General features: G+C 43.5%; 1 protein-coding gene across 2 annotated transcripts; it reads right to left on the bottom strand.

Moving 5' to 3' along the window:
• Positions 1–22,010: 22,010 nt before the first annotated feature.
• SLC30A6 (solute carrier family 30 member 6) lies at positions 22,011–41,337 on the bottom strand. Of its 2 annotated transcripts, XM_069954902.1 has the most exons (14): positions 41,235–41,337; positions 38,913–38,999; positions 36,952–37,036; positions 36,257–36,299; positions 35,550–35,615; positions 33,426–33,506; positions 32,449–32,484; positions 32,148–32,242; positions 31,430–31,478; positions 29,387–29,506; positions 29,000–29,102; positions 25,399–25,446; positions 23,838–23,906; positions 22,011–22,755 (listed from the first exon to the last, which is right to left on the bottom strand). In XM_069954902.1, exons 1-14 carry the CDS (start codon positions 41,307–41,309, stop codon positions 22,246–22,248), a joined length of 1,467 nt encoding a protein of 488 aa, XP_069811003.1. In that variant the 5' UTR covers positions 41,310–41,337; the 3' UTR covers positions 22,011–22,245. The 2 variants fall into 2 exon arrangements, with proteins under 2 accessions (XP_069811003.1, XP_069811005.1); XM_069954904.1 differs by lacking the exons at positions 32,449–32,484; positions 33,426–33,506; positions 35,550–35,615; ... (2 more) ...; positions 38,913–38,999; positions 41,235–41,337 and adding an exon at positions 32,331–32,405.
• Positions 41,338–72,089: the final 30,752 nt, after the last annotated feature.

Genomic DNA, 72,089 nt, shown 5'->3' with positions numbered 1-72,089 from the left:
GCCTGCACGATTCTGTAATGCCTGTGACTTTTTCACACTTCCCAGCCCAGCCTAGCTGATCTCCAGCCTGTCGCCAGCCTACCTAATTTCCAGTCTGTCCCCAGCCTAGCTGATTTCCAGCCCATCCCCAGCCTAGCTGATCTCCAGCCTGTCACCAGCCTACCCAATTTCCAGTCTGTCCCCAGCCTAGCTGATTTGCAGTCTGTCCCCAGCCTAGCTGATTTCTAGCCCATCCCCAGCCTACCTGATTTCCAATCCGTGCCCAGCCTAGCTGATTTCTAGCCCATCCCCAGCCTAGCTCATTTCTAGTCCATCCCCAGCCTAGCTGATTTCCAGCCCGTGCCCAGCCTAACTTATGTCCAGATCATCAACAGCCTAGCAGATTTCCATCCCGTCCCCAGCCTGGCAGATTTCCAGCCTGTCCCCAGCCAAGCTGATTTCCAGCCTTTCCCCGGACTATCTGATTTTAAGCTTTTCCCAGGCCTAGCTTATTTCCAGCCTGTCCCCAGTCTAGCTGATTTCAAGCCTGTCCCCAGCCTAGCTCATTTATAGCCTGTTCCAAGCCTAGCTCATTTATAGCCTGTTCCAAGCCTAGCTCATTTATAGCCTGTTCCAAGCCTAGCTCATTTATAGCCTGTTCCAAGCCTAGCTCATTTATAGCCTGTCCCCAGCCTAGCTAATTACTAGCCCATCCCCAGCCTAGCTGATTTCCTGCCCGTACCCAGCCTAGTTGTTTTCCAGCCCATCCTCAGCCTAGCTGATATCAAACCCATCCCCAGCCTAGATCTTGGAGACCATGTGCCTCGAGATGTGATGGTAAAAGCGCAGTAACCTTCATAGCTTCTCCAGTGACTTTTGTGTCTCAAACTCAAATACACTGAAATACACATTGGCCACATAAAAAAATGTGGTCAAGGTTGCAGGCCACTCCTAATGCTTATTGAAGTGTGTGTGCAGCGTTGCAGACACTGTCAGAGTGGCATAAATTTCCAGGCGCTGAACACTGAAAGCTGTAAACTTGTATCAGCAGTGACAACCTGCTCAGCCAATCACTGGCCACATGGCTGTCCCATCTCAGTCAGTGATTGGCTGAGCCAGAGCCGGCGTCAGAACCTGGCTTAACTGGGCAAGTGACGGGGCCCACAGCATCCATTGTGGCCCATTTCCACCGGGCTGCTTTCTTTCTTCACTGAGCCTGGCTAGAGGTGGGGAGCATTCACCTCCCTGCTCGGCCAGCCAGTGTCTCCTCCGTGCTGCAGATCAGCCTGCTCTGCACTCTCTGCACCTTTCTGCCCTGGCCCAGACCTGATTAGAGGAGGCCAGAGAAGCAGCTCAGCTCCTGGGCCAGGAGACTGGTAAGTGTACTAAGTGGAGGGGGGTCAGTGTTTTGTGGGGTGTTTAGAGACCATGTGACTCTCCAATTGCTGCACAACTCCAACTCCAATCATGCAGTGCTAGCAGGACATGATGGGAGTTGTAGTTTGACAACAACTTAAGAGTCACTTATTGGGAAACAGTGACTTGTGGGACAGTTTATTAGAACAGTGTTCTCTAACATGTGACTTTCCAGTTGTTGAAAAACTAAAACTCCCACCATGCATTGCTGGCAGGACATAATGGGAGTTGTAGTTTGACAACAGCTGTAAAACCACTGATTGGGAAACAAAGATTTAGGAGGAGAGTTTATTTAGTGCAGTGTTCTCCAACATGTGTCTCTCCAGTTGCTGAAAAACTACAACTTCCATCATCCACTGCTGTCAGGACATGTCAACTGTCGAGCCACTGGTTGGGAAACACTGATTTATGGGGACAATGGCACAATTTATCTTGGGGGGCAGTGGCACAATTTATCTGGGGGGGGGGCAGTGGCACAGATTATTGTGGGGAGGGGAGTAGTGGCACAGTTCAAAAGGGCAAAGTTCTTTTTTCACAACGAGAGAGGGCCTTACTACAGATTAAAGCCCAAGAGGACATCAAGGTTTGGGGTTGCTCTGCTGTTTTAGTGCATGGGAGCTTTTCACATAATGAATTCAAAGGTGTATCAAAACAAGTTAGAAAGAATGTCAGCTTGAGATACACTGGGTGGTGCAACAAGACAATGGCTCAAAGCACATGTAGATCAGCTAAAGAATGGATGAAAAAGATGCGGTAAACAAAGAAAACTTGTATACAGCCTAGTAGAAAGAGAACAAGTTAAAATGGAAAAAAGATTAACGTTCACCTTAAACTTTGTGATTAAACTTATTTGGCATAGAGTGAAGAGGTCCATGGTTTCCATAGTCTTGTAATTTTTGAGGTAGAATTTGAAGCAGGAGAAAGAAAAGTTTCATATGCACATTGTAAATTTACTCAGTTTATTACTACAAAAATTGAAGGAGGATTGGGTGACTTCCATGTTTGAGCTAATGCTAGTCTGGCTGCAATTAGTATATGGTGAATAGTCGTTCTTGTGGCAATAGGAAATTATTCTAAGTTTTCTTTGTTTTTTTCTATTTTAGGCCTCTTTAAGGCCTTGTTTGTAAAAAAAAAAATTATTTTGAAAAATTTTTGAATAAAAATTTAAAGTTTAAAAAAAGAAAAAGATGCTGTAATGAGACATGGGACGTTCATGCAAAGAATCCCTGAAACGTTGATGAACCGAAACACATTTGCAGAGATAAATTTCCCACAATTCCTATTCAACAATGTGCAAATCCTGTTTATAGCTACAGGAAAAGTTTGGCTGAGGTGACTTTTATTACTTTTTCTCTCTGCACTGTGGATGTTTTACTCAGTGAGCTCAATAAAAGACACACATTTCCCAACACTTTGTCATTTGTCTTCCTCTATAATTGCGATCTAGTAATCAATGCAGAATTGCAAATAATCCCAAAGAATTCAACTACTTTTCTCTGCACTGTGGATGTTTACCCATTGTGCTCAATAAAAGATGCGAACAGTACAACTCTTTATGTGTTATTAGTTTAGTTAGGGAGGTTTCACACCTGCATTTGTCTCCCTTCATGAATAGATCTGCCCATATTAAATGAACAGATAAGCACTAAAGGATGAGCAAACTGATTGCAAAATTTTTTAATAGTCCGTTTGCATTCTGGCTTTAAAAACAGAAAGTTTACATCAGTTTTTTCAGTCAGCATCTATTTCCATATCTTTTTATATTCCTTCTTGGTCTCTTACTTCTTCTGTGCAGGCTCAGTGTAAAAAACTGATGATGACAGATAACTTGCAAACGGACATGAATGAAAATACCTTCCATTTAGATCCATTATAATTAGAGATGAGTGAACCGGGTTCGGGTTCGAGTCGATCCGAACCCGAACGACCGGCATTTGATTAGCTGGGGCTGCTGAACTTGGATAAAGCTCTAAGATTGTCTGGAAAACATGGATACAGCCAATGACTATATCCATGTTTTCCACATAGCCTTAGGGCTTTATCCAACTTCAGCAGTTACCGCTAATCAAATGCCGAAAGTTCGGGTTCGGATGGACTCAAGCATGCTCCAGGTTCGCTCATCTCTAATTATAATTGACTGTAATGTAAAAAAAAAAAAGGGAAAAAAAAAGATGTGCACTTTCTGTTCGTGTTCCATTTGGACAAAAAATTTGTTCATGAATAGAGATGAGGGAACCTGGAGCATGCTCGAGACGATCCGAACCTGAACTTTCGGCATTTGATTAGCGGTGGCTGCTGAAGTTGGATAAAGCCCTAAGGCTATGTGGAAAACTTGGATATAGTCATTGGCTGTATCCATGTTTTCTAGACAACCTTAGAGCTTTATCCAAGTTCAGCAGCCCCAGCTAATCAAATACCGAACGTTTGGGTTCGAATCGACTCGAACCTGAACCCGGTTCGCTCATCTCTATTCGTGAATGAATTTTAGGTCTGTCTAAAAAAAGCGAAACACTGACAGATATGAGGCAAATGGAGCACAATAAAAACCCATTGAAATGAATGGGGAGTTTGACGGACCTCTTGACAGGTCCCATTTCTCTGTTATCAAAACGAAAAGAAAAAAGAATTGTGGCAAAGGGTAAAACCTTAATATGAACCCAGCCTAACTGACAGGTTGGTCATATCAAGCAACAAAGGTAGTATTATTGGAATCTTACACCATGTCTCTTAACCTTTTGTAATATTGTAATATTAAAAAGTTTACTGAAGATAACAAGTTTAGCCAACTTTTATATGATATTTTTAGAAAATGTTCAACATGAATCTGGGTCTATTTGTTTAGTATGAGTGGATACCAATCCTTATATTCAGACATTTAATAATGAGCATGGGACTATAAATTACCTGTCCTAATCTAGCTTCTAGGTAATTGTTTTCTATTGTATTCAATTTTATATAGCCATATCATTAAATAATAGGGGACCATATGTCTTTTGCTCTATATTATGGCACATGTCTGTCTCTAGTTTGACATATCAACCCTATTATTAGGTAAGTCCGTCCCCAAGATGACAGCTGATGACTGATACCAGCCAGACTATATGTATTTCGCCTAAGGATGGTTGGGCTGTCTACAGATGTGTATCTCTAGCAGTGCAAGAGGAAGACTAGGTATACTGGTTACATCTCTACTGAGCACTCAATGTCTAACAGTAACTGCAACAGCAAACAGGAATTTATTACCTATAAATAGAAGAAAAACCTGTGGTGTAACTAATGCCCCAAATCTGTTGTAGGAACCATCTTATATATGGCTCACTTTTTGGCACCCCACTGTAATAAGATACAGGTTCAAATATGATATTATTTAGTAATTACTAAAATAATTTATATATCGTGTCAAAACATACGAGATATGTCCAGTATAAAGGTGCTCAATGCTTGGGAATCTGGTCAATGGAGAACAAAACTATACTCACCAGTTTATTGCTCACTCACTGCTAGCCCAGTGTCGTTGTCCCCCGGATATGCTTACATGATTATATAGCATATGCTGCAGCCAATCACTGGCCTCAATGGTTTTATGTCATATACTGCTGAGGTCAGTGATTGGCTGTGGCAGAGACACGTGACCTCATCATTGATGCAGCCCCGTATATAAAGCCTGGCAGAGGGGACGGGAATGGCAGCACTGGAAGCAGCGAGATAAATAAGTGTAACTTTTTTTTTTTTTTTTTTAACCTCAGTCTGAAATAAATCAACCCCTTAATTCATACAGACAAATGATCAATTATCATGATTATCAGAAAAAATCATGAAGTTTCAGCTGGATGCAAAAACATGACGTGACGCACCTTGCGTAACACCTGTATTGCTTGCAAATTTTGTCATGGATTTTGTGGAGCTTTTTAGTCTAATCCCATAAGGTATTTTTCAACCATATGTGATCTTTGCCTAAAGACTAACACAAATAGTCATTTTTGTGTGCAACAATGCTAAAATGTCACAAATTTTCTTTAGTGTGAAAATAAAGTGATTGCAATAAAATGTCCCTGAGATTTCCTCTGATGATGCTAGATTAAAAATGGTGCTAAACAGTGGCATACAGAGAAGATGTAAATGATCCCATTATAGTGCTGTGTTTTGCCAACCAGGACAGAAGAGCCTGGTGTTTTTTTTCTCCCCTTAGGTCATTTGACGTCACCTCATTTTAGTGAGGATGCAATTTCTGATATCTCCCCTAGCAGCTGACTATATGGAGTACAACTCTCTATGAAGTGCAGCTTCCCCTTCACTGTTTACCAGGCATAGCTCCGTGCAGTTTTAGTGGCTGTACCTGGTATTGCAGCTTTCAAATGAATAGGACTGACCTGCAGTACCAGGCACAGCCATTAAAAAATGTACACAGCACATGCACATGGCGGTCAACAGCAGCTGATACACCAGTAACTAAAGGTCACCCATAAGAAATTTGGGTGGTGGGTCTAGATCCGCAGGCATGGCCATGGGCATTTTGTATTGTTTTATACACATCAAAACCAAACCAAAACTTGTTCTAAATAGTATGACTGGACTTGTTGGCAACACTCTCTGAGTCCAAAACCTTGGCATTTGACTCCCAGCAGCTGGGGAAGTTAGATACCACCCTAGGGAGTCCTGGAAAACATGGACACAGCTATAAGCATGTGTTTTCCTTGCAGCCCTAGGGTGCCATCCAACTCCTCCAGCCACCGGGAGTCAAATACCTAAGGTTGGTGTTCAGAGAACATTCCTCAACAGTTCAGCAAGTCTGCTTAGGGTGCTAACACACACGACCGATTCGCAGCAGAGCAGCAGCAGATCTGAAGCAGATTTGATGCTGTGTTCAGTTATTTACATCAAATCTGCTGCGGATCTGCTGCGTATTGCAGCAGAAAATTCACTGCGATACGGTGTGTGTGAAGCTACCCTAAAGGAGGAACTCCAGGTAGAGGTTAAAAAAATTAAACCTCTGCAGACGCATACAGCATTAAATACCAAAAATCCATTTGTTTTGGGGGGTTTTGTTCTGTTTTGTGTTTCTGTACTGTTTGAGCAGTTGTACACAGTACTACAGGTTCTAGAATGCAATGCTTTCCCTCAGCTGTTCATCACAGTCCCCCACCCTGCACATTCCCTGCCCAAATCTACTGCAGAACATATAGGCTGTGTTCACACATTGCAGTTTCATTGTGTTACTGAATTATTTGCAGTCCTTTATCATTTCATTGTAGTCCCACCCACACAGCACGCTGTATTTTCTACCTGTAACACCACACAGCACACTGTATTCTCTCCCTGTAACACCACACAGCACGCTGTATTCTCTCCCTGTAACACCACACAGCACGCTGTATTCTCTACCTGTAACACCACACAGCACGCTGTATTCTCTACCTGTAACACCACACAGCACGCTGTGTTCCCTATGTGTAACACCACACAGCACACTGTATTCTCTACCTGTAACACCACACAGCACGCTGTATTCTCTACCTGTAATACCACACAGCACTGTATTCTCTACCTGTAACACCACACAGCACGCTGTATTCTCTACCTGTAACACCACACAGCACGCTGTATTCTCTACCTGTAACACCACACAGCACGCTGTATTCCCTATGTGTAACACCACACAGCACACTGTATTCTCTACCTGTAACACCACACAGCACGCTGTATTCTCTACCTGTAATACCACACAGCACGCTGTATTCTCTACCTGTAACACCACACAGCATGCTGTATTCTCTACCTGTAACACCACACAGTACGCTGTATTCTCTACCTGTAACACCACACAGCACGCTGTATTCTCTACGTTCAACACCACACAGCACACTGTATTCTCTACCTGTAACACCACACAGCACGCTGTATTCTCTACCTGTAACACCACACAGCACGCTATATTCTCTACCTGTAACACCACACAGCACGCTATATTCTCTACCTGTAACACCACACAGCACGCTGTATTCTTTACCTGTAACACCACACAGCACATTGTATTCTCTATCTGTAACACCACACAGCACGCTGTATTATCTGCCTGTAACACCACACAGCACACTGTATTCTCTACCTGTAACACTCCACAGCACGCTGTATTCTCTCCCTGTAACACCACACAGCACGCTGTATTCTTTACCTGTAACACCACACAGCACACTCTATTCTTTACCTGTAACACCACACAGCACGCTGTATTTTCTACCTGTAACACCACACAGCACATTGTATTCTCTACCTGTAACACCACACAGCACGCTGTATTCTCTACCTGTAACACCACACAGCACGCTGTATTCTCTACCTGTAACACCACACAGCACACTGTATTCTCTACCTGTAACACCACACAGCACACTGTATTCTCTACCTGTAACACCACACAGCACGCTGTATTCTCTACCTGTAACACCACACAGCACACTGTATTCTCTACCTGTAACACCACACAGCACGCTGTATTCTCTACCTGTAATACCACACAGCACACTGTATACTCTACCTGTAGCGCCACACAGCACACTGTATTCTCTACCTGTAACACCACACATCACCCTGTATTCTCTACCTGTAACACCACACACCACGCTGTATCCTCTACCTGTAACACCACACAGCACGCTGTATTCTCTACCTATAACACCATACAGCACACTATATTCACTACCTGTAATGCTGATACTGGAATAAAGTAAAGAACTTTTTGAATTTTTTTTTTCTTTTCATTTCCACGCACATATTATGATCAAGCATCTTTTATCTTTGAAGTTGAGCCCCACAATAAGGCTCCAATCCTCTCTGCCATTTAGCATCATTTACTTGTGTTACTGCATCATTTTTGTGAATAAGCTGCAGTACTGCAATGACACTCCAGCATGTGTGAACACAGCCCTAATTTCACTGCATACTTCTGTACAATCAGAGAAATCAGTGTAACACCTGCTTCTGGCCGGTCAGAGATGGTGAATCACTCAGGGGATTGGGGGATCCAGCCAAGCCTCCTGTGACATTACGTCCGGTTTGCATCATCACCCTGTGCTCAGCAAATACACACAATGTGAGACAGAGGCATGGAATATTTATCTCATACAGTGGGAGAGCAGTGGGAGGAGACAATGTGGATTGGCACAGAGGCCATTTTCTTCACTTCCTGGATTTCTATCAGCTACCAGTGTGGCAGAACCATACAGATACGGTAATGCATTGTATAGACACATCTATATAACTTTTAATGTACTTTTAATAGAAAACAAATTTTCCTTATCCGGAGTTCCCTTTTAACTCTAGTTATAACCCAGTATTAGAAGTTTCCATTTTGATCATATGCTCTCTGTATTGTATATCATGTACTATGTACTGTTTAAAATGGAACTTGACTTAATACATCTTTCTAGATAATTGTATACCATGTTTGTTTTTGTTTTTTTTAAATAAAGACAACTGTATCTGGTAAGTACAGTGGTATTTTTCTCAATAAATATGACAGAAGTTCCAAACAGGCACTATGATGTAGATATAGTGGGAGCTTCAATGGGAACTGAGCTGCAGTAAAATGCACAGTGACTCTGGCCCTATTTATTGTGTATAAGGTGGCGCTGCTGCAGGTCTTAACAGCTGTTGGCAGGGGTGTCCCCCGTATCAGATGGTCTTTCCGAATGATAGACTCTGAATTTAAGAAAAAAAAAACGGTAAATCTTTTTAAGACAGTTCTGTCTGTAAAAAGAGGTAGGTAAAAAAAAAAGTTTGGCATGTGAAAGACACCTGTCAAAAGTTTTACTCATACTTGACCTATCGCTAGATATGGCTAGGATAAGCTTGTGCTTTAGCATGTCACTCTTTGTCTCCGTGTGATTGCAACTAAGGACAGGCTTATGGCCTAAAACAGGACAGAGAACGCAGGAAGAGAAGCACTCAGCACTTAGTGTGCTTCTCCTGGCTATATCTAGAGATGGTGGGGGTCTTAACACCCAGACCCCACAGGGTCACAGGGACACAGCAAAAGTTTTTTTTATAATGGCAGAAACATTTAAGGAATAAAACTAGTGGACATTACAACCCACAAACTAGCTTTTTTTTACTGGACAATTCATTGACAATGAAATCTGGGCACAGACAACCCCCCCTCCTCCCCAACTCCTGTTAATCCATAGCACTCATTTATGTTCCTATTACAGCTGCAATATAACATCCATTCAGGTTTACTGTTCATGATATATGTAATAAAATAATTTTATTATAAAATCATTATATGTTCAATTATCTGAAAATTGCATTCACAAAATATAGTTCTAAACTCCCTTTTTTATATCCCTAATGATCTGGGGTTTCCATGCTAAAGTGAAATAAAAGGCCAGTGGTTGTCTAGTAGTGGAGAAGAATATTACATACTGTATGGTGTTCATGCTCTTCACTGCAGTAAAGTATCATTAACCTATTTTTGTAATTACTGGGCTATATAACGACATTCTTTTACAGGTTAGCATGCTATCTTTTATGGGAAATATTTGTACCATGTGAGTTAAAGTGTGCCTGTTGTTATAATTTTCAAAATCTAAATCAACAGTAGATGGGATAGAAAACAAGTTTGCAATATACATTCATTTTTTTTTTGTTATGTTATCATGCTGTAAAACAAAGCTATACTTACCAGAAATCCAGGTCCAGTCTCCTGAAGCTTTTCAGTCTTGTGCTGCTTGAAAAAAGAGACTAAACACAATGGGGGAGATTTATCAAACTAATGTAAAAGTAGAATTGTCTTAGTTGCCCCTAGCAACCAATCACATTCCACCTTTCATTTTTCAAAGAATGTAAAAGTGGAATCTGATTGGTTGCTAGGGGCAACTTAGGCAATTCTACTTTACACCAGTTTGATAAATCTCCCCCATGAAGTCTGACCAGTACAGAAAGTAACTGCTCAATGTGTCCATCAATCACATGACTGCCTTCTCTGTGAGTGCACAGATGGGAAACAATGGACTTCCTGTGTTTAGACAGAACACAGAAAGTACTGTGTTTTCCATGATAGCTAAAAAAAAAAAATGTAAATTGCAAATGTGCTTTATTTCATATCTACTGTTGATTTAGGTTTTAACCCCTTGCCGCAAAATGACACTCCTGGAACGTCATGTAAAGCAGGTAGTTCCCGCAACATGGCGTTCCAGGAACGTCATGCTGTCTCTGCATCCCCCCACTGTCGCTAGCGGCGATCAGGCAGCAGGAGGAGGCTGTGTCACACAACCTCCTCCTGCTGCTACTGGCCAGAGGGGAGCCGCTCCCCCCGGGCAGTTAACCCCATAGGTCCCGATCCCGCAGATCGGGAAAGGGAGCAGCAAGAAAGGCCAGCACGGGGGGGGCGGCGCCCGCCCCCTGATCTGGGCCCCCCCGCGTGCTGGCCCGCCCGCCAAGAGCTGAGGGAAATCACCATTTCCGTGCAACTTCGTTATAAATGGTGATACATTAAAAGTCAACAGGAGATTTCATAGCAGGTGGGGATGCCAAACACTCAACAGCACATAATGTAGCAGCAGTTTCGTGCGCATGCATGCTTCATCAGACATCGGCCCTCCTGCAAATCCTATTTTACCTGGGACTTTTGAGAGGGGCAACGTCTGCTGAAGTGCGCATGCATGTGAAACAGCTGCTACGTTCTGTGCTGTTCAGTGTTTGGCATCCCCACCTGCAATGAAATATCCTGCTGACTTTTAATGTATCACCAGAAATAAACAATGATTGCCCTCAGCTCTTCCTTTAGAAATGTTGCTATATGTTACCTCTACCGCGTTACCCAGAAACATAGAAAATTGCATAACAAACACTGACAGCACATAGTGAATGAATTAGTCACCAAACAATTAAAGTGATAGAATAAGTATCAGGGAACCGTGAGTTATACATAGGAGAATCCAACGAATGCTGCCGTACAACCTAGTAAAATCAAAAGCACTGAAAATTACAAATTGTGTTTGACAAAGTAAACAGTATAAATATACGTTCACCAATTACTCAGCGAGCCATCAATGGATCCACTTCTTGTTAACCACCTGTATTAATTATATACATCGATCAGCCAAAACATTAAAACCACTGACGTAGAGGTCAAGGGAATAACACTGATTTTCACAACAGCATCTGTCATCGGGTGGGATTAAAAAAAAAACAGAGAACAGAGAACAGTTGAAATAGAAAATGTCAGACTTTTTCTTTTGACGTTTTTTTTTTCTTTCTTTTTGGGATGTTTTTGAACCGTTTATCATAGCTTGTTTGTGACATGTTTTAAGCTCTAGAATAAGCTGTAGCTTAAAAGTCCTAATGAGGCTGCTGCAAGTAACCAACCTCATGTAAAAGTGACAGTGATCACCCGAAGACCAGGCAAATGCCCAATTTGTCTTATCATGTGTTTAGAACCTGCTTTAAAATTTATCTTTATCGGCCACACATCTCCCTGTGTAAAGAGAGTTTGTGCAGCCGAGAAAGACAAAGTGAAACTGACAGCACAGATATGTATATATCCGTTCTGTCACTTTTCAGGTCACAAGCAGCAGTCTATACTTTTGCTGCTTATAATCCGACATCTGGAAATGCAAAGATTGTTCATGCAGCCCATCTGCTTGATTTATTGTAAAGTGTAAATGCACAGCAAACGAGATGCCGATTTCGCTGATCAGCGCTCGTTTGTGGCCCCCAAGGGCAAGAAATCTCTCTATTTGAAAAGATTCTTAGGTGCCAACCACAACATTTCACGCTAATTGGGAGGGTTACTACAGACTCCCCCTATTCTCCTCCACCTTCAGCACATGCCCGCTCAGTCTGATTCTGGCTAATAGCAATTGTCTATAGGGTGTATCCATGTTTTTCAGGACTCCCTAGGGCTACATCCAACTTCTTCAGCCACCAGTAATCAAATGTTGCAACCCATGCATGCTCAAGGTTCACTCATCTCTAATCCTGAAGCGTACATTAAATGGATCCCTAGCCCACCATATACCTGACAGAAGCCAAAATTGTGTAATTTTGGCCTCCTTTAGGCATATATGCAACAAGACCTGCTGGATGGAATAATTCAGTTCTCTGCTCTATTCCATTGGGCTGGATAGAGTAAAAGAAAGTATACCACATGGTACAAGTCCTTTTACAATAGGACCCAATAAATGATGGACGTCTCTAAGTGGCATCTGTCATAAATAGAGATGAGCGAACCGGGTTCGGGTTCGAGTCGATCCAAACCCGAACTTTCGGTATTTGATTAGCTGGGGCTGCTGAACTTGGATAAAGCTCTAAGGTTGTCTGGAAAACATGGATACAGCCAATGACTATATCCATGTTTTCCACATAGCCTTAGGGCTTTACCCAAGTTCAGCAGCCACCGCTAATCAAATGCTGAAAGTTCGGGTAGGGTGGTAGGGTGGTAGCACTGTTAAGACCATGATTCATCAGCTTTTTAAAGGGGTTATCCAGCACTACAAAAACATGGCTACTTTCTTCCAGAGACAGACCCTCTCTTTTCTTCACAGTTTTGGTGTAGGTTAGGTAACTCAGTTCCATTCAGATGAATGGATCATAATTGCCAACCACACCTGAACTAGAGACAAGAATGGCGCTGTCTCTGGAAGAAAATGGACATGTTTTTGTAGCGCTGGGGGCCACAAACGCGCTGGACATGGACAAAAGCGCTGGACATGTTTATTGGACGTGGGGGCCACAAACGAGCGCTGATTAGCGAGATCGGCATCTCGTTTGCTGTGCATTTACACTTTTTGTAACTCAGTTCCATTGAAATGAATGGATCATAATTGCAAACCACACCTGAACTGGAGACAAGAGTGGTGCTGTCTCTGGAAGAAAGTGGACATGTTTTTGGATAACCCCTTTAACTATACCTCCAGGCTCAATGGGGCACCCAACGCCAAACTGTGCTATAATTTGATCACATACATACTACAGCAACCTTCTGGAGTGTAAGACTTCCACTGTACTGTGTTAAAAATGTTGTGTGAAAGCATTTTAAAAATCCTGTTTTATTTGTTTAATCCTTACAAGTACAGAGGATTGCCTATTTATAGCGTACCCATTTGCCAGCAGCCCAACAAAGATAACAAAGTGTGATCTTGCCTTGAATTAAAGGGAATCTGTCAAAACCTGGGCCCTACCTAAGGTGCTGACAGTGTACTGTAGTTGGCAGTCCTCTAGTGAGCATGTTACTTTTTGGTAATTTGTCTGTGGAATCTCAGGTCTCCTCCTGTAATGAAGCATCAAAGAGGAGTTGTGGCTCAGCGTTTGTGCCGCACTCTAGCACGCCTCATCACTCCTTCCTCCTCCTGTTTCATGAATAATCAATGCTCACTCAGCTGTCAGTAAGTATTTGCAAACAGAGGACTGATCTGCAATCAGATATAGTTGAAATGCCTAGCCATGTTGGAGCTGTGGTCTAGGGGTAAATCACCTGTCTAGAGACCAGAAACACTTTGCTTTCTTCGGTTCAAATCCCCTGATGGAATCTAAATATAGTTATTCCTTTTTTTCCCAGTCAGGTACAAAATAGTTTCTAAATTCTTTTTTTAATACAATGATGAGAAATTTTTTTTTAATAAGAAATATTTTTTTATTTTTTTCATTTTTGAATAAAAGAAAAACTAAACTAATTTGGGCCTGGTTGGGAATTGTTTGCACTTTAAAAAATTATACAATAATGAGAAGAAAAAAAAACTATATTTATAACATTTCCATCAGGGGAATCAAACCAAAGAAAATAAACTGTTACTGGTCTCTATACAGGTGATTTACCCCTAGACCTAAGCTCCAACACAGGCTAGGAGGTTCAACTATATATGATTGCAGATCAGTCCTCTATTGGCAGATGTTGACTGAGAGCTAAGCGAGCAGACAGCCAGGCAGCGTTGATTATTTATGAAGGAGAGGGAGGAGGAAGCAGTGGTGAGGCGTGTGGCACAAACACTGCGCGACAACTCCTCATTGACTCTTTATTACAGTAGGCGACACGAATCCACTGAACATACAAATAACCAAAAGTCAACATGCTCACTAGGGGACTGCCAACTACAGCACACTGTCAGCACCTTGGGTAGGGCTTGAGTGCTGACAGATTCCCTATAAATTGAAATCACTGTTGTCTATTCGACTACCCTGTAATATATGTATTATAGTCTGCATATTTGTATGTAACAAAAACCTGTTAAAGCTGGAAATGCGCAATGGCACAATGCTAAGGTTAAAGAGCATCTCCATTCATAAAGTGCATAAATATTATTAGTGTTAATACACATTCCAAAAATAAGTGACGAGGAACACTCCCCAAAAAACCTGATACATTGTGTTATGCCTAAGGGGGACTGTGCATGACAAAGAACATCGAAAAGAGAATCTCTGAGTCATGCACTGCCCTCTTTGGCTCTGCACTTGGAATGTGAATTGCAGCCAGCAGATTGACTTTAAAAAAGCAATGACATTGCTAGGATATCCTTTCACTTGCTGATTGATGGGGCTCTTTTTACCTGGACCATAACACAAATGAAGGGGCAAAAGAACTAGTTAAAGGGGTATTGCAAGCAGAAACATTTATCGAATACTCAGCCAAGGCAGAGAAAAAACATAAAAATAAAAGAATATTTTACTCTCCTATCCCTCCATCACCGTTGCTCTCCCAGTGCACAGTGTTTGCTGTGTTTGGGATTGGCATGTAGCAATCATTGGCAATACCATGCACTGACCCCAAAGAAAGTGCTGTGCTTCAGGACCAGTTCAGTTAGAACAGTGGCAGGAGGGTAAGCAAAGGTGAGTATATGTTTTTTATGTTTTTCACCAACATGAGCACAATTTTAGATAAAAGTTACTGCCTGTAATACCCCTTTAGGCATTGTAGCTCTGGTTTCCCAGAGTTGGACACTCCATTAAAGGGAATCTGTCATCTTCCGGGCCCTACCTAAGGTGCTGACAGTGTGATGTAGTTGGCAGTCCCCTTGTGAGCATGGTACCTTTTGGTTATTTGTCCGTGCAGTGGATTATGCACAATCTCAGGTCTCCAGCTGTAATGAAGAGTCAAACAGGAGTCATTTGTGCCACACTTTGGCACGCCTCACCACTCCTTCCTCCTCCATGAATAATCAGTGCTGCCCGGCCTCCTGCTTGCTCAGCTGTCAGCCAGTGTCTCTGATTGCAGATCAGTCCTCTGTAGGCAGTTTATGTCGGAAAAAAACACTCACATAAAGTCGAATCCAAATTTGTTGGAGCTGTGGTCTAAAGACCTGCCAGCAGTTCATTCTCTGGTTCAAATCTCCTGATGGAAATGAAACATAGGTATTTTTTTCCATTATTGTATCATTTTTAAGGCCATGTTCACACAGTATTTTTACTTAGTATTTTGGTCAGTATTTTGCAACTAAAACTAGGAATGGGTTGAAAACAAAGAAAGGCTATATTCACAGTGGATGCCTGTCATTTAATGGCAAAAAAAGGCCATTATAACAAAACAATGGCTGTTGTTTAAATGGCAGCCATCAAATCAATTTCACTGGTGAGACTGGTGAGTTACCCCTAGACTACAACTCCAGGAGGCCAGGCAGCACTGATTATTCATGAAGGAGAGGGAGGTGGAAGGAGTGATGTGGCGGCCAGAGTGTGGCACAAACAACTTCTCATTGACTCCTTATTACAGTTGGAGGCCTAAGATTGTGCATAATCCACTGCACAATTTACCAGAAGGTACCATGCTAACTAGGGGACTGCTAGCTATAGCACACTGCCAGCACCTTAGGTAGGGTAAAGAAGGAATTACTCTCTCTTTTTTAAAGTAAAATGATGATCAAGAAAATGACAGAGAGAAGCTCTTTATGACTAAGACTATTATGTATGTAATAGAAACATTATTGCTGGGTAACCAGACAACTGAGATGTTGGGATTACGGTCATGAATTGAAGAAAAAAAAAACAATGCTACATCCTGAATGCTGGGCTTATGTACAAGCGTAAATGTCAAAGAGAAATGTGTCACGTCCATGAGGCCTATACACTAGATGTTTGACCAGCTTAAGGTGAGCATGCTGACATAACTGCTGTGAACGTAGTTAAATATCACAACATGGGAATTTCCAAAGCTGCAATTTTACAGTAGAAAAGACAAGCCCTTTAAGGTATATGAAGCAGAGTTCCTCTTTAAAGAGGATGTACCACCAGGTACGTCCTCTTTAACCTGACACAGGCATAGAACACATGGTTACCGGCTGGTGCTCAAGCACTGTAGGTAGGCCGGACCGCCCCCAGTGGGAGGGAATTCCCACCCCTCTATGACGCAGCTCCTTTGATTTTAACGGAGCCGCATCATAGAGGGGAGGGAATTCCCTCCCACTGGGGGCGGGCCCGGCCGTTCTATCCCTGTGTCAGGTTAAAGAGGACGTACCTGGTGGTACATCCTCTTTAAGGGCTGTGCACTTCTGTACTCCATGACACTAGGGTCTGTGCAGGATCGGGGTCCTCATCAAGTATCTGTCAGATATTGACCCGCAACCTTCTGGGAAGTGCTTTTTAATTGTTAAAGACACTCTAGAAATTAATTTCTATTATTGCACTTTACTTTCCCCAGTGGTTGGTTGAGTATGAGTTATTAAAATGTAACTTTTATTGAATATAGTTAAGGGTACAAACCCACTTGACGTATTTGCTGCGTGAATCAGTCTTAAAAATAAGCAGGCAAAACGCAGGTTGGCTTTATACGATTGTTCTGCGTTAAAATACGCAATTGCGTATTTTTGAAGCGTGAAGCTTGTTGTTAGCAAAGCATCAGTTGTTAAAATACGCAATTGCGTGTTTTTGAAGCGTGAAGCTACATGCGTTTTTCGCACAGGTTGTTAACAACTGATGCTTTGCTAACAACAAGCTTCACGCTTCAAAAATACGCAATTGCGTATTTTAACGCAGAACAATCGTATAAAGCCAACCTGCGTTTTGCCTGCTTATTTTTAAGACTGATTCACGCAGTAAATACGTCAAGTGGGTTTGTACCCTAAAAGGAGATCCTATGCAAAAGGGATCGGGGAATTTAAAACTTATTCACCACTTGAGTATACAGTATGTTATGCCTGTGATTGTATCATTGGCAATATGTGCAGTATCCCGTATCTACTGTCCTAGTAATGGGAGTGAAGCATGCAGTGAGGTCCACTAGTTCTATTTGGATACACTGTATACCCGCTGTGACCGTTGTAAGGTGCTATTGGTAACAGTGTATGTAGTAGAATATTGATTCAATGTGGGCACTCACAGAAGTGCTGATTGTGGTTCAGTTGGCGGTTACTGTTATCCAGTACTACTCAGTATACTATAGGAGTGTGACAGCATTACTTCACAATGTCACCACTCGTAGTATGTCACTTGTCAATTATAAGAGCTGCCAGTTTATTGTGCGGGGTAGTATACTGACTGGTCATGAGCGTGGGCTCCCGATGGGTTCTTGTGTCACTGGTTCACTCCATCGCTATATGACCAATTGGCTGGATGCTCAGTAAAAAGTAGATACAGTAAGTGAGAGAATGGAGCTGGTCTCTGCAGTTGACCGCAGCTCCGTGGTGAGAGGATTAAAATCGAGGGGATAACATGCCTCCTGACATGTTTCGCAGGCACACCGGCTTTATCAAAGGTAGCATGCAAAACAATAAGGTTTAAAAAGACGTTGTGGGAACATACCAAAAAAGTGGAATGTTCTGAAAGCATGGACAATTCAAAATGCAATGTAAAATATTCTGCATCTCAATGATAAAGTGATATGAAATGTTCTCTCTAAACATATTTATAGACAAGTTTAACCAGATTACTGACAGTCATTGTGGGTGTTCCTACATACTTCCTAGTTTCATAGAAACTATTGTGTCAAAGCGATATAAATCTACTTACAAATATACATTGGCATGATTAAGGACATAAGGACTACACAATGTATTATATAATAAATTGGAAGAGTTTTGTGTATTTTATTTGCAATAGTGTTTATTCTGCTGCGTAAGCATTTCACTAGTGAGAGAACGATGAGATTGATGGAGATTACTGGGACTGCCGCATCATTTGTTGTGGTAGAGGTTGTCATATAGCATCACTCACTGCAGGTGTTGAGGACTCCCTAGTATGCTAAGGGCGGTGTGGCTTAAGTTTACCTATGTGTTAACCTGTTAAATGTAGAATATTTTATAAGTTCGGAAAAAGCCTTTGCCATTCATCCCTTCACTGTCTCTGTACTTAAAATAAATTTGGAAGGACAGGCCGGATTAATATATCCAGATTACCTAAGCAGAATGAATCAGTCATGGGTAATAAGACAAATCAGAATAGGTATGTGAATGATTATGTAACAGAGGGAAGATGACCCAAACCTTCAGTACACAATGGATCTTATTTCAGTATAATAAATCTGAGTAAAATGAGTAAATGGGTTGCTCTGGCAATAGTGTTAAGCAAACTTGCCAAAAGTGCAGGTTCCTTTAACGTTCGTCCGAACCCAAAGATTTGGCATTCAACTCCCGATGGCTGTTGGATGCTGCCCTAGAGTCCTGGAAAACATGGCTTAGGGGTCATTCACATGTTCTGTGCACAGTCCACAATTACGGACAACGAACTTTCAGAACTTCCGGCAACGCAGCTGTGTCAGTGCAGTAACATGCAGATTTAAAGCAAATGTACCATTAGGAACATTTGCTTTAAGTGTTGCACATGAATAGAACGGTGCCGTCTCAGGAAAGGAGGTGCTGCGGTCCTTTGTTTCAACTGCGGACCCGTTCCCGCACATAGCACCGGTCTATTACCGAGCATTGGCCCGGGCAGAAGCACTGGAGGCGCGCCTGCCTGCTCTCAGTTGGAGTTAAAGGGGTAGTGCGGCGGTAAAGAATTATTGACAGAATAACACACAATACAAAGTTATACAACTTTGTAATGTATGTTATGTCTGTGAATAGCCCCCTTCCCAGTGTCCCACCACCCCCACCCATGTAACCAGAAGTGTGGTGCTCTATACATAACCGTCACGTGCAGACTCGTCTCCGATCTTCAGTCTGCGATGTCGTCTTCGGAAGGCCCGGCCGAATCTCTCCGAGCGTCCTGAGTGCCGGCCGCACTCTTCAGCGTCATCGGCTGCTCAGCCGCGATTGTCTGAGCATAACTGTGCTCAGCCAATCGCGGCTCAGCAGCTGATGACGCTGAAGAGGATGGCCGGCACTCAGGATGCTTGGAGGGATTCGGCCCGGCCTTCCGAAGACGACATCGCAGACTGAAGATTGGAGACGAGTCTGCACGTGACGGGTATGTATAGAGCACCACACTTCCGGGTACACGGGTGGGGGTGGTGGGACACGGGGAAGGGGGCCATTCACAGACATAACATACATTACAAAGTTATACAACTTTGTAATGTGTGTTATTCTGTCAATAATTCTTTACCGCCGCACTACCCCTTTAACCTCTGCCCCTCTATGATGCGGCTCCATTGGTTTTATAAAAAGGACTGGGGCACCGGCTTGTCTGCGCCGTTCTATTCATGTAATAAGAGAAAAAGAAAAAAAATGGAGGTAAAAGCAAAAACCAGCACTGTCTCTGGTGCACCTTTGTTCTGAGGAAGGGAGAATTTACTCCTGAAACATGTTAACTCTGTGCAATAAATTGTCATATTTTTACTTTTAATCGATTTAAGAAATTGGCTTCACTCCAGAGACAGCGCTGGTTTTTGCTTTTACTTCCATTTTTTTTTCCTCTTATTGCATTTTCTTTAGGGGCCCTCTTTGAGGAGCATCCCGTTCTGGAGGTATTACCAGCAATTGCAGTCTAGGATTCGTCAGCCGAACCACAGTTGAGTCGTGTAAGATCCATACCCTATTTAGGGTGATATGCCACTAGCCCAAGTGGCTAAAAGGTGAGCACGCTACCGCTCTCTTTTTCACTAATTCATTACCTCTGGTATCACACGAGGCGCCTGTGCCGTGTTTTTTGCTCTGTTTCTTTTTAGTTCTATTCATGTGCAACACTAAAAGCGAATGTGCCTGATGGTACATTTGCTTTAAACTGTTTCAGAGCTTGATGCCTGAGGTTCTGAAACCCAGTCCGTATCATTGTTAGATTTAATCTTTCAGGGCTATAAAAATAATAAAATACTGTATTAACATGTCTAAATAACTTACACGGAACAAATATATATCATAATGAAAGGGAATCTGTCTGCACCCACTATAGCCACATGTAGAATGAAAAAAAAAATACAAATTTAACAAATACATATTTCACAAATAGTCCTACACTACAATAAAGGTTATGTCCTTGACAGGCAAAGCAGCACAGAGTTAGGCTATGTTCACACGTCGTAAGAGACCGGCCGTTACGTGACCCGGCCGGGTCACTGAATGGCCAGTCTCTGAAAAGATCATCCCGGCCGGTACTGGTCTTTGGCCCCAGAGTTCTGATGCGGGCTCATCTGAGCACGCCTGCATCAGAACTCCTCACAGCACACTATGAAACAAGCGGCCGAAGCCGCTTGCTTCATAGTGTGCACTGACAGGTTTTTCTGTGGCCGCTATTCACTGAACATGTCAGTTCTTTGCAGCGCCACGAGGGATCTCGGCCGGAGCGTATACTATGTGTATACGCTTCAGTCAGGTTCCCAAAGAAGATAAGTCAGCGTGTCTTTCCGTACAAAGTATGGCCCTTGTTGCCGGTTGCAACAACAGCCGTACTTTTATGAAAAGATACGCTGTGGGAAAAAGTCTGTGCACCACCTTTCAGAGTCGCTCTGATTATATGGGCCAAAAGTAGGGATTTATAGTGTAGAGATTAGCGAATTTACAGTACAAAGGAAGTGAATCGCTTCTGTACCTCAGCAATCTGCTTCTCACAGTCGGCTGCCTTTGAAGTACGTGCTGCTCTGCCCCCGGTGCCTGGAAAAGCTGGATCCAGTCCTCTGAAAAAAGTTTCCCAGGACTGGATCCAGCTTCTCCAGGCACCCAGGGTGTAGTGGCACAGAGCGGGATGGCGGATATGCAGATTGCCGAGCTAACAAAGCGATTCACTTCGTTTGTACTGTACATTCGCTCATCTCTAGTGTAAAGCTATGTGGGTATATTTGCAGTATTGTTACATATGTAATCTGGTCCCCATAAGTCTTAGGGACAGTATGCCATCAGTATACAGGATTCCAGTGTTCCCAGCAGCTGCCAGCCTAATTGTGGCATAAAGGTAAGTAAACCACAATGTACCAGGTACAAGACCAAAATGTTCCCATTAATCTTTCAATGGTATGATAATGTCCAGCCCTGGTGGGTTTTCTCCTGGTACACTGGTTTCTTCCTACAACTGATAAATATTAAAAAGGTTGATGTTTCCTATACAGCACTGCAGAATATGCATTTGTTCACAGATAAGGTGTGTACAGTTTTAGAGTTGCAAAGTGATCTGTATCATTTCTCTACAGATAGGATCAAGAGTACTCTCCACCCTTGTATAATTTCTTCATTGATCCATAGGGAGTGTAGGCACACATGTAAAATATAATAGGACCATATTACAATGTTCTCCAAAGTCCATAGTGAATGTAGAAAACAGAATCATGGTCATTTAATTTATTAAAATACATTTGTCGCCTTATACCGCCAACATTTACAGGAGTTGAGAGGGAAGAAAAGAAAGTAAAATATTTAAAAAAAAGTGGAATGTATCAGAGACATTCATAAGCATAATAAAGTTCAGAACCACGATAGGTCCGAATGTCCCGATATCTTAAAGTTTTCAATAAACAAAAACTTTTGAAAATGGCAGCAAAAACACCACACAAAAATGAAGTCACTGTTTGAACTGTGTGAATTGTCCCGGAGTGTATGTTCCATATCTGTTTGCAACATTTGTAAAACCAGTCCTCAAACCCTGTGCACTGCCAACGTCAGGCACCCCAAGTCCTTGGCTGAACGTGGCACCATATGGTGCAGACCCATAATGAAGTCCTAGGCCATATGGCCTTGCTTGTGCACTTGAAAAATTGACAGGATTGATATTTTTGCCTGGCGTATTAAAGGCAAATTCAGGAGGTGGGCTGCTGGGTTTAGAGGGTGTTGAAGTCAAGGGACTTAGTTCATCAACTGGAGATTTCAGAGAGGGCATCTGAATTACGTGATGGTCTGAAATGTTCAGCATGTTGGGTGGCATGGGACCAGATGACAAGACAGGCCTCGTCCAATCATCCTTGAAGATCTGAACTGTCAGACTGGAGACTAATGTATTTAGTCGGTTTGTAACATGAGCCAGCACCAACTGCTCGTTGGCATCTCTCCTAATACGAACATGAACCGATCCGGCCTGAAAAGCAGAAAAATTCTGATAAAAATCTAGTTCACTTAATTGTTCATTTGTTTTTTTGCTGAACAGGTAATATATGCCCCCTATTCTCATAGACCCTCATGGTTCTGTCTATGTTAAAAAAGTAAAAGGCAAATCAGTTGTCCACATAGTTCTTAACCCCTACCCCATTTTATGTTTGTGGTAAAGTGGAAAGAAGGGCACGCTAAGTGTGGTCACTTACAAGACAGGCTTTAAAGGGAACCAATCAACACAACTGTGCTGATATGGTTTCCAGCAGCACAGTATAGATCTACTGTGCAGCTTGCAGAGCATAGTAGGTTTGCAAAGAGGAAAAAGATGTTTTATTACGCCGCACGAGGCTGGGAGAGGGGCGGCAACTAGTCATCTGGGCGACATTAGTGGCCTCTCTGTTTGTCAATCAGATGACTATATGCTGCCCCTCCCCCAGCCTCGCCAGCATAATAAAACATCTAGAGATGAGCAAACCTCGAGCATGCTCGAGTCCATCCGAGCCCGAACTTTCGGGTATTTGATTAGCAGTGGCTGCTGAAGTTGGATAAAGCCCTAAGGCTATGTGGAAAACATAGATATAGTCATTGGCTGTATCCATGTTTTCCAGACAACGTTAGAGCTTTATCCAAGTTTAGCAGCCCCGATAATCAAATGCCGATCGTTCGGGTTCGGATGGACTTAAACCCAAACCCGGTTTGCTCATCTCTAAAAACATCTTTTTCCCGCTACTATGATCCACGAGCTACACAGTAGATCTTTACTGTGCTGCTGGGAACCAAAGCAGCACAATCGTGCCAATTGGTACTCTTAATAGAAAGTTTACATCTCCTCTCTTGCACACAGAGCAAGTAGAAGCAGCGCCTCACCGTGCTGGTCCCAAAGGTCGCATAGGTCTGAGTAACTGAACTGACAATGAGCAAAACTTTTGACATGCACCTAAAACATGTAAATGTTCGACAAATATGTTTGAGCTTTACCCTGACAACACATGAGAAATTAGTTTGTCTAAAACAGGCAAGCCCCTTACAAAATGAGCTACTGATACTTAGCCACAGCATTATACATACCATGGTCCCAAATCCTAGAGTCCAAAAATGCTCATTGCGGACTTCAAGAACACCATCTAATGTAGACACCTATGTAATGGCAATACAAAAACAACATATTATTAAGTCTCCTCAATACATTAAACATTCACTATGTGAGAGGGAATTACCCTAAAAAAAAAAAAAAAAAAAAAAATTCAAAATTTTTTTTTTTATAAAAAAAAAAAATTTGATTAAGAAAGAAAAAAATAATTCATACCAAAATTGAATAAATACTGTTAATACAGTATTGCACAGCATTTTTTAGGAAAACAAATATTCCGTTTTTCATCTATCCTCACAATGCAGTGCACGCCTCCCCAGACTGGATCCCACAGGCGGCATCGGCTCTTTACAACACTGTTGAAGAAGTGACCAAGGCAATGATTGGCTGAGCTAACATTTCACTTTGTCAATAAGGGGACTAAGGGTCCTATTCCACGGGCCGAGGAGGGCCCGATCAACGATGTAAATGAGCGGCGATCTGAAAGATCGCCGCTCGTTTACTGGGCCTATTACACGGCCCGATGATCGTTGAGCGAGGGCTGCAAGGACATAGTTACCGATGTCCTTGCAGCATCATACATTACCTGTCCAGGCTTCATCTTCGCGCTGTCTACATCCCCGGGTCCCGCGCGCTCTATCTTCAGAATGGCCGGTCAGCTGACAGGCCACACTCAGCCAGAGGCCGCGGGGGTCCCGGGCTGTGATTGGCGGAGCGCTCCGTCAGCTGACCAGCCATTCTGAAGATAGAGCGTGCGGACCCGGGGATGAAGACAGCGCGGAGAAGAAGCCTGGACAGGTAATGTATGCTGCTGCTTGTTAAATCGTTGGTCGCCCGCCGCGCACCACTATTCAACCGTAGCGATGCGCGGTGGGGGAACAATGATTTTAGGTCTGGCCCTAAATGAACGATCAGCCGATGACCCGATCGGCTGATCGCTCTCTCTATTCTACCAATCGATAATTGGCCGAAATGGGCCAAATGGGGCCGATCCGGCAGATTATCGTTACTGTGGAATAGGGCCCTAAGAGGTGGAAATCAAGCAGTTAAATGCAGGTAAGAACCCTCACTGGCGATAATTGGTCATGTAAAAGGGCCAGTGATCAGTTGATGAACAAGAAGTTTCTCATTCGTCAGCTGATCACATCTTTTGGCAGGTTTTAAAATCATCGGTAGTTGCCTGGACATGTTTCTGTGTAAATGGTAATGTACAGCCGACTATCATAAAGTTAATACGCTGCACGAATGATCAAGCCTTGTAAAAGAACAGCAAACAGCACTGACTGGTGCTTGCTTGTGGTGCAAAATCCGCCCAAATAAAAGTATACAAAAAGGGCCTTCAGCCAGTCTGACCACTTATAATGAAACTGTGTATCGCAACAACCCCTTTAAAGAAAAAGACTTCCAGAGCGCAGGTTTATTTTGGGAAAAATCTAATATCAAAGATCATTACCTTCGTATTTATACATTTCATTAAAAAAAAGGTTTTGCCTAAAATAAATATTCAATCGATGATGTTTTGTATCCTGATTTGCTTACCTCTCGAAGCAGTTTATCCAGCTGACCAATGACATGTGGTGGTGTAGTCTTAGAGGAAATAAAACAATAGGCCATTTGTTATAATGCATGAACAATCTGCCCAGCACGTCCTATTGACTAATGGATTAGGAGACAGACAGTGATGCGGAGACGTTATCATCTGATCTCCAATCATTAGAAGCCGCAACATACAGAAGTGTGAGCGTTATACATATCAGAGACACATCTGTTTATAGAAAATACGAGGATCTGTTTGTGCATGTGTTGTATCTGGCTGCATTTCATGTGATAAGTATTTGTCAGGCCTATCATTACTGCTGGTGCTACAACACCCACAAGTGATAGGATAAAAAAACATTCTTGTTAAAAGCAGATGCATGTACATGTGATTACAAGAACTTGTTGCAACAGACAGTTGTGCTCTGGAAGTGTTCACACCTTGATTTTAGGAGATAATATTCCACTGTAAGCAGAAAGCTGTACTCGTGAGGGATGTTACTAACTGGTGGAATATATAGTGTTTGTTTTAATGCTGTCTTAACATTGAAACGTGAAGTAGCAAACATGTCATACAGGCGTATTAACTGGTGAGACAGTGAAGATGAAGTGAAGCCACAGGGTAATAAACAGACTGTAGTTACTTCCATCAGTCCCTGTCCCCACTGCAACTCAATATCACATTTCCCCACCTAACCTTTTAAGTAATTTATTGTAAGCACAGGAGAAAACCCAAGTAAGCACGGGCAGGATTGTCAGATCCTATGCTGTTGCCTGCCTAGTCAGCCTAAACGGGTACCCCGGCGAAAATATGTTTCCTTCAAATCAACTGGTTTCACAAATTTATATAGATTTGTATTTACTTCTATTTAAAAATCACAATCTTTCCCTTACTTCCTGTCCTGCACGAAGTTGTACATCCTTTTCAGTCTGAGGCAGTGCTCTTTGCTGCCACCTCTGTCTGTGTCAGGAACTGTCCAGAGCAAGAGGTCTTCTATGGGGATTGCTACAGCTCTGGACAGTTTCTGACACGGACAGGGGTGAAAGCAGAGAGCACTGTGTCAGACTGGAAAGAATACACCACTTCCTGCAGGACATACAGCAGCTGATAAGTCCTGGAAGACTGGAGACGTAAATTATAAATCTATAAAACTTTCTGAAACCAGTTGATTTGAAAGAAAAAGCTTTTCGATGGATAACCCCTCCTGGACTGGGGTTCCAGGAGCATGATATTGTTGTAATATAGATTGTCTCATGGTGGGCAGAGTGTGAAAAACTTGCTAGTCTCGAAAACTATCAAAGATAGCATCATCCTTACTTATTAAGACAGTTGTGCCACCTAGGATATTTTTTAGTGGTGTTAGAGGGAATAAAACAGATGGGATGTCTTAAATCTGAAATGTGCAACGTATTAATTGAACCTATCCTAGAGACATGACAAAACATTTGATTGGTTAGGGTCTGGTTGTCCTTACCGAATGCTGGCTTGGACAGTGCTTTACTCCTTGGCTCATTGCAGGAGACTAGACTGTCTCCATTGCAAGTCTATGGGTTCAGAATGAAACACTTTCCACTGTCCTTTAATTCTTTTTTTTTTCTTGCAGAAATCAATAGTACAGGCGATTTTAGGAAACTTTGTAATTGGGTTTATTAGGCGAAGTCAGCACTGACCTCTGTGACCTTTGAATACCGGCTTTCAAACAGCTCCCACTGTGCAATCCTTTGTTCTCTGCTCTGTGCTGGTGACTAATCTCCCTCCTCTCCCCTCCATAGAACAGACAGAACCCGACTGATGTAAAAGAGTTAAGATTTCCTGATAATGAGCAGCGATTGAGAGGAGGGGGGACCTGGGAAAAGTCTTTTGGAATGTAGATAATGGCATATTTGCCTAAAAAACCTAATTACAAAATTTCTTAAAATCGCCTGGACTATTGATTTCTGCAAAAAAAATAATTAAAAAAAAACGACAGTGACACTTTAAGTGAAAGAAAAAAATTCCTTCTCTTAGAGAAATTTGGGATAGGACAAAGAATCTGTCTACACAAAATGAGATTGCTTGATAAGAGATCTTTTCCTGCAGGCAGAATACATCTGGTGCTGTACGTGACAGATTATGAGTAGTGGAGGGTGGTGCTGGTAACACAGACATATACCCTCCCCCTACTGAAAAAAATGCAGCTGAACCAAGGAAACTGGAACCCAAGAATGTGCTTCCTATCAAACCAGTATATCTACATAGATACATTCATTAATCAAACCAATGAATTAACCCATTTTGTTTTCAATACAACACTATACTGGGTTGTTTTTTTCCCCAATTTTCCAATTCAATCTATAATAAGCTCGTCTATAATATAGATCCCCAACTCATATTCTCTATTATGGAGGTGACAGAACAGAGTCCCTATCCGTTACTCAGAGTGAAGACTGCTGCAAAAGAGACTCTCCCTCTGAGACCGGCTTACTCACTGCTTTCCCTGCATATAACAGTTAACTCGCCATGGGTTTGTACAAACAAAATTCATATGAACAGATTTTCCAGTTTCATGAAACAAACAAACTCCTTCATTTTAAGCCAAATTTTTTTTTCCGTTTTCTGCTATTCGGACATTTGGTACTTTTCTTTCTTTTTCATATAAGACGTTTCCCAAGCAGAATGAATAACTTATTTTAACAGGTCAGACATTTCCGTACACAACAATACCAATTACGTAATTTAAAATGAAATTGACAATTTAATTTTTTTTCGATTCCATTTTTATTCTATAACCCGACTGCATAATACGACAGCTGACCAGAGACATGACAGAACCAGCACCTGTGATGTAACCTCTCTGGCATGACTGGCATTGGAACTGGAACCCTGGTTCCAGTGACTGCAAGTGTTAGCTGATAATATATGAGGGATGTTGCCAAGGGGTTAATGTATTATGTCACACATTGAGAAACAAAAAATATATATTTATGGAGTGCAATGGGAATTTTCTTTTTGTTATATCTTTAATCTTACTCATCTGTAATGAAGAGACAGCACCCATTATGTATGGACACATAATCCCAAAAGCGACATCTTGGCGTACATGCAAGTCAGATGTCAGGAAGGAGATTAAGAGGATAGCTCATCAAGACAACCATAGGCTTTACAGTAGGACTAGCTCCAAGTATAAAGCTCTATCTTAGCTCAAGGTAGAGATAATGTATTTTAAACGGGCACTGTCACGACAAATAACTTTTGACATGTCAGACACATCAAAAGTTATTGATCACAGCGGGTTTCACTGCCAAAACCGGTTTTGATCAGAAAATATGGCTGTGGAGAAACCACAGCAGTGCCATCTGAACCTCTGCCTGCCGCTGACTCCATCAATATTTTCTCATAAACTTTCACTGAAAAAATTGACGGAATGCAGGGCCTGCTGGGAAGTGGATGGCGCTGCTGTGATCACTTCACGGCTAGATCTTTTGATTAGAGTATGGGTCAGCAGTGAGACCCACTGTGATGAATAACTTTTGATATGTCTGATGTCAAAAGTTATTTGTAGTGACAAGTACGCTTTAAATAAAAAAAATAATAAAGTGTGGCAACGTGATAACAGATACTTACTTGGAGTAAAACTTTGCCACTGTAAACACTCATCGGATACATGGTACCAAACGTCATAAGAGCAATGGCAACAGCCGATGCAGTGTCTACTGCAAAATAGTTGCTGCAAAACAAGATAAGAATTAACACTATGTGACGATACCCAGTTTCTTACAACCATTATTCGCTATACACATAAACTAAATGGGTTCCCCTACCAAAACATCCAACAAATTGTCCCATTATAAACCATGTCTGCACATGAAAAAAAAAAAAAAAAAAAAAAAATCAAAGAAGGTCATACAATCGGTAACTGGATACAGAACAGCACAATGCCATTCCATTTGGCACCTGCACTAAAATGTAGTACGTGATGAAACTGTAACTGTAATTTTTTTAGATACTTACTTAATTTCAATCAACATATAAGTAATGCAAAGTGCTAGTGCTCCAGCAATGTCTATTAGAATAAAAGGGTTCATCCGAGGTAAGAACACGCTGCTCAGCCCTGGGATAATTCCACATAAACTGCAAGAACACAATAAAATAGAGAATTAAACTGTTTGCTCTGTGCGATAACATGGAGAAAACAAAAGGGGTAAATACAGATTTAACAGTTTGTTAATAGATCACAGATTTACAGTGTTTTGCTTGCCAAGGACAAGCAATGTAATAGCATTGTTGGCCATTTTAACTTTGCCTTGCCATCTATGGTGTAAATGGTAAAATGTATTTAAATATAGTGTTCTGCATTAACTTTGTCACACACACTTAAATAACATGAATCCCCCTAATTCTCCTTAAGAACTATGCCCCGTATACCAGTATACTGACGTAACACAGATACTCAACAGGCTCATGTCTCAAGAGCACTTTTTGGCAGCAGCTTATGACTAAGAATCCTGCTAAAAATCTACAGTTTGTGATTTTCTAGTGTTGGTTATAGACTATCTATGGATTGCTATCAGTTTATCCAGCAAAACATTCATTGTTGCTGATTGATACAGGATTGCTACCTTGGGGAGCAATAACTGCCACAACTACGTGACTGCATCTGAACTACTGTAACCAGCAAACTCTATGGCACATAGCTGCCTTTTATATCTATAGCTACTCTGCCTATTGCTGTTCGGATATCACCCATTACAGACTTAACCCGCAGTGCTGGTATCCAAATACTCATTTATTAATTTTCCCGCCATGGCCCAGCGGCACTTTTACTAGTATCTTTGTCCTTTTATTGTACTTTATTGTTTCCATGATCATTATATGTGATTTTATATATTCTAATTAAATCAGCATTTTATATTGTTATTTTATTATGTTTCAATACTATATCACATAGGGCTGCTGTGACTTAGAAGACTATATAATTTTTGTTTACACTTCTTGGTACTCATATGCCACTATAGGTAGGGGCAGACTATATTTTAACCTCAGTCATTTGCACTTAGACCTGTGAGCTACACCACTTCCCCCTTTCGTAAATGGTATAATGTATTTAAATAAAGTGTTCTGCATTAACGTTGTCACACACACTTAAATAACATGAATCCTCCTAATTCTCCTTAAGAACTATGCCCCGGCAGGCAGAAAAACAAGACAATTAATACTTATCTTCCTTTCTCCCCCGCCGCTGCGGTCAGAGATTCGGATCATTCTAAGCAGCACCTCCAGGGTCCAGGTAGACATGTGCAGTTGCTCGTTCAGCCAATCAGAAGCTGAGGTAGGACACCTCTGTGGCTGCTGATTGGCTGAGAGGACAACAGTATGTGATAACCCCGGTCCGGGAAGGGCTGCATAGCAGGATTTGGATCTCTGACAGCGACAGGCAGAGAGAAAAGAAGGTAAATATATATTATTCTATTTTCCACCTGCCTAGGCAAAGTCCTTTAAAGGGAAACTATCACCAGGTTAAAAGTATCTAACCTGCTAATATCTCTCTGTAGTGCACAGGGCACTGAGGATGAGGGCAAGTCTTTTACCTTCATTCTTAGCATAGTTTTTGTGCTATCAGCAGTTTATCTTCGATGCAAAAATGTTTTGGTGCACTGGGGGCAGGACTACCACCCCCAGGCCACCTGCCCCTCCTAATTAATATCAGCAGAGTGAGCTGATGGGGGGGGGGGGACTGGTGCACTAAAATGCCTAATTAGCAAAGAATATAAACTGCTAATAGCATGAAAACTATGCCAAGGATGAAGGTAAGAAACTTGTCTTCATCGTCAGTGCCCCATGCACTATAGGGAGATATCAGCAGGTTAGATGCATCTTAGAGGTTTCCCTTAAAAAAAAAAAAAAAAAATATATATATATATATATATATATATATATATATATAATTTGCCAAAATACCCCTTTAAGGGCCTCAAGGGAGTTTTGCAGACATTACGACTGAAAACATGTACTACTGGTCAGTATGGCAGGAATGCAGACTTATAAGCTCTGTACCTTCTGCTCAGATCCGCTACATGTTCTTGTAACCAGCTTGTACTGGCAGCTGCAAGATAAAAAAAAAGCAAAATATGCAATACATACAATATTATAGGACATTCACATCATGTTCTGGTTGTCTACGGCTGGCATACCATCAAAAAGGTATTTTGACATAAGCATGGCCACATGCTTCAAAAGACCAAACCTAGCTTACTTGTTACCACATCTGGTCTGCCTTTCGTGGGTTTAAGCTCAATTTGCACAACACAAAAGTGTAGTCAAGCATGCATGTTCTGCAAATAAAATGGGCACACTGTGGTGTATGTCAGAAAAACTTTTCATGGTATTTGGACATATATCCATGGTCTACAAATAAAATGTGATATGTGCCCTCTAAAAGCAATAGGGCACTGATCATTTAGTTTTTTGTACTGTAAGCCTGGGGGAGTGGCTGCCCCCTCTGTTGGTGCACTCCTTACCGCATCTGCCGCTTATAAGAAGGGTACAATGAAGGTTAAGGAAACATGGATCTTGCACAGTTGTAGGCTTAAAAGCCCAAAAGAAGTGAGCGTAGTGCTAAGGGTCCGTTCAATAAGGGGCCACCTCCTCATCTTATATATGATCAAATATATGCGCTAAGAGTTGAGTTTACATTTATTGTAACATTTTTTTTCCCCTCATGTTACTTGCCAGTCAAAAGCTTTTCTAAATGACAAAAACACTTTAAACTTACCATCAGAAACATAGGCAAATGGTTTATTCCTAACAGAAAGCATAGTGAACAAGTTGAAAAACAGGGCAACAAAGGTTCCCACAAGAAGACGACCCCTGGGTGAAAAAAAAAGAGAAAAAAATAGGTACATGCAATTCTATTTAACGATACCAAATATGAACAAATATTTCAGAGTACACTCACGCGTACAGGATCCGCTGCAGATATCAATGTAACTAAATGAATGAACACAGCATCAAATCTGCTGTAAATCCTGTACATGTAAATGACCCTAAAACAAACAAACAAAAAAGTTACTTACGTGTGAATCTCTGGTTGCTCCAAAAATCTTTCAGCGCTAAAGATAAAAAAATGTAAGTACTCGGAATGATTATCATCACATCTGTTGGATCAGGTCCAAAAATTTTTGCCTTTAAAGTGAGTATACCACAGAAACACATTGGAGTTCAGCTGTCCGTACACGAGACAGATCTCAGCCTATAGCAGTTTACTTCTCTTACTCCCCCATAAAGACACAGGGGAGGCTGCTTCGAGACACATCTAGTGTTACTCATCTTCAGTGGAAAGAAATGGACAGAACGGTTTTGTCATCTACTGACCCAGTGAACGTGTACTGAAGCGCACAGAATATGTACTGCTTAGGGTTTTCATCATCATACTGATTGTATGAGTGTATGCGTTCCATTATTCTTTCAGTATGTAGAAAATATATTCTTTTATGTTGTCAGTCACAAATATCCACATACTTATTTTAATTAATTTTAGTCAGTTTCAATGTTTGGGCTGCTTCCCATTCCTCTATGCAAAGTTAACAAGACTCAAAAGTACACCAGACCATGCTTATGAGTGCAGTTAAAATTAGCATATCGCAATGGAAAGTGGCCCGAATGTAGTCAATAGGTGACTCTGTTTTGGCCATTGAAATGAATGGTATTCACTACAGTAAGCTACACAATACATCGGCAGTCTGTTCTCCATGAGATACCAGCCAGTGCCAGACAGCATAATTGCCTTAGGAGTTCACACTGCATTTTGTCACATTTCACCATTTCTGCTTTAATACAACTCGTTTTGCTGCATGCATAAAAAAGCATGGTTGATGCTATCCTACTGTATACAGCAAATAAAGTTTGCAATGTGTTTTGTCTTTTTTATCTAAGCCAATGGGCAAGTGATCATGCTGAATTAGTGAGCGACAACACACAAGCCAGAAATACCATGTGCTGGGAGAGTGAGCTCATAGCTAGCCATCTACATAAGGGCATCTGGGTCACGTACCTTTCTTTAAGTATGAATAGCGCTCCCAACTGTGCCAGAACTGTGGATGCGAAAACTGCCAACACCTCAAACCTTTCAAAGCTGGAAGAAAAAAAATAAATCAGAAAACATTTTACTTTGTTTAGGTTATAAAACAAAAAGGTTCTACAAGTTAAGGATGGTTAAGGTCTACTCAAGAGATCATCAAGGTTTTAATGACAGACGGACTATCAGTAAACTACTCTATTATGTCAATTTTACAACCCACTAAGGGTCTATTCCATGGGCCGAGGAGGGCCCGATCAACGATGTAAACGAGTGGCAATCTGCTAGATCGCTGCTCATTAACTGGGCCTATTCCACGGCCCGATGATCGTTGAGCAAGGGCTGCAGGGACATCGTTACCGATGTCCTTGCAGTCCTTGCAGCATCATAAGGCCCTATTACACAGGTCGTTTTAGAGTAGAGCTCGTTCCCCACTCACTGCCGCCGCTATTCAGCGCGACTGCAGCAAGCGGGTGAGTGCGTGAGGGGCAGCGGGGAGCTGCGGGGGGGCTGCCCGGGTGATCGCTGATCGTCCGGGCAGCCCATCGGATACAGCAGCGTCTGCTGCCGACGTTCCTATTCAACAGAGCGACGGCAGCAGATCGCTGCTGTATCAGTCGCTTGTTTTTCAACATGTTGAAAAACAAGCGACTGCAGCGATCAGCCGACATGAACGATGTCGGCTGATCGTTGCACTCTATTCCACAGGACGATTATCGTCCGTAGCGGCCGATATCGGGGCCTATACATTACCTGGCTGCAGGGCTTGTCCTCCGCTCCATCTCCTCCCCGGGTCCCCCGCGCTCTATCTTCTGAATGGCCGGTCAGCTGACAGGCCACACTCAGCCAATCACGGGCCGTGGCGGTCCCGGCCTGTGATTGGCTGAGTGTGGCCTGTCAGCTGACCGGCCATTCAGAAGATAGAGCGCGCGGGACCCGGGGATAAAGACAGCACGGAGAAGAAGCCCTGCAGCCAGGTAATGTATGATGATGCTACTGCTTCTTCTCAAATCGTCGGTCGCCCGCCGTGCACCGCTATTCAACCGTAGCGATGCGCGGTGGGGGAACGATGATTTTAGGTCTGGCCCTAAATGAACAATCAGCCGATGACATGATCATTGGCTGATCGTTCTCTCTATTTCACCGAACGATAATCGGCCGAATCGGGCCAAATGGGGCTGATCCGGCCGATTATCGTTACTGTGGAATAGGGCCCTTAGTGAGAACTAACAACCGCTGTCACCCTGACTACAACATTGCTGATCTTTGCTGATCTTTACTGTGCACTCTGGGGGCAGTGAAAGGCTGTTCAGATGTCAGTCTATACACTGCTCCTGTACACCTAGATAATTTATCCCTACACAGTGAAGTCCCATTATTATCACTGCTGCCTACTTTTGATGTTAACAGGGCGTAGCTGGTGAAGAAAGCCAAGTGTCCTCAGAAGAATTAGTAGCTATATAACTCAGGTATGGAGATTATATGAGCTGGCACTACTGAGACATTCAAACATGTATAGCTTACTGGACTATGTGTAAAGTCACACTTGAAATGCTGCAGCCCAGGGGATGCTGTTGGTAATACTGGAAATTATGTGGTGCTCAGCAAACCAGTGTAAACTGTACCATAGGTTAATAGCACAAGATAGATAGATAGAGATATATTATATATATATATATATATATATATATATATATATATATATATATATATATTATATATATATATAAAATAATTATAAAATTATTATATGTATTTTTTTTATTTTAACTATCTGCATCTAAATCTAAATTTGGGGTACATCTGCTGATGAGTATAGCAGACCCTTGTGAAAGTAGTCTAAAATGAAGTAATGCTATATAAGTTACAGATCAATGGGGGCGCATCTAAAGGAATCGCAGTGATTCACAGCTTCCATACTGTCACTGATCAAAAGGCACAACTTAGTTACAGTATATGCCAGAAAATTCCATGAAAATAACCCTTTAAAAAGTAAACGCCTTCTGTTTATGAGGATTAGTTTTGAGGTGAACAGTACAGGGTGTGTGTTTGTGTACATTAAAAAAATAAAAGATAAATTATAATATATTAAGCACTTACCCAAAAGAGTATGTTGGACTTTGTTTTTTCATCATTACCCAATAGCTTATCAAACATGTTATTAAACTGCAAAGACAAAGACATAATAATATTGCTTTAGTGTTAAGGTTTAGTGATTAGCATACAAGGAAGTATCCTACAGATACCGATATGGCCACCCTGAAATTTTATAACACGCACAAAGCACAGCAAAGATTATTGCACAGTTTAAGCCAACTAATAGTTGGTCTAACCTGAGTCTAAGAATGCAATGTACTTATCAAACATGGTAGACTGTGATAAATATGACACATTCTTAGTCTGGCTTTACAATGTCTAAAATATATACAGCTTTAGTTAGTCTGGGCCAATGTTGGAAGCTAGTTTGAATCTAACCAGTTGTCTGCACAAGTTATGCTGGCTTTACAATGCTGATTTGTTGGTTCTGTTCCTGTGTATATTTGTGTGTGAGGATATCACTTTATGAGGCGATTTTCCTTTTTTACTTCTTTCCTCACATATTTGCACTTAATGCTGCTAAGTACAGTGACTAAAATAAGTGATTATAAGATGTGTACAGTGATGGGAAAGGAGAAGAAGAATGGAGACCACCAGTTAGTATATTCCCATATTCCCAAGATATTCCCATACCCCAGATGCCAGACTTTTGTTGTACAATTTGAAATTAGGTCCAATATTAGTAAAGTTACAATTCCAGAAACACTTACCTGAAGAAGTCAAAGATTGTAAGGTAGGTATAAGCAGTTAAAGCTGAAAAGGAAATACATCGAATTACAATGGGTAAACTTAGTACTGAAGTTCACCTCCCACACACATTGCCTGACTCTTTAGATTTGTTTTAACTAACACTTTTTCTGAACTGCTGAAATGTTTTAGAGTAAATCTTAGTTGTCCGATGCAAGGAAGCTCATCTGGATTTAAAGGGAAACTATTCGCAGGTTAGAAGAATCTAACCTGCAGATATCTCCCTACAGCACATGGGAAGCAAAGGAAGAAGGTAAGTTTTTATGCCTTCATCCTCAAAAGGCTATAAGCAGTTTAATCCTAATGCTAACTAGGCTTTTTAATGCAGCCTTCCCCCAGTGCACCGACCCATCCTCGACCAGCTGGCCCACACTGCTGGTATTCATTAGATGGGGTGGATCGGTGAACTGGGGGCAGTAGCACCATCCCCAAAGCATCAAAATACCTAATTTGCATAAAGATTAAACTGCTCATAACCTGCTGACAGTTTCCTCTTAATGCTGCCTGTTGTTCGTGCAGCATAAATCTAGACTCCTTTTAAACTGTTTTAGACTGTTGGTAAACTTACCAGAGTGACCTGTGGGATGTAATAATTTGGTTCTTGGGTAGTATGTTGTGCTTGAAGAATATAAATAATAGTTTCCATGGAATCACTTACCCATACTGTTTGTAGAGCTGCACCATGTCAGCAAAAATCCTGTGCAAACTACATTTACTGCACCAAACAGCAAGATCTTCCATGACTGAAAACACAAAAATCGGTAAATCTTTATATACAACTTCATCTGGAAAAAATGTCAAAAATAGTTAATGTACTATGTTTATAATTTTTTATATATATATATATATATATATATATATATATATATATATATATATATATTATTGCGAAGTGTCGCAAACTACTCACGTAACTTTTATAGTTTTCTATCTATTAATATTTTCGGTGTTAGAGCATCATTTTAGCGATAAATGAGAAATAATGACAAAATAGTGCTGTCAACCACAAGGACATAACTCTACCTCCATGAAAGACTGGCTAACTCATGTGACATGTCACCCCTACAGCAGGTCATCACATGGTGGCAAAAGAGATGCAGGGAAGGCCGTCATAATTTTCTTTTTTATGGTTTAGCGTGTACACTGCTGTGCTGCCATCTAGTGGTCAATTTGACATCTGCATATTCACAGTTCCTGTATGAAGTGATTTTTACCTCAGGATTTTTTTATTGCTTTTAGTGCCTATTCTCTGCATAAGGGAAAGATTTTTACATTTATAACTAATCATAATCGTCATGATCCCTGTAAAGCAATAATGCCATCAACTGGAAAAGGAGGTGAGGAAATATGCTGGCGTAGGTTAGCAACAATGGTATGCACGATGCTGCTGAGTGACAAAAGTTATTGTGCAGCCACTGCCGTAATTACAGCCCTAATTCACAATGATACAGGTCTAATAAAAAACCCTGTCAACCAAGGCATTCACGGCCTGTATGCGTCATCCTGCAGAGATCCCCGTGACCTGCATACACAAACATCAATGCATGCTCAACCTTGAACAGGTGGGACAATTCTTAGGATATATTTTTTAAACTTTACAGAAAATACTTGATTTAAATCTCAATTCTTTTCTTTCTTTTTGCTTGCAGGCAACCTAAGATACTATTTTCATGGTGTGTGAACTTGTAGTACCCGCCTTGTAGGCAAAATCTCCATGTAGTAAGCACCCCTGTAGTTCACCTTCTCTGTTGTCAATCCCCCTATAGGTAATCCCCCTGTATATAATTCCCAGGTAGTTAATTATCCCTGTGCCAAGACCCTTTTCCTGTGTAGGTATCCTCTGTAAACAAGCCCCCCAAAAGGCAGGAAGCCAATGAGTGCCCCCCCCCCATTAACTCTTTCTGCAGCACAAAAAAAGGTTAACAGCAGAAAACTATATGCTTCACCAAATCATCAGTGCAGGAGGATAGAGCATTTAGTTTTCTGCTGACGACCCCGACCTCAATTCTGAGGCTGCCGGCAAGTAGTAAAAATGTGCACAACTCTGGTGTGCAGGTCAACAGAGCAGGAGCCAAAGCAGCGCATATAGTTTTCTGCTGTTAACCCTTTATGTGATGCAGCAAATGATGCAGAGCCCAATTACTCTGTGTCACTTACACACCGCAGCAGAGAGAGGGTTAAAGAGCAGGATTATGGGATCTTCCACACAGTCCCATCTCGCACATTTTGTTTCCAGAAAACAGGGGGCAAAAATGTAATAAACGATTTTTGCAAAAAATGAATTGGTCAGCGAATTAATGAAATTCCAGCCTTAGTTACATGACAAATTCCCCATTGGAGGCAGGAGGTCCCATAACCAGGGTGAACCACTACAAAGCTGCAACCAAAATTAACTTTTATGAATCAGCAGTCCCAGTCACATTCAGGAGCATGGATTTTGCACCTCAATGCAGGTCGAGTCACCTGATATACTGCTGTGTAATCCTGGCCTAACACTATAAAAAAAAAAAAAAAAAAAAAAAGGATGGGAGGTAAGTGCGATCAATAAAAGTGATTATAAAGGTCATACCACACATAGGTTCTTCTAATCTGATTTCTAAAGTCCTGGCAACTACTTACCCTCCGGTCAGAGGTCACAAGTCGAAACTCTTGTGTAAATTTCCCCAAAAGTGAACGCTGTGTCTTCCGGAAAAGATGTATGGTCCCCTTTATGAAAGAAAAGTAAATAGGGTAAAACAAACAACAAAAGCGATAGATGAAGAAGCAAATTAACAGACATAGCAGACAAGGTGTAGGTAACTCTTCAGGCTATCATTAGCATTTATAACCACTATTCCGTACAAAGGCCAAACATCTGGAAGCCTCCTATAAGCTCTTGCCATTTAACACAGCCCATATCTCTAGGCTACAACATATCAAAGTTATTCCTGCAAAACTGCACTACCTGCAAGCGTTTATCATCAAGCACCAACTTGTTCAAAAAATTATAATCTCTCTATATAATAAATAAGAAGTTTCATAAAAGCGAGGAGACAAGCCCATTATGTACGTGCACCTATAGGCTGGATCCATTCATAGGCTGGTTAGTTCAGGACACCAAATCTGCTACACATCCTGTACGAGTGAATGGATCCTAAGGCCTTATTACCAAGTTCTGTGTATCACGGATGACAAGGATTGGCTGCATCTCCAATATGATGCTAGGAGTAACAAAACTGTATGAATAAGTTGTGTCATTCCACGTCCGTGAAACACAGAACGTGGGAATAAGACCTACGGGTATGTTGTGATCAGCGAGTTTCTCTGCATAAAATCTTCATCCAATACTGTGATCTGATGAGGCTTGTAGCCATATGGATGCAAAAACACGTCTGTGTTACACACATCTGGAGCCAGCCTTGGGATGCATATTCTGCTGCATTTTAGGTACCATACACACACTAATGTTACAATATCAAATAAAATTTACCATTAGGAGTAGTGAATTTTTTTTCACTACCTTGTCGGCACTGGCCTGGAGACCCCAATGGCGTGGTTCTTTTCTCAAAACACTCCCTGATTCCTATGCTCGGCGACGGCTTCTTCAAGTGCAGCGGGCCGCTCTAATGCGCTGGAGGAGGGCACAGCACCCCCTGTGTAATGATATCTTCTCCCTTCAGTGATGTGACCAGGCTTAAAAGGGTTATCCAGCGCTTCAAAAACATGGCTACTTTTCCCCTACTGTTGTCTCCAGTACAGGTGCGGTTTGCAATTAAGCTCCATTTACTTCAATGGAACAGAGTTTCAAAACCCCACCCAAACCCAGACAACAGTAGGGGGAAAGTGGCCATATTTTTGTAGCGCTGGATAACCCCTTTAAAGGGAATGTACCATCAGGCCTGGGCTGAAGCCCTGGAGGCGGGCTGACCCACCCGAAGTCGGAGGAAACCCCTGCCCATCTATGATATGGCTCCATTGATTCTAATGGAGCCATATCATAGAGGGGCGGAGTTTCCTCCCACTGGGGGTGGGTCAGCCCACCTCCAGGGCTTCAGCCCAGGCCTGATGGTACATTCCCTTTAATTCTAATAGAGGCAAGTCACCAAGGGAAGGGCATATCATTACACTGGGGGTATCAGGCGCGCCTTCACTGCATTGAGCAGTCACCAATCACAGGAACTGGGCGGCATTTAAAAAAAAAAAACAACGATTTCATTACCCCTACTCACTACTGGTACATTCGCTTTAAGGCCCTATTCACATGTTCAATATATGGACGGTATGCAACTAAATGGTTTATCGCAACTCCTGACATCACGTACGATTATGATGCCAGGAGCTCTGAAACAGTTTAAACCTTCGCTGTAATATACTGACGGAGCCGCACGGTACTGTACCACAAAGAAGTGTTTTGGAACTTCCGGGATCATAATGACAACGTAACCCACCATCCATATATACAGACTGTGGCCAAGGGTCCCTACATATAGATGTATTATGGACGACGTTTTCTCCTAAGCCCAATAGTATTGTATGGGTTCAGGGACCATGCTGCATTAAAGGGGCATCCTAACCCACACACACACACACACACACACACATACACTCCATGACAGGACTAGTGATGAGCAAAGATCAGAAAAATGAGATGTCACTGAGATGTTTGCTCCTATTTGCCCTCACAGCCCCCAATAAGTGTCATATATCCGGAACCCCATAACAACAGCAGGGTCACACAAGGTCAGCTGGGCTCTGATGCCCCTTTAAGGCCATAGACCCCCAAGCACAAGTCAGGGGGAAGCTGTTCCATGTGACACCTGAACTGCAACTTAAGATCCTATGTATGAAGGAAACAGGCAGGCGGGGCGGGGCGGTCTCTGCTCTGTCCCGTCGCGCCATTGCCATAGTCACCGGCATCCTGACAGACACCTCTCCCTACACCAGGACACACAACACACTCACCATGATTAGGAACCCGGGGCCGGAAGAGCCACTGACCAGGGGCGGACCACGTTGGCATGGAGACCGGCTTCTCATTCATTGGTTGGCTGGAAGGAGAGCGTCATATTAGCGTCTGATCACGTGCCGATATTATCTACGTGGCCGGAAGCCATCTTTACTTTGGGAACCTTCCGAGATTGTTCGCTTTGTGCATGAATGAGAGTCTCCACTAGAGGGCAGTAAGCAACCGGCAATAGACTAGGGATCTATAGCAAGTTCTGGACGTCGCCTATATCAGTGTAAACCTGTGACTCTCCAGGTGACTCACTTCTGGCTACAACTTCCGGCTGACGGGGCATGATGGGATTTGTAGTTTCGCAACAATTGGACTCTCACAATTTGTGGAATACTGATCTCGATATTTAAGTGTAACAGTTATTCTTACACATTAGGAGGGATTTATCATTCATTTTAATAACTGCATTTCTGTGTGCCTTCTTTAAAGGGAACCTGTCACCCCCTGTGCCGGGGTGACAGGCTCCCGACCCCGTTAGAGCCCCATATACTTACCTAATCCCGCCGGGTCCCGCTTCTGGAGGTGGTCGGGTGACGGAGATCTCAGCCGCTGCAGCCCGGCGCGCGCGCTGAGAGATGAGTCCAACACCCATCGAGAATGACGGAGCGCTGGACTCTCCTGTCATTCTCTATGGGTGTTGGACTCATCTCTCAGCGCGCGCGCCAGGCTGCAGCGGCTGAGATCTTCATCACCCGACCAGATCCAGAAGCGGGACCCGGCGGGATTAGGTAAGTATAGGGGGCTCTAACGGGGGGTCGGGGGCCTGTCACCCCGGCACGGGGGGTGACAGGTTCCCTTTAAAGGGCCATTTAAAGGAATGGTTCACTTGCATCTACCCTCTGGTGTTGGAGAAGACTTCAAGGCTTAAAGGGGTAGTGTGGCACTAAACAATTATTCACAAAATAACACACATAAGAAAGTTATACAACTTTGTAATATATGTTATGTATGTGAATGGCCCCCTTCCCCGTGTTTCCCCCCACCCACGCTAGAAGTGTGGTGCATTATACTCATCGCATCTCCTGTCGACCCCCGCTCCATCTGTCCCTCATGCCGGCCCCCCTCTCAGTTATGCTCAGCCAATCGCGGCCGATCAGCTGATGACGCGGCAGAGGGGGGCCGGCATGAGGGACAGATGGAGCGGGGGTCGACACGAGATGCGATGAGTATAATGCACCACACTTCCAGGTCTAGCGTGGGTGGGGGGAAACACGGGGAAGGGGGCCATTCACATACTTAACATACATTACAAAGTTGTATAACTTAGTAATGTGTGTTATTTTGTGAATAATTGTTTAGCGCCGCATTACCCCTTTAACAGCTCTGAGCACATCAGTTCTATAAATGGGCACTAGGGAGCTGTGAAGCATTATATCCTTATACCTGTAATGTAGTGAATATTGTACAAATACATCAGTATGTATATGCACACGTGTACTGGATGTGATCACTTCCCTTTGAGTGAAGACGACAGAACATATGTTTGGTTATGTCCACACTACAGAATCCTGGCAGATCACCCGCCGCGGATTTTTAATGAGCGGGTTCATTCTATGGGCGGAATCTGCCAAACCATAGAATGAAGCCTATGGGACCAGTGGAGATGCATGCGGCTTCAAGCGGGGGCGAGCTGTGGAATCCTTACTCTGCTTGGAAGCGGATGCTGGTGAAGGTGTTGTGGTAAGAGATGACGTGATGCTGATGTAAGCTCGCCTTTTCTGTATTGGCTTACACTGTATCAGCTGACCAAGCACAGCGACTCCAATTTTGCATGTGGGACTCCTCCACCTCAGCACTCTCTGTAAAGTAGGGAACCTTCGGCCCTCCAGCTGTTGCAAAACTACAATTCCCATCATGCCTGGACAGCTGAAGCGCAGCTTTACCATTGTGATCACCACCACTAGAGACGCTGACTGCTCAGAGGCCCCCTCTTTCTGAGCTATACTAAATAATCCCTACACATTTCATCTATTCATTCTTTTAATCACTCATGGAAGAAAGGGGCATAACACCAAACAAAGCCTTTAGATTCAGCCCCCTTCACCCGGATTTCTTATCAGGAAATCTCTACGGATTTCCGGACCCATAGAGGTGCATTTCTCACAGACACCCTTCAGGATTTTTCCTGAAACGTGTCCGTTCCGGAAAATAGGTCAGGATTTTTTAGATCCTGTCCTATTTTTGTCCGGAATTCCGGCACAGACGCCCCCATAGAACTCTATGGGAGCGCCGAAAAACTGGACGCTTTCCTGATGCACATCAGGAAAGCGTCCAGAGTTCCGGATTGGCACCCTGCCTGGACCTGGTGCTGCCCCGATCCCTGGGAGCTGACCCGCTGCCCAACCCCATTTAACTTCCCCGCAGTGCTGATCGGCCCTCGGGACTCCTATATCCATAGGGTTGCAGGACTACAACTCCCATCAAGCCGGTCAGCAAGGCATGATGGGAGTTGTATTTCTTTAGTGGATGTTCGCAGATGGCAAAAATACGACTCCCATTATGCCCTGCCGACAGGTAATGATGGAATTTGTAGTTCGGCAACCTGTGGCCATCCAGGTTGCAGAACTACATCTCCCATCATGTCCTATTGGCAGTTCATAGTGGAAGTTGTAGTTCTGCAACAGATTAGAAGGTGGCACGGCACATGAGGGGGACACGGTGGCACAGCACAGGAGGGAGACACAGTGGCACGGTACATGAGGGGGACACGGTGGCACAGCACATGAGGGAGACACAGTGGCACGGCACATTAGGGTGACACAGTGGCATGGCACATGAGGGTGACACGGTGGCATGGCACATGAGGGGAACACGGTGGCACGGCACATTTGGGTGACACAGTGGCATGGCACATGAGGGTGGCACAGCACATGAGGGGGACAAAGTGGCACGGCGCATGAGGGGGACACGGTGGCACAGCACATGAGGGAGACACTGTAGCCACGGTACATGAGGGGAACACAGTGGCACGGCACATTAGGGTGACACAGTGGCATGGCACATGAGGGTGGCACAGCACATGAAGGGGGACAAAGTGGCACGGCACATGAGGGGGACACGGTGGCACGGCACATGAGGGGGACACGGTGGCACACGATAGGGTAAGGGCGCACGGCACACGAGGGGGAGATGGTGGCACAGTACACTAGGGGCGATGTGGGTACTTCTTAGCATAATAGACCGTATTGAAAACACTTTTTTTTCTCATCAGGAAATCCTAAAGGAAATCCTGATCAGGAGGCCTCAAATGTCATCAGGAAAGTATCAGGATTTCCTGACAGTTATCCGATTTTACCATCAGGAAACCATCAGGAAACCATTAGGAAAAACCTTCAGGATTTCCTGACCAGAAGAAAAAATAGGACATTTTGGGAGATGTATTTCTGCAAACTGGATGGTCACAGCTTGCATTTGCGGGTGAGAGCAGCGCGAGCAAGGCGTGCAGAGAGGCGTGCTGAGGTTGCTGGTGCCCGGCAGAATGGTGTGCGGGGGTGCCAGAGGCCTCTTAACCAATCCGGAATCCTGGGCACTTTCCTTATGCACATCAGGAAAGTGCCCGTGATTCTGGCGCATCCATAGACTTCTATGGAGGTGTCCGGGCCGGAATTCCGGACAAAAATAGGACATGTCCTATATTTTCCAGATCTATTTTCTGGAACGGACACCCTTCCGGAAAAATCCGGAAGGGTGTCCGTGACTAATGAAAGTCTATGAGTCTGGAAATCCGGGTGGTTTTTCCGGATGTGTGAAGGGGGCCTTAGGCCTTTAACCCTGCCCAACTCTGTGGATGTGCAGATAAGGACATAGCAGGATGATCACATGGAGGAGGCAAGTACTGGAAATGTTCTGTGACTAGCAGGGACTCCTGACCATCAGGATCTGCATCAGAAGCCGCTCACACAGGTCAACTCACTGTATCCAAGGTTATAACATTGCTGGTAGCAAAGAGAATTGCCTTGTACCTTACTGTGTGAGACACAAGAAATATATCAACTGGTTTGAATCCCTATTATGCGCACTGATCAGCAGGAGCAAGAGAGCGCGGACCTGTCAGATCAGTGCTCATTCCCCACTCACTGCCGGCACTATTACACACACCAACAGCAAGCGGGTAAGTGCGGGAGGGGCTCCCCGGAAAATCTTTAGATCATCTGGGGATAGGCCAGAGGAGATAGCGTTGGTCTGCTGCTGCTGCTCTTATTATGTGGTGCGATGGCAGCAGATCGTCGCTATCCTTGTCATTTGCCTTTCAACATGTTGAAAGGCATTGAAAGTTAACGATCAGCCGTCATCGCTCATGTTAGATGATCGCTGCCTTTTATTACACAAAGCGATTATTGGCTGTAAAGGCCGATAATCGTCCAAATACGGCCGATAATCGCTTTGTGTAATAGGGCTTTTAAGAGGCGTTTCTGTTGCCAAAAATGGCAGATTCTACAGAACAATAAATAAACTTTTAACTTTGGACTATTACATGCAATCATTGGATTGCATACACTGGTCAATGCTATGCTGTAGCATAGCATTGATCAGTGTTATAGGCGTTGTGTACATAGAGCCTGTCGGGAACTAGAGAACTGTTCGGGAGCCTAGAGAACTATTCAGGAGCCTATAGAACTGTTCGGGAGCCCCGCAATTACACTGCATGATCAGTAAGTGACAGAAGCTGCTCTTGTCACTTACACTTAAAGCGACTCTGCACCCACAATCTGCCAACCCCAAACCGCTTGTACCATCAGATAGCTGCTTTTATTACAAGTTCTGTCCTGGGGTTGGTTCGGCAGGTGATGCAATTATTGTCCTAAAAAAACAGCCCTGTGTCAAATTGGCGTGGCCTAGAGTGTCTATACCCTAACCTTGCACCACTCCTCCGTCCCTCCTCCCGGACCTCTTCACCATTAGGAAGCCCCTGGCAGAATTTCTTTTCCTCACTTGTCTAAAAACTGGTGCCTTAATGATCTAACACATGTGCAGTGCTCAGACAGCTGATGAATAGGAGAATAACTGCCTAGAGCTTTCCTAATGATGAGGAGGGACAAACCTAATGCACAGACACTCTAGGCCACCCCACAGGGCTGCAAGTTTAAAAGTTGTTTTTTTAGGACAATACCTGCATCACCTGCCGAACGGACCCCAGGACAAATCTTGGATTAAAAGCAGCTATCTGAAGGTACAAGTGGTTTAGGGGGGTCAGATTGTGAGTACAGAGTCGCTTTAAACACCACGATCGTGCCACGTTCAAATCGTTTAACTCTAAAGAGCATATCCACAGTGGATACAATACTTGTGATTGTACACTTAAAGTGTCACTGTTGTTTCATTTTTATTTTTTTATTTTTTTGCAGAAATCAATAGTCCAGGCGATATTAAGAAATTTTGTAATTAGGTTTATTAGGCAAATATGCCATTATCTGCATTCAAAAAGACTTTCCCCAGCCCCCCCCCCCTTCTCTCTCTCATCCACTGCTAATTATCAGGAAATCTTGACTCGACTTTTACACAGTCGGGCCCTGTCTGTTCCATGGAGAGGGGAGGGGGAGGAGGGAGATTAGTCAGCAGCAGAGAACAAACGATTACACAGCCGGGAGCTCCATTAAAGCTGTATTCAGAGGTCATAGAGGTCAGTGCTGACTGTCAGAGGAGATAGTCCTGTGATGTAGCTGTAAATTAACTCTTTGTTGTTTTGGTTTTGGCTCACAGCTGCATTTGTATAGTATCTGTGCCCCCTCTGCCTGGTGTCTAGTGGGGGATTCCCCCCCCCCCCCTGGACGTGATCGCAGAGGGGAGATCCGTTCTAATGGTCTGGCCGGGGCTCGGCGTCGGAATGACGCTGATCCCAGCTCGGCAATCTATGTAGATGGTCTGCTGCAGACCATTATAATAGAGCACCAATCTGATGGATCTATTATATACACAGCATTGATCTCAATGGGAGATCAGTGCTGTGTATATAAAAGTCCCCCAGGCATGTCAGAGCGCGCCCCCGCCATCCCTTAACACACACACCCTGAGCATCCCCACCCCCCGCCTGGCAAGTCAGAGCGCCACTGCCATCCCCTAACCCTCGTACCCCCAGTCAGACACTTGAGAAAGGGATTGGTGCGATCCTGAAACGCCTTGTGTCGTTTTTTAATACATTTTTTTATACTCTATTTTGCCTTGCTTTTTTACTTGGACCTGCGCCCATTGGACCCAGTTGTGGAGTGGAGGATTCTGTTGCTGTTACTATCCCGTTGTGGTTGCCTGGGAGTGGCTGCAGTTCATTTGCCTGCTGTGGTCAAGTGTAGTGCCTTGTATTTTGCACAACACCACCAGGCAGGGGCGTAGCTTGGATTCACAGGGCCCCATAGAAAAACATTTTTAAGGGCCCCCTCCCCTACGCACAAAACACAAAGAACAGAGGTCGGAGGTTATCAGTGCAGTGAAGCAGAGATCTTTGTCTTCTGCTTGTTAACCCTTTCTTTGTTTTGCAGCATGTAAGTAAACATTGGGTCACTTACACACTGCAGTACATGAGGGGTTAAGCAGAAGGACACACGCTCTTACCTTCTCCCCCAGGCCCCCCTCCTGCACGGGCCCCATAGCAACTGCCTACCCTGCCTCTATGGTAGCTACGCCACTGCCATCAGGTGAAAATCTCCATTTTCTCTTTTTTTCCTGATGCCCTTCTGCCTGATTTCTACACTATGGAGCGCTGTTCATTTTTATATTGCTAACCCCCGTACTGGTATGGGTTAGCCCCCGGCGCCATGTACAGTGCCATAGAACATGTAGTAAATAACTTATTAGACTAATAGAAATATGACTGTGTCCTTTATTAACTTTCTGCAGAATAGCTCATAGTACGGCTAAAGAAAAGAACAATTTCTTCTTTGCACCTTTACTGCCCACCCTGTTTTTTCTATGGGAAAAAGCTGCTTTTAACACTTCACATACACCAAATATAATATACTGTATGCCCATGGTATATACTGTGTGTCCCTGTAGTGGCTCTACTGCCAGGTATCCACTGTATATGCATTATATGTACTGTGTTTATATAATATACTATATACTCATCATATATACTGTGTGCCCTAGTACTGTCATCTGTATATACTATATACCCATCATATATACCAGGGGTCCTCAACTGGCGGACCGCGGTCCGAACCCGGACCCCGGAGGCCAGCTGACCGGACCCCTGGTCAGACCTCCTAACCGCCCCGGATCCGGTCCGTCCCGCTCCCCACCGCACTGCCTCCCGCCCCATAGGCGTACTGTCCTTAGATGTCAGTACGCCTGTGGGGCTGGGGGCACTGTCGGTCCGGCCCCCGGCTGATACGCGCTCTCTGGGGATGTCCCGGGGATTCCCCAGCAGAGCGCGCACCACAGACCTCAGTGTACGCTGCCGGCCTGTCCTTCCCGGAAGTGCAGGCCGGCGGCGTACGCTGAGGTCACTGATGCGCGCTCTGCTGGGGAATCCCCGGGACATCCCCAGAGAGCGCGTATCAGCCGGGGGCCGGACCAACGGGAAGAGACGAAGACAGCCGCAGCGGGGAACGAGGTGCTAGGTGAGTTGTTTTTGTTATTTTTTTTTCTGTCTGGGGGGCATCTACAAGGGGAGAGCGCACAGGTGGACTATATACTACAGGGGTGACCTCACAGGGGGCTATATACTACTGAGGGGGCTATATACTACTGGGGGGAGCGCACAGGGGGCTATATACTACAGGGGGGACCTCACAGGGGGCTATATACTACTGGGGGGAGCGCACAGGGGGTTATATACTACAGGGGGGACCTCACAGGGGCTATATACTACAGGGGGAAAGCACAAGGAGGGCTATATACTACTGGGGGGAGAGCACAGGGGCGCTATATACTACTGGGGGGAGCTCACAGGGGGCTATATACTACAGGGGGACAGCGCATGGGGGGGCTATATACTACAGGGGGAGCTCACAGGGGGCTATATACTACAGGGGGGAGCTCGGAGGGGGGCTATATACTACTTGGGGGGAGCTCACGGGGGCTATATACTACTGGGGGGAGCACACAGGGGGCTATATACTACAGGGGGAGAGCACAGGGGGGCTATATACTACTGGGGGGAGCTCACAGGGGGCTATATACTACTGGGGGACAGCGCACAGGGGGCTATATACTACAGGGGGAGAGCGCACAGGGGGGCTATATACTACTGAGGGGAGCTCACAGGGGGCTATATTCTACAGGGGGAGAGCGCATGGGGAGGCTATATACTACTGGGGGGAGCTCACAGGGGGCTATATACTACAGGGGGAGAGCGCACAGGGGGGCTATATACTACTGGGGGAGCAACAGGGGGCTATATACTACTGAAGGAGAGCGCACAGGGGGGGCTATACACTACTGGGGGAGCAACAGGGGGGCTATATACTACCAGGGCAGTCACCCCCTTTGTACCTAATATCAAAGGCCTGGTGAGAGAGAAAAAAATGCCAATTTTCCCGCTAATAAGCAGCAATTCTGTATATAAATAGTTGAACGTTTGTGACAAAGTAACAAAACACGTTTCCTACTGATGTTCAGCTCGGACCTTCACCTGACAATAGACCCCGGTAAGTGGACCTTCACTAAAAGTTGTTGAGTACCCCTGATATATACTGTGTGCCCTAATACTGTCATATAATATATATCCATCATATAAATTGTGTGCCTCTGTACTGTCATCTGTATATACTATATAACCATGATATATAGAGTGTGCCCCTGTAGTGTCATCTGTATATACAATATACCCATCATATATACTGTGTCCCACCTGTACTATCATCTGTATATACTATATACCCATCATATATACTGTGTGCCCCTGTGTATACATGTCCTGTACTGTGTACACTGCTATATAACTGTATATACACGTCCAGGTCTCTACTGAGACCCTCTAATAATGACAAATAATAATAATAATAGACTTATGGCACAGCTTTGGGTTGCTGCTCAGTGAGTTACTTTTTTTTTTTTTTTAAACTTTATTGAAACAAAACATTGCCTGGCATTAGTGATGTGACAAGATCTTATCAGTGATAACCGGTTTCAACTGGATTCTAGGATTCAGTCGGAGGAGTTGGATTGTAAGTATGCTCCTTCATTGGCGCATTATTTTTTTCGTTATTTTGCATCTATTTTCAATAATTTTGTAATGTTTCATCTTCTCACATATTTAGGTGGTTTTTGAGAGACTTGTGAATTGCGACTATGGCGGGAGAAGAGCCGAAGATGTTCTACATCAATCTGGACCAGTTCCCTGAGGACATGGAGGATTATGTAGTAGTACAGCGGCAATATGTAAGTGACAATCTATCACCCAATACAGAGTTAGGAGAGGTGAGGGGTTGGCTATAATTGTTAGTGCAGGGAGTATATCCCAGGTGATCCCCAGGGTGGCTGTATATGTATAGGACACTAGACAGGGCTGATGGGATGTGTAGAATAGGGATCTATAAATACTGTGTTATGTTTCCCCATGTTCACCTATGTCCAACTGTCACTTTGCCGTGTTCCCTGCAGGGGGCGGGGCTTAGTTGGGGCATGATAACTGCTGTGTGGTCAGTGTGGTCTATGGCCGGGCTCATGCACTGTGTGTTATGTGATTTCCATCACTTCTGCTGAATATATTCCTATAAGGCAGCTATATAAGTGGAAACCACATAGCAAACATAAGCCATGAGCCTGGCCTAGAGTTTATTCACATTTACACTGCAGTAACATGTCCCAATTCTATTACTGAATCAGGATGTATAATCTGTCATGTTAAAGCAAATGTACTATTCACTTTAAGTTTTGCATATGAATAGAATAGCACCGACGTGGGGAAGCCAATGCCCGTTTTTAACCGCGTCCTGGTTCCCGCGTATGGCGCTGTTCTTTTCCCAGCACCGCCCAGGGGTGAAGAACTAAAAGCGGGCTGGCCAGCCCCCAGTGAGAGGAACCCCCTCCCCTCTATGACGCTGGTCCATTAGAATCAATGGAGCCGTATCATAGAGGGGAGGGGGTTTCCTCCCACTGGGGACGGGCCAGAACACTTCCAGTTCTTCACCCCTGGCCAGTTTTCGGGAATAGAACGGTGATGTACGCGGGAACCGGTCCGAGGTTCAAAAAAAGGACAGCAGCATCGGCGCCATTCTATCCATGTGCAAAATGTAAAACGTATGTATTGCTGGTTCATTTGCTTTAACTACATCAATATACAGTATGTTTTACAATGCACACTTTCATCTGGTTAAGTCTAACATACATTCACTGGCTAATAGATACTAAAATGTAGACCCCATAGGCTGAATTCACACTTCCCATGTTCTGTCTGTGAAACACGGACGACACAGACATTGAATGCAAGTCCTGGACTGTATTAACATCATGGCAGCAGGGGGGAAACTCTTTGAATCGCTGCGACTCTGTCATTAAAGTGCTGCAGCAATTCAAAGAGTTTTCCAGCTGCCGACATGATGTTGATACAGTCCAGGACTTGCATTCAGCGTCTGTGTCGTCAGTGTTTCAGACAGAACACAAGACATGTAAATGCAGCCATAGTATAAGGCTGGTGTAGTCTCTTTTTGTGTTTACATGTCATGTATTATTCTTAAAGTGAAGTATTGGCATAAAATGCATCAGAAGCAGCAAGAGGTAAAGGAGTCACGCTTTTTTATATAAAATGGAAATAAAAGCATTATAATCACTGCATGGCGTTTTTGTTTTGTTTTTGTGCTACAAATGCTGTGACCAGATGTTACCTGGGAGTCTGTGTAGACTTATGGATTGGCATACCCACATGGCTTTTTTTTGTTATATCAAAGTTTATTGTAGGCAAGGAAAAGGTTAACAGGTTAACAATGGCAGGCTATGTTTCCACAACATCTTTTTAGGTGAAAAACTGCAGTTCTTTTGTAATGATGGCCGTTATTAATGATCGTTAAAGGGGTTATCCCGCGCTACAAAAACATGGCCACTTTCTTCCAGAGACAACATGGCTCTTGTCTCCAATTCAGGTATGGCTTGCAATTAAGCTCCATTTGCCATTTAAGTTGCAAGACCTCACCCAAACTGGAGACAAGAGTGGTGCTGTCTCTGGAAGAAAGTGGCCATGTTTTTGCAGCGCAGGATAACCCCCTTAATAATGGCCATCATAAACAAACAATGTCCGTTTTTCACCTAAAAAAGACGTTGCCATAACCTTACATAGGTGTAACATAGGATTGATGCAAGTTTACACAGGAAATGTAAAAAAATGTCTAAATGTTTTAAACTTGAAGGCCAGTTCACACTGAGCAAATTCGGTGGAATTCCACGGTGGAGCTCTCCACCACAGAATTCCCGCCTGCCTCAGTGTCAAACGCCGACTCTGGGAGGGCTTGCGCGCCTCCGCTCTCCTCCGCTCTCCTCCAGTCTCCGCTCATACAATTGACATGTCATTTCTTTGACTAGAGAGGTGCGCGAGCTCTCCCATATACACGCTGTTTGACACTGAGACAGGTGAGATTCCGTGGCGGAGAACCGATTTTGCTCAATGTGAACTGGGGAGCTAGGTAATGTCACTATAAGCCAATTTTCATCCAGAATCACAGCACTGATGAGAGGCTCCTGAAATCTGAGGAGCTGATGGAACATCAATCCACACAACCAAATTATAATAAAGTCTTGGTATCAGAGCATATATGAGGTATAACAGCACTGCCAGAAAGCAGCTCCACAACAGTAAGGATAGTGCTCACCTCACCAGACTGGACTCAAAGACGGAGATTTATCAAACATGGTGCAAAATAGAACTGGCTCAGTTGCCCCTAGCAACCAATCAGATTGCACCTTTCATTTTCCAAAGCATCTGTGAGGAATGAAAGGTGGAATTGAGCCAGTTTCACTTTACACCATGTTTGATAAATCTCCCACAATGTCCGGAGAATCCAAAGAACTGAAAGGGGTAGTGCGGCGCTAAGAAATTATTCACGCGGACGCGTCATCAGCTGCTCAGCCACGATTGGCTGAGCACAGTTATGCTGCGATTCGGCCGGCCTCCCGAAGATTACGTCGTTGACAGAAGATCGGGGTCGGGGACGACGAGCGTCAGGTATGTATGGTACACTACACTTCCGGGTCCACGTGAGGGGGGGGTGGAACACGGGGAAGGGGGCGGTTCACAGATATAAAATACATTACAAAGTTGTATAACTTTGTAATGTGTGTTATTTTGTGAATTATTTCTTAGCGCCGCACTACCCCTTGAAGCAGACAGCACTTAGAAGTGAAAAAATCTGTGGCTTTTATTCCCACCCTTGCAACATTTCAGCTATACCCAATAGCTTGAGGAAGGCCTCTATGTATAGCCGAAATATGACAAGGGTGTGAATAAAAGCACTTTTAAGTGCTGTCTCCTTGAGTTCTTTAGAATCAGAGCATGTCCCTCCTTCTCCTGATATGCTGCTCTTTCCCTCCCATTGTTGACACCTCATTGTTACAGACCACCACAATGCTCTAAAAACAATGGTCTGGTGGGTGTATATATATAGTATACATGTGTATATACAGTATATTATACAGTACATTTACACTGTATCTTTATACATCTTCTACATTATAGCTATATATACACCAGCAAGACCACTGCTTTTAGAGCAGAGTGGTGGTCTCTAACCTAGACAATGAGCTGTCAACAATGGGAGGGAAGAGCAACATATCAAGAGAAGGAGACAAATTTGCTAAATGAATGTGTTTGCAAACATATTTAAAGAGGTTGTCCATGAAAAATTAACTTGTCCCCTATCCACAGGAAAGGTGGATGGTACCAAACTGACTTAAAGTGTCACTGTCATTTGTGAAAACTTTTAACATGTCATAGAGACATATGAAAAGTTTTGATCGATCCGGGTCTGAGTGTGCAGTCAGACCCATATGGATCAGGTGAGTGAGTGGGGAGAGGACCGCGCTACAGTTCTGTTTTAGGAAAATGGTTCGGACTCATAATGCAATGTCTATAGAGGCTGACTCTTTTTCTTACACGGACTGGGGAGAGGATGCATTGCAGCACGGTCCTCTCCCTCGCTCACTCACCTGATCGGTACAGGTCTGAACACTCAAAACCACACCAATCAAAACTTTTGACATTTCTCTATGACATGTCAAACGTTTTTACAAACAAGAGGTACACTTTAATTGCAAATTGCATGTTGACTAACTTAGCGTCCTGGGGTCTTTGGGAAACAATGCTGTGGATATACTTTATGCAGTATGCAGGGGCGTAACTAGAAATGGCTGGGCCCCATAGCAAACTTTTGATTGGGGCCCCCCCGCCCGCCCCCTCTTGATCGACCACTACGCCATCAACACACTCAGCTCTACACAGGTCCTGTACACCATATAAATTACAGTACAGTTATATCAGGTGACTTACAGGGGACGTCTTCTCTGATCGGAGTTCTTCCCTTTTCATTTTCTTCTCCATCTCCTTCTCCGAGCCACAAATCCACAGGATCTGCCAGAAAAACATATTAGTCTCCTCACACTGGCACCATCCTAATCTCTCTATACTGCACATCTGCATTGGCCCCTTTACACCCTCATTTAGTGGGAAGGCTGACTCTATGTGATCCCATTTTATTATATGGCCCTCCTCTCTGTCGCCCCTCCTTATAAATAGCCCCCTTATGTTGCCCCCCTTATAGAAGCCCCCCATGCTGTCCCCCTTATAGATGCACCCCATGTTGTCCCCTAATAGATGGTCCCCTATGTTGCCCCCCTATAGATGGCCCCTCCTATGTTGTCCTCTTATAGATGGCCCCCTCTCCCCCTATATTGTCCCTTTATAGATGTTCCCCTCTCCCCCAATGTTGTCCCTTTATAATATCCCTCTCCCCTATGTTGTGCTCCTCTCCCCTATGTTGTCCCCTTATAGATGGCCCCCTCTCCCCCTATGTTGCCCCCCCTTATAGATGTCCCTCTCCCCCCTTCCTTATAGATGTCCCCCTCTCCCCCCCTTTCTTATAGATGGCCCTCTCTCCCCCCTCCCTTATAGATGCCCTCCTCTCCCCCCTCCCTTATAGATGCCCCCTTCTCCCTCCCTTATAGATGTCCCCCTCTCCCCCCCCTTCCTTATAGATGGCCCTCTCTCCCCCCTCCCTTATAGATGCCCCCTTCTCCCTCCCTTATAGATGTCCCCCTCTCCCCCCTTCCTTATAGATGTCTCCCTCTCCCCGCCTTCCTTATAGATGCCCTCCTATCCCCCCCTTCCTTATAGATGCCCTCCTATCCCCTCCTTCCTTATAGATGCCCTCCTCTCCCCCCCTTCCTTATAGATGTCCCCCTCTCCCCCCCCCTCCTTATAGATTCCCTCATCTCCCCATCCCCCTTATAGATGCCCTCTTCTCCCCATCCCCCTTATAGATGCCCCCTTCTCTCTCTCCCGGAAAGCAGGTTTAAAAAAAAACAAAAAACTCACCTTACAACGCGCTCCCCCGTCGAGCCTTTTTCCTGTCAGTCCCCCGTCTGATGCGCGGCTGCCGGGGGTGTCGCGTCCTATCCTCGACAGCGCGCGTATCATAGAGCTCTCTGTGGGCTTGTGCTGCGGCCGCGACTTCCGGCACACAGAGAGCTCTATGATACGCGCGCTGCCGGGGATAGGACGCGACACCCCCGGCAGCCGCGCATCAGACGGGGGACTGACAGGAGCGCTGTCGGTCGGTCCCGTGCTCCTCCTGGCCCAGTGACTCCTTTTCCCTATGGTTGGGGAAAGGAGTCGCCGGGTCAGGAGGAGCACGGGACCCGCGTCACGGGCCCCCTGATGCGGCGGGGCCCCGTAGCAGCCGCTATGGCTGCTACGGCGGTAGTTCCGCCAGTGGCAGTATGTAAATTCAGCCTAACAGAAGGAACAGGGTAATGACAGGTAGAAATTGTTATTTGGATTTTACATTGAAAATCCACAATAACATTGCATTATGGGACATGATCCCCCCTGTTCACATGTAGTGACCAAATCTGCCAGGATTTCAGAACATTGTCAATTTGTACATGTAAATCAAATGGGGGAAATCGGCTCCACAACCTGCATATAACCCATGTGAGTACTGCCACTACTAAACCCACTCATAAGGAGAGACTGGACTCAGTAGATTAGTTGCAGAGATTTCTGAGACTGGTCCATACATCTGAATGGGGTTGTATGTGCAGCATGATGATGATTTCTCATTCTAATGTACAAAACAGTAGCAGAATATATTTGTTTTGTTATGTGCACTGCCATGTATGTATCAGATGGGAATTATACCACACAAAGCTAATTTTAAAATATATTATAAAGGATTCCCTTTTGCACTAGAAATAGATCAATGGTTTTATTGATTTTTTAATCATGTTTAATAAAAATTAATATATTTTAAAATTAGCTTTGTGTGGTATAATTGTTATTTTCTAGAAAGCTAATTAACTATGTTGGACTAGTTATGATAGGGTCAATTGACTCCGTGGTGGTGAGACCAATATTGTTTGAGTGTCCATTGGAGCTATTGTATATAAAATGTATCAGATGGGCTAGTAGTCCCTATACTAGTAGAACGTCGACATACAAACAACTGGGGAGGTTCTTGACCGCTTTCGTATAATGGACCGTCTCCTTTGATGCCACCTGCTTCGGACTCCTGGAGGACTGTATGAGGACTTCCCCTCGACACTTTTGAGGACTTTGCAAGTATTTTGTTCCTCTGTAACCAGGTCTTTGTTGGCTCCTCTGTGTCCAGCCTATGTTGTATGTCATTCTACCAGAAGAAAATGTAGAATAAAGTGTTATTTAAACAAAAACTGTGTCAGAAAATCTTCAAGAAGTCTGTCTCCTCTGAATCCCCTTGTGTTTTTCCAAAGGAAAAAAAAGAACAAAACCTCCATATAGCAATACAGGAAGTCTTTATAACATACTGACCCAGGACACACTTTATAACATACTGACCCAGGACACACTTTATAACATACTGACCCAGGACACACTTTATAACATACTGACCCGGGACACACTTTATAACATACTGACCCGGGACACACTTTATAACATACTGACCCGGGACACACTTTATAACATACTGACCCGGGACATACTTTATATCATACTGACCCGGGACACACTTTATAACATACTGACCCGGGACACACTTTATAACACACTGACCCGGGACATACTTTATATCATACTGACCCGGGACACACTTTATAACATACTGACCCGGGACACACTTTATAACATACTGACCCGGGACACACTTTATAACATACTGACCCGGGACACACTTTATAACCTACTGACCCGGGACACACTTTATAACATACTGACCCAGGACACACTTTATAACATACTGACCCGGGACACACTTAGTGACAAAGCTAACTGATTTATATCTGCAATGTTTTTTTTCTGTGCGCCTTCTTTTATTGCAGGGTTTTTTATGTGTGAAATTCATCTATTTAGCGCAAAAACCTTTGTGAATTTGCACTCACCTGAATTCACGTATTTCACCTCACGTGAATTATTTTCACCTGTGCAAAAACTCAAACAGGAGTAAATCTTACACCGGGTCAGGAGGTGGTGAACGACTGCACAAAAATTGTACAATTTCAACATTTTAGAGCAACAATAAATTAGTCTCATACAATGTCACTGTCTAAAAAATGGCTTCAAATTCAGTTAGGTGAATAATACCAGAATTTCAGACAAAATATATTTGACCACCAAATAATTATCTATAAATACCATTACGCTGTGTGTGCTGTGTGTCTGATAATAAAAGATCTGCACAGTTTACAACAAATTAGAGACAGGTTAAGAAAACCAGTGAAGTGATAACATTATAACCTGGATGGGTATAGTTTGGCCTAGGCGATTTTAAACCCCAGGGGAAAGAGTTTATCAGTGGGGCATACTGTGACCTGAGCCACGTTAGATGGGTATATTCTGGTATATTCTATGTATATGCCCACATGCTCATGCTTCCAAATCTTTGCTGGCTGCCTGACTGTCCCAATGTTAGATTGGGTCACTGTTTACCAACCTGTTGCACCTCAAGTTGCACCAAATAATGTTCTAAATAATATAAAAAACGTAATTCAGTGACTCACAGGTGATGTCTTCCTTGTAGGGATGGTCCGAATCTGCCGAGGTTCGGGTTCGTATGAACCCGAATGATCGGCATTTGGTTATGGCTGTATCCCAGTTTTCCAGGAGGTCCTTCCGCTGTATCCACCCTCTCCACGGCCCAGACCTCCATGATGGTTTCTTCCAGCTAAAATTCATCTCTTCAGAACCTCACAGACACACATCTTAGGCTCCACACCTTTCAGGCAACTTCCTTCCCTTTTCCCTACCTATAGGGTCCTATACAGTAGTAATTCTGCTGTTTGGTGTCATATGCAGTAAAGTGAGTAGGTGTGTGGGTTGCCCCCTGTATGTAGTATTCCCCATAGTAATATTATCACCTTCTGTGATCTCCCTCACATAGTAATATTGTCCTTGCACCTCACACAGAGTAATAATGCCCCTGCTATGCAACCCCAATACACAGTAATAATGATCCCCTGCTCTGTACAGCCCCCATAATAATAGTGACCTCTGCTGTGTACACCACCCCATAGTAATAATGCCCCCTGCTGTGTACAGCCCCCATAGTAATAATGACCCCTACCCTGTACAGCCCCTCTAGTAATAATGCCCCTTGGTGTGTAAAGGCCCCCATAGTAACAATGGCCCCTGCCCTGCACAGCCGCGATAGTAATAATGACCCCCTGCTCTATACAGCCCCCATAGTAATATTGATCCACTGTTCTGTACAGCCCCCATGGAAATGATACCCCCTGCTTTGTACAGCCCCTCATAGTAATGACGCCCCCCTGCTTTTTACAGCCCCTCATAGTAATATAGTAATAGTGCTCCAAGGTATATATAGCCCCCAATAGTAATAATGACCCCCTGCTCTGTACAGCCCCCTTAGTTATAATATTCCCTGCTATATACAGCCCCCATAGTAATAATGCTCCCTGCTATATACAGCCCCCATAGTAATAATGACCCTGAGCTCTGTACAGCCCCCTAGCCATAAATACCCCCTGTTCTTTACAGCCCCCATAGTAGTAATGTCCCCTGCTTTGTACAGCCCCCATAGTAATAATTCCCCCTTTTATGTACAGCCACTATAGTAATAATGATACCCTGCTGTGTACAGCCCCCCATAGTAATAATGACCCCTGCTCTGTACAGACCCCTATAGTAATAATGACCCCCTGTGTAGCCCCCATAGTAATAATGACCCCCTGATCTTTACAGCTCCCAGCTCACCAAAGTAATAATACCCTTTGCTTTGTAGAGCCTCCATAGAAGTAATGACCCCTGCTCTGTACAGCCCCCTATAGTAATAATGACCCCCTGCTTTGTACAGTGCCCCATAGTATTAATGTTCCCTGCTATGTACAGCCCCCCATAGTAATAATACTCCCTGCTCTGTACAGCCCCCATAGTAATAATGCCCCCTGTTCTGTACAGCCCCCATAGTAATGACGGCCTGTTCTGTACAGCCTCCCATAGTAATAATGACCTCCTGTTGTATACAGCCCCCCACTCACTCACTCACAGTAAATTTGCCCCCTGCTGTATACAGCCCCCCCCATAGTAATGATGACCCCCTGTTGTGCTCCAACATAAAACAAACAAACACATCATACTCACTTATTCCAGGTCTCAAGCAGATCTTTTCACATCCTGGCTTCTAGCCTGTGAGCCATGGGGACAGATACTCCAGCAGGCACGATGATGTCACATCTTTGCGCCTGCTGGAGAGATCCCGTCCCGGCCTCTCACAGGCTGTCAGCATGAAGTTCTGAACACTGACATGTCCTGCGGCTCTATTCTGTTCTTTATGGTTAGCCCTAGCACACTGCACTACAGTGAGAAGGCTGAGCATTACAACCAAAAGGCATCCCTAGAAGCTGCGCATTGACATGACCAACGGAGTGCTGCGGGACTAAGCAGGCAGTAGGCCCCTCTGCCTCTTTGGCCCCTTTGCAGCTGAACTGTACATGCGGTCTGTCTGCCGTTGGGCCCAGGGTATTTTACACCCTAGGGTATAGTTTGGCCTAGAACATTTAATTCCCCTGAGTATACTCTGGCCTGGACCAAACTATACCCAGGTGTAATCTGGGAAGGGGTTATTTTGGCCTGCTAAACCGGCAATATAATCACTTCAGAGTGACAATAACTGCAGCATCAGTTGTGACATTGGTCTATGGATGTCATTGGGTAAGATTGTGTTCACACTTGTATTATGGTTAAAAAAAATGACACATTGGGGGGGATCTGTGACATATTAGCACTCCTGCATACATCACCATCCTTCCTGTCATATCTGCAGGATCCTCTAATAGCAGTGTGACTACAGCCTCAATGGTAACCAGCGGTATACTCCTCCCTTCAGGCTCATAACCTTTTTGGACAGGTTTAACCCCTTAGCGACCCATGACGTATCTGATACGTCATGGTGCCGCTCAGGGTGTTCAGAGCGGGGTCCCGCCGGGACCGCGCTCTGAACGGCGCTGATCCCGGCTGACACGTGCAGCCGGGCAGTGCCTCTATTAGCCGGCGCGGGTCCCGTTGCCGCGCCGGCTAATTAAGCCTCTAAGTGCAGCTGTCAAACCTGACAGCTGCACTTAGAGGCTTCAGACCTCACGTCCCTGGTGTCTAGTGGGACGGATCTCCCCCCCGCGATGCGATCGCGGGGGGGAGATCCGTTCTTCTGCCCGTGCCGGGCCTCAGCGTCGGAATGACGCTGATCCCGGCTCGGCAATAGATTGCTATGGCCTGCAGCAGGCCATAGTAATCTATGACCGATCTAATCGATCTTTGCTGTGTATATACACAGCATTGATCTCTATGAGAGATCAGTGCTGTCTATATACAAGTCCCCCAGGGGGGCTTCTAGTTACAGTAAAAAAAAAAGTAAAAAAGTGTTTTTATTAATAAAAAATCCCCTCCCCTAATAAAAGTCCAAATCACCCCCCATTTCCCATTTTATAAATATAAATTAATAAATAAATAAATAAACATATTTAGTATCGCCGCGCGCGTAATCACCCGAACTATTAATTAATCACATTCCTGATCTCGCACGGTAAACGGCGTCAGCGCAAAAAAATTCCAAAGTGCAAAATTGCGCATTTTTGGTCGCATCAAATCCAGAAAAAATGTAATAAAAAACGATCAAAAAGTCGTATATGCGCAATCAAGGTACCGATAGAAAGAACACATCATGGCGCAAAAACTGACACCTCACACAGCCCCATAGACCAAAGGATAAAAGCGCTATAAGCCTGGGAATGGAGCGATTTTAAGGAACGTATATTTGTTAACAATGGTTTGAATTTTTTACAGGCCATCTGATACAATATAAGTTATACATGTTATATATCATAGTAATCGTAACGACTTGAGGAACATGCATCACAAGTCAGTTTTACCATAGGACGGACGGCGTAAATGCAAAACTCCCCGAAATCAAAACAAATTCGTTTTTTTTTCAATTTGACAGCGCAAATGATTTTTTTCCGGTTTCGCAGCATATGTTATGGAAAAATAATGCCTGTCATTGCAAAGTACAATTGGTTTCGCAAAAAATAAGCGCTCATATACGTCTCTAGGTGAAAAAATGCAAGCGCTATGGACTTTTAAACTTAAAATGGAATAAGCAAAAGCGCAAAAACGAAAATAGGCTTTGACCTTAAGGGGTTAAAGTAAATGATCAGTCGGCGATCGCGCATTTGCTTGGCTGATCGCTGACCCTATTACATGGGAGGGAAATCTGTCTGATATTTCACATAATAGTTCCACGTAATATGGCATCAATGAACAGCGGACGGAGCGTTACATGAAGGTAAACTGACTGTGCTATAACAATATTCTCTGCTTACTCTGTGTTTCTTATTTAAGGTTGGAGAGGACGACTTTGAGGGTGAGTTTTGCCTGTCTATAATATAATTTCCAAGGATTTGGGGAGATTTGTTAAGACCGGTATACCTGTGTGCTGTATGCTGACACCTGTATGCTGTTACATAACTGACCCCCCCCCCCCCCCCGGGTCACGTGTTTTGCACAAAATTCCGTGACTGTTTGTGGTCGTACGCCTAGCAACGTCTTAACGGGGTACTTCTGAAAACCAATTAAAATCGACTGGTGTCAGAAAAATTATAAACACAGATTTTATGTTAATTCTATTAAAAAAAACGTGTTCCAGGTACTTCTGACATCAGTTGATTTGAATTTTTTTCAGGAAAATACTTTAAAGACCTTGCTGGGCGTACCACCACAAACAGTCACAGATTTTTGTGCAAAACACGTGGCTTGGGGGGGGAGGGCTGGTTATGTAAGACCAGCATACAGGTATGCCCATAAGTAATGGAACACTTGAGCTGTTTATATAAAAGCAATTTACAAATCTGTATAATTTTCTGACTCCAGTTGATTTTGAAACTTTTTTCTCCAGAGTACCCCTTTAAATACCTCCCCTTTGTGTCTGACATTTTCTACTACACAGCTCATAACATATGTTTTACATCACCCCCCTATTGTTTTTAAACATTGGGAAAGTTACATCATAAAGTTATAGGCTATGTTCACACGGCCGTACTTTGTATGTTGTGGAACACTGCCTTTACTGCTATGAGATCCCGGCAGGAGCGTATACACATTATATACGCTCCGGCCGGGATCCCACACGGCGCCGCAAAGAACTGACATGTCAGTTTTCTGCGGCTGCAATTCACACAATGAGGCCGCTTGCTTCATTGTGTGCTGTCTGAAGTTCTGATTCGGGCGAACACTGCGGCCGGAAAGATCATCCGGCTGGTAGTACCGGCTGGAATGATCTTTGTCTCTCACGTAGTGTGCACATAGCCTTAAAGTGATATTGTCCCCCTTTTCCATATAAGGAGTTCTCAACATCATTCTTAACCTTAGATTCTGCATATTTCATATCTTACCATATGAAGGATTTCTTGGTGGTCTTTCCCCTCAAAAATGCATGTTTTTGTTGGTGGACGGCGCCGTATGTGTGGGCTTCATAGCAGTCGTGCCCCAAATCCTTGCCTACATCGGTGCCATAGGCCACGCCCCTCTGTGATGTTATCACAACCTAGGCCCCGCCCTCTCAGCAGTGTCATCAGAATGGGCTGACCTAGATCCTGGTCTCACCCCATCTGTGATGGCCAGATGATAGGGGGCGGGGCCAAGGCCTCTAGGTTGGCCCATTTTGCTGCAGAAGGGGCGGGCCTAAGCATAGATTACCTTACAGAGGGGGCCAGGCCTATGGCACTAAGGTAGGTGGGGATATGGGGCACAACCGCCCCACCCAGATGGCGTTGTCCATCAACAATAAAATGCATTTTTGAAGGGAGAAACCACCAAGAAATCCTTTTACAGTAAGATATGAAATGTTCAGAATATAAGTTTGAGAAGGATGCTGAGAACTTCCTATATGGAAAAGGGGCTGACAATATCACTTTAATGGCAGACTTAAAAGGGACAAGCCCACTATTCAGTTTTAAAGCACAAATGACGAGTGTGTTGGTTTTTACTGATTTTTGTGGTGCCTATCGTTAGTAAATGAGGTGAAACAAGAAAATTTTATGTAATAACTTATTTTAAACTAATGTTTTTCCTTCTTTTCTTTAGAGGAAGAACCGGATTTCGGGTTAGTAAATCTTTACTATGAATACAATATGTGTGTGAGTCTACATCCCCCTATCATGTGTGGTGTTCTCACTATCTTCTCTATTCTGTCACTTACAGGAGTGATGAAGACCAGGATGAGGACATTTTGGAGTAAGTATCTCATAGTAAAATATTGTACAATGAATGAGTCTTTATTGTATTGGGTTCTCACTGTCTTCTCTATTCTGTCACTAACAGGGATGACGAAGACAACGAGGAGTGGCTGTAAGTATCTCATAGTAAAATACTGTATAGTGAATGATGTCATTGGAGGAGATCATTGTTAGACATACCTAAAGCGATGTTCCTAGGTATTGAATTTGTCCAAGTTCCAACTCCTCAATGTGCAGCCTCTGAGAAGTGACTATTATTCCCTTATAATATGTATTATTTTTATTTCTTTTTATGTAACAGATGGAGGAGGGCAGTGAAGATGACACCATGGAAGTTCAGGTATATATCTCACAATGCTCCTATCTGGCAAAGGAACTTGTGACTAGTGACTTGTGAAAATGGAAGTCTCGCCACATAAAAAAAATCAATAATCAAAATGCCCCATGTCCCAGAAAGGCAGCAATGAACATGTCACATATCTGGAAAGAATACAATAAAATGTGGTGGAAAAAAATCTAATTTTTTAATGCTGTGTCTGCCTCGAATTTCTGTGAAACACCTGAAGGGTCAATATGTTCACACACAATTTTGAGGTAGATATACAGCCATATATTAAAAGTTATGGCTATGAATCATGTTATTATTGAGATATCGCAGAATCGTTTTATTAAAGTTTCAAACAAGATAAAGTGTCTATAATTACTAAATAATATATATTCTCTATTACAGAAGATCCAAATATCCATTGAGATCATGGATCCCTCGCCTGGAGACCATCATGTAAGTATGAGGAAGTAGCAGAGCTGAAATCATACTTCTGCGTTCTGTGGTTTCATATATGAGTCTATCGTGATCAGTGTTTATTAACTCCCTAATAAAAACTCTGTATAAAACAAGCTGTTTTATGTTATATGTACAGCGAGGAAGAGGAGGAAGAGGAGGCGGCTGAGGACATCCCCAGGTAAGGAATCAAAGAATAAAACTTTGTAAATTCATAAATAGGTTTTCCTTACTATCCTGCTGTCCGTCAATAAACTTTCTGAATGTCATATGGAATACTTCAAGAGGAAGAATTAGAATTTTTGAAAACTGCTGCTAAATTTATAAGCTTTTTAAATCCATAAAAAATGAAAGAACATTTAGTAAATGATAACAACATAATGTAGACAGATTGTAAACAATAGATAAAAAAAAAGCTAAATTTTTGATTTGACAGTGTTTTATAGATCCATCATAGCATATAAGATTTACTGTAAGTTTCAATCAGATCAAAGTATCTATAATCCTTAACAAATATATATTCTCTATTACAGAGGATCCAAATATCCATCGAGCTTATGGATCCCTCGCCTGGAGACCATCATGTAAGTATGAGGAACTAGCAGAGCTGAAATCATACTTCAGCATTCTGTGGTTTGATATATGAGTCCATCAGTGTTTATAAATTCCCTAATCAAAACTCTGTATAATCCTCAATAACAATGTACTTATATACAAGCTGTTTTATGTTATATATACAGTGAGGAAGAGTAGGCGGCTGAGGACATCCCCAGGTGAGGAATCAAAGAATAGAACTTTATGAATGTATAGCTAGGCTTTCCTTACTATGCTGCACAGGTAGGGGTGCAATGAGAGGACAGGATAGGGGGCGCTCTAGTTGGAATCATATTCCATATTACCTAAAAATTATACATTTCCAAATTTTCAAAACAAACGTGTGAAGATAGTTTTTACCTTGGCTTTCCCTTAAGTTTCTCAGAAAACTGAAGAATGGAAGGTTGTCTAGGGTCCTATTACGGGGGGGGGGGTGTAGAAAAATCTGATCTTAACAGGTTGTGTTGAGATTCTAGACTTTGTTCCCACTTTTGGGACTTTTGGCCAACACTAATGTGCAGCTTATTCCATAAGGTTTGCAATCCCTTCTTTTTAGAATAAACCTTATAATGTATAATCTAACAATATATTAATATACGAGTTTATTTTCTATATACAGAGAAGATGACGAGGAGAAGACCATTGTCATCCCTAGGTGAGGAATCAGAGTCTATAACTTTGTGAATGCATGGGATTACTTTATTTACTATGCTGCATAGAGAGTACAGGGGGCGCTCTAGTTGGAGGTGCAATGATATTTCTTCATCTCCAACATACCTGGCCTATAAACTACACATCTCTGAGTTGTTAAAACAAAGGCTTATAGAGAGCTCCTTATTTCAAGAAGCTGACATCCGGCTACAAGAATACATTTCCTTTATATAGTTTTCCTTATAATGTGCTCAGTGATCCCGGTGTCCTTACATTAACCATTTATTTCTGACCATTTCTTGGTCCTTTCTCCTCAGCAGAAGCAGCAGCAGAAGATCCATCCTATCCAGGTAAGTACAAGCGATATTACATTTACACGATAATATGCAGCTATGGGATGAAACGCCCCTACTCGGGTGCAGCCTCAAACACAGCAAACAGAAAAGACACACAGTATAGTGTGGGGGACTGATCCCTGAAATTCATGCTGGTTTTTCTCTTTCCCTTATAGACTGCGGGCGCTGTTCTGCTGCTGCTGTGTCACCAAGGATGAGTAAAGGTGAGTAACCATAATGTCATCACACCTTAGGCTGCAGATCACTTTTATGCTATTTTGATATGGAGCTTATAGACTGTGATTAATAATAATAATGCTATAATGGTATCATGTTTATATCATTGTAACACTTTGCTTGGTATATCTCCCATCTAGGTAAGACCACGCCAGCAGCGTGAGAAGAAGACACCCTTACCATCTGGAGTTATCTGGAGGAGGAGGCGCCCTTAACAACGAGAGGTAAATGAGGCGCCACTAACATCAGGGGGGATCATTTACCTTAAATAGGGAGGAGGAGGCCCCCACTAACATTAGTAACATCAGGGGGAGAAGACTCCCTTAAACATCTGTAGGAGTCAGGAGGAGGTGCCCTTACTATCTAGAGGCAAATCAGGTGCCATTAAAATCAGGAGGGGTCATTTGCCTCAAATGGGGGGAGGAGGCCCCATGTAACATCAAAATAAGGAGCAGAAGCCTCCCTTAAACATCTTTAGGGGTCTAGGGAGCTAAGAAGGCATTATCATTCCTTTTGTCTCACTTCCGGTTTGGTATCTTCTCAGTCCAACACTATCTTACTTGGCATAAAGGCAGCGGGCTGAGGCAGTGGGGCAGGTACTAGGTCACGATTGTCACAGGGTGAAACCAGTGGTAGCCAATGTATACATGATATTCCAACAGTGTGCATACATTGGCTACTACAGGCGGGGCTGGTTTCACCCACATGTGTCGATCACACCATAGTACCTGATCTCCCACCTCAGCCCGCCACCTCTATGCCAGGTCAGAACTTGTCAGGATGAGATGTCACCAAACTGGAAGTGAGATGCCGGCGAGGGAGGAAAGGCAATGCCTGTTCAGCACCCCAGATAACCCCTAAACATCAAAAGGCAAATGAGGCACAATAAACATCTTGGGGATTCATTTCCCTTAAATGGGGAGGAGGAGGCCCCCTTTAACATCAGAAAAAGGGGAGAAGACTCCCTGTAACATCTGTAGGAGTCAGGAGGAGGTGCCCTTAACATCTAAAGGCAAATGAGGTGCCATTAAAATTACGAGGGATCATTTGCCTCAATGGGGGGAGGAGGCCCCATGTAACATCAAAATAAGGAGAAGACTTCCTTAACATCTTGGTCTGGAGGTGGCGCCCTTAGAAAAGTTATCTAGGGAGCTAAGAAGGCATTATCATTCCTTTTGTCTCACTTCCGGTTTGGTATCTTCTCAGTCCAACACTATCTGACTTGGCATAAAGGCAGCGGGCTGACGCAGTGGGGCAGGTACTAGGTCACGGTTGTCACATGCAGGTAAAACCAGTGGCAGCCAATGTACGCACGATATTCCAAAATAGTGCATACATTGGCTACTACAGGCGGGCCTGGTTTCACCCACATGTGTCGATCACACCATAGTACCTCATCTCCCACCTCAGCCCACCAGGTCAGAACTTGTCAGGATGAGATGTCACCAAACTGGAAGTGAGATGCCAGCGAGGGAGGAAAGGAAATGCCTGTTCAGCTCCCCAGATAACCTCTAAACATCAAAAGGCAAATGGGGCGCCATAAACATCAGAGGGGGGATTCATTTGCCTCAAAAAGGGAGGAGGAGGCTCCCTTTAACATCAGAAAAAGGGGAAGAAAGACTCCCTTTAAAATCTGTAGGAGTCAGGGGGAGGCACCCTTAACATCTAGAGGCAAATGAGGTGCCATTAAAATCAGGAGGGATCATTTGCCTCAACTGGGGGGGGGTGGAGGCCCCATGTAACATCAAAAGAAGGAGAAGACTTCCTTAACATCCTTAGGGGTCTGGAGGTGGCGCCCTTAGAAAAATTATCTAGGGAGCTAAGAAGGCATTATCATTCCTTTTGTCTCACTTCTGGTTTGGTATCTTCTCAGTCCAACACTATCTGACTTGGCATAAAGGTAGCGGGCTGAGGCAGTGGGGCAGGTACTAGGTCACGGTTGTCACATGCGGGTGAAACCAGTGGTAGCCAATGTACGCACGATATTCCAACATAGTGCATACATCGGCCACTACAGGCGGCCTGGTTTCACCCACATGTGTCGATCACACCATAGTACCTGATTTCCCACCTCAGCCCGCCACCTCTATGCCAGGTCAGAAGTTGTCAGGATGAGATGTCACCAAACTGGAAGTGAGATGCCGGTGAGGGAGGAAAGTAAATGCCTGTTCAGCCCCCCAGATAACCCCTAAACATCAAAAGGCAAATCGTCTAAACGCTGATCGTTATGAAAAAAAATCGGTACTCCGATATCGTTAATCGTATGATCGGGCTAATTATCGTTTCGTGTAAACGCACCATGAAGCACTGATCAGAGGATCTGGAGGATTTAGTTCAGGAAATAATCATATTACCGAAAGCAATTGTGGAGCGTCTTTTCTGAGCGCTCTGCATTGTGTCATTCCTTTTATTCCTCCTGGAAATGTATGTCCGGGCAAAAAATTACATCCATTTATTTTAATGAATTTATATTACAAAGTAATGTAACTTTATTAAAATAATGTATTAGTAAAATATGTACTGTATATATGAGTCTCCAGAGTACCCCTTTAATTGTTTAGCAAAAGCAGACTAAACACCTGCTGGGTTCACACTACGTATATTTCAGTCAGTATTGTGGTCCTCATATTGCAACCAAAACCAGGAGTGGATTAAAAACACAGAAAGGCTCTGTTCACACAATGGTGAAACTGAGTGGATGGCCGCCATATAACAGTAAATAACTGCCATTATTTCAATATAACAGCCGTTGTTTTAAAATAACAGCAAATATTTGCCATTAAATGGCGGCCATCCACTCAATTTCAACATTGTGTGAACAGATCCTTTCTGTGTTTTCAATCCACTCCTGGTTTTGGTTGCAATATGAGGACCACAATACTGACTGAAATATACCTAGTGTGAACCCAGCCTTAGTAAAAGCGTCATCCATGATTAGTAAAACATGCACCAATAGAAACAGCACCACTCCTGTTCTCAGTTTGTTTATGGAATTGCAGCTCAGATCCATTGAAGAGAATGAAACTGAGTTGTAATACCACACACAACCTGGTGACAGGTATTTTTGGAAGAATGCAGCCATGTTTTTCTAATCTTGGATAATCCCTTCCTTTAAAGCGAATCTGTCATCCATTAAACACCTACAGAACTAAAGACAGTGTTATACACTTTGCACCGAAATAATAAAGAGAAACTATTAGCTGGTTAGAAGTATCGAAACTTTTGATATCTCTAAAATGAGGTAAATTTCTTTCCTTCATCCTTAGCAAAGTTTCTGTGATATTAGGAGTTAAATCCCTATGCTAGTAAGTTGTTTTGGTGCGCTGGGGGTGGGGCTAAAGCTCCCTAGTGCACTGATCCGCCCCCCTGGCCGGCCCACTCCTCCTGAATATCAGCAGAGTGGGCTGGACAGTGCACCAAAACAGCTGGAATAGGGATTAAACTCCTAATATCACAGAAATGGTGCAGAAGATGACAGTAAGAAATCTACCTTCATCCTCAGCGCTCCGTGCACTATAAAGACATATAGTTGCCTATAAGGATTAATAAATGTCACCTAATACCTTTATTTTCCATTCTCGTGTCTTTTTCCAGAAAAAATTACTTTTTTTGCAGCGCTATAGTCAAGTAGGGATTAAGTGCAGCGGAAATCCTGTGGGATTATCTGTAAAAGGGAAAATTTGTGCTATTTCCGCACCAATAACCACATTGGTAATCAAATGTGGGTCTATGTATAAGGTGATACCTGCGGCTCAGACTTCACTGCCCTCATATGGTCTTCAAAAGTGTCTCGTCCGCTGCTCATGTGCCGGATGTTCTCCAGTTATTGAGCTTCTAGTTATTAAGTCTCCTTCATCGCTTCATATTCTATCTGTATACCTACTGCCTGCTGCTCCAGGGGATGAGGCCTTCCCAGCCTGAACTGAAAACAAGTCATTAAAGAGGGGGATTTAGAAGACGAATGACCAAGAAGAACCCCAATTTATTTCGGTGAGATCACAGGCCCATCTCATCCCTGTTCCCTCTACTGGATGCAGCTACCTTGGCCTCTATTCCCTTCTACTGGTTGCTGTCCCTCGACCCCTGTTCTTTTCTATTGGGTGCTGCTCCCTCTTGGCTTACAACATGCTGAAAAAATAATGGACTTGCACCAAGTTTTGCAATACTTGATTACATGTAGAACAGCTCTACTATATGTTGGGACTGTGCAATGTATACAACAGTGTTCCCCAACCTGTGGTGCTATTTTTGCAAAAATGCAGCCATGTTTTTCTAATCAGGTGAGTCTGTCATCCATTAAACACCTACAGAACTAATGACTGTTTTATGTACTTTGTACTGCAACATAAATATTAATGGGGGGATGGAACAGACCTTGTGCAGGGGATTGGTGGCCTTTTTAAAAATGAAAGTAGCAATCTGATTGCTATGGGCAACTACACCAAATCGGGCCACAGTGATTATCGCTCCATGGAATAGGCCCCTTACAGTTAAGGAGGGCTTAAGTGCAGCAGAAATCCTGTGGGATTATCTGTAAAAGAGAAATTGCACCATGATGGCTATTAGCTGATATCAGCCAGAAGCGGCCCGGTATAGAGAGGGCTGGAGTCGTCTCTCTTTATACCTCCTGCCATGCCATGACATGACAGGTATACCCACTATAGAGACACGACACCATACCACATAAGATACGTCAAATGTTTTTTTGGTTAGGGTTTGAGTGTTCGACCCCAACCAATCAGTAGAACAAAGGGAGGAGATGTGTGCTGAGGGAGGAGCAGTCAGTAGTGGAAGAGGGGCTTGTAATTAAAGAAGGAGGAGCAGTAAGTGATAGAGGAGGGCATTCTAGTGATAAAGTAGGAGCAGTCAATGATGGAGGTGAGGCCGGTTAGTGATAAAGGTAGAAAAGTTAGTGAAAGAGGAGGGGCCTGTTATTGATGAGGGAGGAGCAGTCAGTAATGAAGGTGGACCAGTTAGTGACAGAGGAGGGGCCTGTTAGTGATGAGCAAGAAGCAGTCACTGATGGAGGAGGGGCCTGATAGTGATAAGTAGAGATGAGCAAACATTTCAAAAGTTCGGTCCGACTGGACTTTCGGATTTTTTCGGAAAGTTTGGTTCGACCGAATTTCGGATTTCTTCGGATTTCATAGTTTAAAGCATCTATATGATACGGGGGTAGTATATTTAGTTGAATTTAGGGCTCTACATGTCAGTAACATCATTATCTTTTCGATATCTCAAAGTCATTTTTTTTTTTTTAGACAGGCAGGAGCAACAGTAGCCAACATGGAGGCCAGGCAGGAGCAGCAGTAGCCAACATGGAGGCCAGGCAGGAGCAACAG

Source organism: Dendropsophus ebraccatus, chromosome 15 (genome assembly GCF_027789765.1).
Source record: "Dendropsophus ebraccatus isolate aDenEbr1 chromosome 15, aDenEbr1.pat, whole genome shotgun sequence".
NCBI classification, from domain to species: Eukaryota; Metazoa; Chordata; class Amphibia; order Anura; family Hylidae; genus Dendropsophus; species Dendropsophus ebraccatus.
This window is presented reverse-complemented; position numbering and strand designations above follow the sequence as displayed.

Excerpts from the sequence above, each read along its gene's own strand:
- SLC30A6 (XM_069954902.1), bottom strand. The coding sequence starts at position 41,309 with ATGAGAAGCCGGTCTCCATGCCAACGTGGTCCGCCCCTGGTCAGTGGC. Across the intron at positions 29,507-31,429 it reads GTAGCGGATCTGAGCAGAAG|TTTATGTGGAATTATCCCAG; the intron begins GTACAGAGCTTA and ends GTGTTCTTGCAG. Across the intron at positions 29,103-29,386 it reads TATATGTTGATTGAAATTAA|CAACTATTTTGCAGTAGACA; the intron begins GTAAGTATCTAA and ends CTTGTTTTGCAG.